At 33.7% G+C, this 72089-nt stretch overlaps 2 protein-coding genes across 2 annotated transcripts; one reads left to right on the forward strand and one right to left on the reverse strand.

The window, feature by feature from the left end:
* The first annotated feature begins 36297 nt into the window (after nt 1-36297).
* On the forward strand, nt 36298-57295 carry LOC120171915 (suppressor of RPS4-RLD 1-like). The gene is made up of 23 exons (XM_039179523.1): nt 36298-36500; nt 36605-36714; nt 37426-38273; nt 38389-38433; nt 38536-38637; nt 38724-38804; nt 39215-39281; nt 39624-39724; nt 39813-39920; nt 40378-40448; nt 40576-40632; nt 41017-41125; nt 41228-41308; nt 42020-42106; nt 42352-42558; nt 53440-53771; nt 54312-54398; nt 54467-54566; nt 55787-55878; nt 55973-56011; nt 56131-56224; nt 56595-56692; nt 56781-57295. The coding sequence occupies exons 1-23, from the start codon at nt 36379-36381 to the stop codon at nt 57067-57069; spliced, it is 3327 nt and encodes a 1108-aa protein (XP_039035454.1). The 5' UTR covers nt 36298-36378; the 3' UTR covers nt 57070-57295.
* Nucleotides 57296-66742: 9447 nt separating this feature from the next.
* Nucleotides 66743-72070, reverse strand: LOC120171811 (protein ASPARTIC PROTEASE IN GUARD CELL 1-like). The gene is made up of 12 exons (XM_039179455.1): nt 71823-72070; nt 71631-71751; nt 69489-69916; nt 69224-69380; nt 68819-68901; nt 68611-68707; nt 68008-68080; nt 67653-67862; nt 67414-67538; nt 67196-67297; nt 67018-67115; nt 66743-66928 (listed from the first exon to the last, which is right to left on the reverse strand). Exons 1-12 carry the CDS (start codon nt 72068-72070, stop codon nt 66754-66756), a joined length of 1917 nt encoding a protein of 638 aa, XP_039035386.1. The 3' UTR covers nt 66743-66753.
* Between the last annotated feature and the right edge of the window lie 19 nt (nt 72071-72089).

Below are 72089 nucleotides of genomic sequence, written 5' to 3' on the forward strand. Positions count from 1 at the left end.
TCCCCAGATTTCTTAGGACAGTTTCAGGCAAAGTGACCATTCTTTCCACATTAGAAACAAACTCCACTGAGAATTCTGCATACTCTACGGTGCAATTTACCACATGTCTGACACGAATTTCTTTCTCCAAGTGCTCTACCCGAGCTAGCAGTAAAAGACTAGGATTATTTAGTTTTCTGTGAAGCTGCAGCAGAACCATCTCTATTAGTATATCTGGAACTCAAGCCCTTGCCTCTCTTAGCAAGATGGGGACTGGAAGGCATTCCAACTCTTTTCCCCGTCAGCATACTCTGCTCCGCTACCAGGGTCTCTTCCTGAGCTCTTTCAATAGCCTTGGCTCGGTTTATAACTTCTTGCAAACCAGGCAAGTTCAAAGCCAACATCATCTCTTTCAACTTTGGTATCAAACCTTCTATGAACCAATCACATCGAGTCTTGTCATTGGGAACTACATCAATAGCAAAATAGTTCAACTTATTGTATTTTGCCTTGTACTCATGTACAGTTTGCTCACCTTGTTTCAAATTAAGGAATTTTAGCAGCATCACCCGTCTAAATTACTCACCAACATACTTGTTCTTAAATTCCTCCAGGAAGAACTGTCAGGTCACTTGTTTTGGTGGTGAATACATTGTAGTATTTGACCACCATACTCGCGATGATCCCCGAACTAAAGATATAACTCCACTCAACTTTTCAGAATTCGAACAGTGAAGACTTTCAAGCATTATTACAACATCATATAGCCATAAGTCAGCCTCCAGAAGACCCTCATCATCTTCTCCCTGGAACTCTGGAGCTCCAAAACTCTTTAGCTCTTTTAGGATCAACATTCTCAGTGCTGTAGGAGAAGGGGGAGGTGGAGGAGGTTGAAATCGGGTCAATATGGCGTCGAGAGCTTATATAAAAGCTCCAAACTCAGGCACTGACATCCCCTGATATGCAGGTGCACTAGGATTTTCAAATGGAATTAGTTTTTCACTATTAGCCTCGTAACCTTTGCTACCAGATCCTTCTCTAATTTCTTGTTCCCCCACTTTTCGCGAGTTTGAAGATTCCGACATCTGTTAGAACATACATAATAGTAACACTACATAGTAATGAGTGTCATCAATCACACTTTAATGAAACCTTATCAGCAACCTTGACAACCTTAATGGAATGTAATCCCTTTTTTTAAATTCAAATAAAACCAGTTTCGGTCGAGAATCAGGTAAACATTTAGCTCTGATACCAATAAATGTAACACTCATTTCCCGTATATGTATACTTACACACGTCACAAGTGTCACATGACTTTTAAAAAACACATTTTTCTTATTTATAATCTTGTAAAATTTTGTTTTGAAAATAAAAACAAAATAGTTAATATAAAAATAAAACATTCTTTGTAACATATTACCAAAAATTTGTCACTTTAATTATATTCCAAAGCATTTTTCTTAAATTCAATTACATTCCAATTACTTTTCAAAATAAACATGATTGTCCTACAGTTACTAGCGAGTCAGCCTTAGATTGATTATAGTTGTTGTTGTACTCCTTACTCGACTAGTCTTCACTTTACCTACACGTGAAATCAACACACGTTAAATATTTACTCAGTGAGGCATAATAATGTAAATGAACTACAATTCATAGATAAGCATATTATAACTATCAACATCCGAAATAATTTGTATACTCCATGAAAATCATTTAAAACCTTTTCAGTCAAACCAGTAATAGTACCTTTATGCCAAAATGCATTGTTATGCATTTAAGTTTCATTTAAGGCACATTTCTGCCAAAATGCACTGTTATGCATTTAAGTTTCATTTGTGGCACCTTTCTGCCAAAATGCACCGTTATGCATTTTCATTTATGGCACCTTTCTGCCAATAATGCACCATTATGCATTTTCATTTATGGCACATTTCTGTTAATAATGCACCGTTATGCATTTTCATTTATGGAACCTTTATGCCAATAATGCACCGTTATGCATTTTTATTTATTCATTCATTTTAGAATAGTTCATACCCTAAAACTTATTCATAATATTATTTCCATACACATAATGAAAGTATATTAAATACTGTAAATCATAGATTAAATCAAAATATTTTAAGTTGACCCTTGTGAGTCTTCCTCATCTCATATAAATACAATAAATGCACTCACCTGATATACCTCCCTAGTATGTTGTAATGACTCCCAACTACTCGGAAACTTTATCCTTGCCCTTTTTCTTTCTTGACTCAGGAGCTTGGTTATGATCTACACAAGCATCCATTAAGTACACATACCATACCAATGTTACTATACTCTCTAACATTTATACTTTAATAATACTCAAAAGTACTATTATTTTTTATCTCTATTACAATTTCAGGCTCAATAGTATCGTTACCCCTACCATGGTATCGATACTTCTATACTATGGCATCGATACTCCCTTTCAGTTGGTATCGATACCTTTCTCTTAGTATTGATACACACATTAGTATCGATACTAATTGCATCAGTATCAATATTGTTCATCATAATTTTTTAAATTTAAACCTACAGTATCAGTACTGTTCTTCAAGTACTGCTGCCCCTACCTAGATTTTCCATTTTTTAGCTCAATTTTTATCAAATTTTCGTTTAAATCTCTTACTTTTACCTCAAACAATACCTTTAAACTTAACATCACTTAACCCAACTAACTTTCCTCCATTTAGCTTCTTATAACATCTAAATTCTCCAAAGAACATCTCAAACTAAGAATCATACTACTTTTTTCTAACATGTTTTTAATCACATCCAATGCTTCTAATCTCTTATTTACTTATTTGACAAGTCAAATATACTTGTAAACCTCAATAAAAACTCATATTTCAACATATCATTCAAAAACCCATTTTCTTCAATCTTAAATAAATCTTCCATCTCTTAGTTTTAATCCTCTATAACCCTTCCTTAAGCTTCCACGTCACTTAAGGTTTCAAAACCAAACCAAAAACTAAAGGAAAAACTAGTTAAATGAAATCTTACCTTTGGCTATGGGGAGAGCACAATCACATGAAAGAAAAGAAGAGAAGATAGCTTAGTGTATTTTTCAACTTTCCCTTTTTCCCCTTTTCTTTAATACCCTAATTAAAATGACTTTTAAATCCATTTCTCTAATGGACCAAAATGCCCCTTTCATTCTTTCATTCTTACTAATTGGTCTTAAACACAATTTCTAAATCATTTTCTTATACTTTACCATTTATAAAATTTAGTCCTCCAAAATTTTAAATCCTTTCAATATAGTCACTGACCTCTTATTTAGGGTATTACAGAGCAGTTTCGTTAATTTGTATTTTTAGTAAGCTACGTATGTGATAGAACTCTCATCTCTCTTTGAACCTTTAAATACACATAATCTACTCAAATTTGAGATGCTCAAATTTTTCGAGGCATTATAAGTATGTTCAGATAAAATAATAGGCTTTACGTATATTTATTCATTTTAGAAAAAAAAGTGAATTACTTTGATATATTTAATATTTATACTAAATCCATATTCCTTTTAAATATTATAAACTAAAAGATTTTGTTTAACTTAAATATTAGTACGATAATTATTCTTTTGAATATATCAAATTAAAAAATATATTTATTATTTATTTAACTATAAATATTAAAATATAATTATATACTTTTAAATATTTCAAATTAAAATCATATTTATTTAAGTTTGAATAGTAAAAGGAGTTTATATCCTTTGAATATTTTAAATTAAAAGATATTATTATCTGTTTAAATTTGGATATTAAAAGATATCTAGATGAAGTAAAACTCTCTTGAAAATCCCCAATAAATACTGAGCTAACCTAATAGGTTTTTCACATCTCAAAAATTCAAGAACTTCTATTTTCTTGAAAAAAAAAATATTTTCTCTCCTTATTAGTTTTCTGGTGATAGATGAAGGTAAGGATTGTTCGTGATATGTTCTGTTGTACTACTATAGTTGATCATCTAGTTGGTGTATCTTAGGAGACAAACAACCAAAATATCTAGAGTACCTAGAAGTGATCAAAAATTTGTCTTAAGGAAACTGTGTAGCGATATGCCCCAACTGTTTCCAATCAATAGATCAAAAATTATGTCGTCATAACGGGTTTGCTAAAATCTCAGAGTTGCCAAATATGTTTAATAGAAATTTTCGTGGAAGTAAATTTGGTTACTAATTTTGTTTCAGAACGTTGATTTTGTATGATAACAAAATCTAAAATAAACAAGAATTAATTTTGTTTACTAGAATTATTTTTAATTATAGTTTCATTTTTTTACAGAAAATAGAGACAATAAATTATACTAGTTTATCTAGATTGGATGCTAAAATGGTGGTACAAATTTAGAATCCAAATCTGGATACGAGTCAATCGGCAATAGTAGTTACCACAACGAGAAACTGACGAAATTCTACAGAGAGAATTTCAAGAAGTAGCAACAAAATATATTTTTCTATTTGACCACAATGAATTTTCAAAGTTATTGAAGGAAGATCCTCTTATTCTTAAAGAAAGAGAATAAGAGGTAGACAATGTTATTGCTTTCAATGTTGTCAAAGCTTCGTAGCAAACCAATTATATATGTCGAAATATAGTTCTAAATAGTCTACAAGATTAATTGCATCAGTATATGATGGTTATGAAATGACTAAGAAATTGTGGGAGGTATTAGATCACAAATACAAAACTGGAGATCCTGGAGCTAAAAAGTTTTTATTTTCCAAGTTCTTAAATTTTACTAAGGTTGACTCCAAACTAGTAGTAAAACAAAAGGACGAACTCTAATTAATTATTAATGGAATTCTTGTCGAAAGAATGGTCATACGTGAATCCTTTCAAGTAGCTTTTATTATTGAGAAATTACCTCCTGGATGGAGTGACTTCAAGAATTATCTGAAGCACAGAAGGAAGGAAATGATCGTGGAATAACTAATTGTCAACTCGAATAGAAAAGGATAATAAAGTTAGTGCCAAAAGGCTCAACCAATAAACCTTCAAAAAGGCTAAGAAAAACATGATAGAAGTAGCAGACTTCAAGAAGGGAAAACAACCCAAAATTAGGTCGAAACTAGGACTAAAAGGTGGAATTTCCAAGAAGGTGAAATTCAAGGGAAGTGATTTAACTGTGAAAAGATAGGGCACCAATCCTCTGAGTACAACCATCCAAAGAAGGCCAAAGCTCACGTGGTTAATGTTGTGGAAAGAATAGCTAAGGATGAGGATATAGATCTATGTGTTATGATATCTCAATTCAACCTGGTAAACTTTAATATAAGAGAATAGTGACTTGACATTGAAGCCATGTGTCATATTTGTTCCGACAATAACTCTTTTCTGAATTGACTCCTTTCAACAAGGTGAATAAGCTTTACATGTGCAATGTTGTGACTTCTGAAATCAAGGGGAAGGATATTATAGTCTTGAAGATGACTTATGGCAAAGAACTCATGTCATAGAATGTGTTGTATGTACCTCACATACGAAAAAATCCTATTTCTGGAACACTCCTAAGTGTTCACGGATTTAGAATGATGTTTAAATCCCAAAAGCTTATTTTTTTTCTAAAGGGGGAATGTTTTTAGGTAGAGTTTATGTATTGAATGATATGTAAAACTCAATGTTATCTCTATAAAAGCCAAAAGCCTGAATTAGAATAGTGTTTCTTATTCAGTTTGTAAGCTTGAGTCATTTAATTTATGGTATGGTAAACTTGGACGTGTTATTTATGATGCTTTACGAAGTTTAATTAACTTTAAAAATATTTTATTGTTTCTTATTAATTATAATCATAGATGTGAAGCATGTGTTGAGGTAAAATTAATAAGGTCATGTTTTCAAAATATTGAAATAAATATTGAACCGCTTGATTTAATTCATAGACACATTTGCGACTTGAAATTTGTTCAAACGGGATGAGGGAATAAATATTTTATTACCTTCATTGACTATAGCACAAAGTACTGCTATGTGTATTTGCTTAAGAGCAAAGATAAAGCTATAGAGAAATTTATACTTTATAAGCAAAAAGTTAAAAACCAACTTAATAAAAAGGTTAAGATGATAGAGTGATTATGGTGGTGAATATGTTGAATCATCCGCTGAATTTTGTTTACAAAATGGCATTATTCACGAAGTAACACCACCATATTCTTCTTAATCAAATCGAGTACCCGATCGAAAAATCGATCTATAAAAGAAATGATAAATGCCTTGTGTTAGGCAGTTCTAGGTTATTATAGAACATGTGGAGGAAACTTTCCTTTCAACTAATTACCTTTTAAGTAAGGTACCTAGAAAGGAAAAACACAAGACATCATAAGGATTATGGAAAAATAAAAAACTTTCTTACAAACATTTAAAAATGTGGGGGTATATTGCCGAGGTAATTGCCTCATTACCAAAGCCTATGAAAATAGGTCATAAAACTATGGATTACATTTTAATTGGCTATGCAGAACATAGTAATCCTTATCGATTTCTTATGTATGAATAAAAAATCATGAGATTCATAAGAACACGATAATGGAATCAAAGAATGCATCATTCTTTGAAAATATTTTCCCTTATAAATCTAAAGAGGTTGATCAAAGTTTAATTAAACAAACTTTAGAGACTAACAATAAAGATTGTCTAGATGATCAGCAAGAAGTTAAACTAAAATAGAGCTAAAAATGAGCAAACGAGCAAGGGTGGAAAATCATTTGGATGACAATTTCTTACCTTTATGTTAGAGGCTGAACCTTAAACTTATAATGATTCTATACGATCCTCTGAAGGCACCTTATGTATGGAAGTCATTAAGAGCGAAATAGATTCCATCATGCAAAACCGTAAGTGAAAATTAGTAGATCTTCATCCAGGGATTAAACTAATAAATTCTAAATGGATTTTCAAATAGAAAAATAGAAGATGATGGAATAATTGATAAGTATAAGGCTAGATTGGTAATAAAAGGATATCGACAAAAAGGAATGCCTTGACTACTTTGATACATACTCTCATGTATCAAGAATAACATCCATAAGAATGATACTCATAATTGTTGCTTTGCGAAATCTAGAACTACAAAAAATAGATGTTAAAAAAGTTTTCCTAAATGGAGACCTTGACGAAGAAAATTACATGGAATAACCTGCAGGTCATGTAGTTCTAGGCCAGGAAAGGAAAGTCTATAGGTTGGTGAAGTCTTTGTAAGACTTAAATAAGAACCAAAACAATGGCATCAAAAGTTCGATGGTGTCATGATGACAAAATGCTTCAAGATAAATGAGTGTGAAAAGTGTGTATATGTCAAAATTGCAAACATTAGATATATTATTTCATGCTTGTATGTTGATGACATACTCATTGTTGGAAGTAATAATGAAATAGTAAAACATACCAAAGACATGTTAAATTCAATATTTAACATGAAAGATATGGGATTGGCTAATACAATTCTGAGCATCCAAATTAAAAGATCATTTGAAGGCCTCATACTAACCTAGTCACACTATATGGACAAGATTCTTGAGAAATTTAACAAGGATGATATTGTTATAGCCATAACTCTAATAGTTACTTTTTTAAATTTGTCTAAAAAATCAAGGTGAAAGTCTTCAACAAGTGGAATATGCAAGGATCATAGGCATCCTAATGTATCTCATTAGTTATACGAGACCAGACATCACTTTTACTGTGAGCTGTCTAAGCAAATTCACAAGCAATCCAGGTGAAAACCATTGAAAAACGATGACAAATACACTGATATATTTTAGATATACTCGAGATTATGGGTTGCATTATTCCAAAGATCTTACTTTATTAGAAGGATACCCAGATGTTATTTGGATATATGATATTCAAGATACCAAAGGTACAAGTGGATATGTATTCACTTTAGGAGGAGAAGATGTGTCTTAAAAAACTTTAAGAAAAAATGATTATAACTAGATCCACAATGGAATATAAGTTTGTGTCTTTATACAAATATAGAGAATAAGAATGGCTTTGAAACTTTCTTGAGGATATTTTAGAATGGCCTAAACACGTTCCCACCGTATGCATATATTATAACAACCAAACAATAATTGTTAGAGAACATAATTTCATATATAATGGTAAATTAAGACATATGCATTCTCTATATAATATCATTAGACAACTGATCTCAAATGGAGTTATCTCTATTGATTTTGTAAGATCAAAGAATGACATCACTGATCCGCTAACCAAAGGATTGAATCAAGATCAAGTTAAGAAAACACCCAAAGGATTATAACTAAAGCCCATGAAATTTAAAGGCTTTATGTGAAGAAAAACCCTACCTTGTTTACTAGAGATCCCAATATCTAGGTTCAAAGGGACAACCTAATTGCATAAATGGTGTACGGTCACTAAGGGGGTTTCTTAACCCAAGTTCATTCCTATGATATAGATAATAATCCAAATGGTATAGGCTAAGCAAAACTTTTAATGGCCATTGTCAACACACCTTTTAGTCCTACTAGGATAAAATTTTGCTAGGATTCAAACTCCTAAAAATAGGATAGAGTTCTACTATTATTTAAACTCCTAAAGATAGGATCCACAAGCATTATAAATAGCCATTGTAACTCACTATTGTAACACATTCAGAAGAGATATACGAAATACTAAGAAAAAAATTACAAGCAACTCGTAGCCATTTTTCGAAGCATTTATATTTTGAAAGACAACTGGAAATTACGTATTACCGAAAGGGCGGTTCAAGGGTGCTAATCCTTCCATGACCATAACCGACTCCCAAACCTGACACATCTTTGGAAAGACGCAGATCAGGTAATAAATAGGGTATCTGATCAACCCATTTGTTTTAAATAAATGATCGGTGGCGACTCCAATCCACATTTTTCAAGTCGAAACCCAATTTCGGGGCCCAACCGAAAGACGGTTGCGATAACTTGGTGACTCCGCTGGGGACACAGGTAAGTGAGTCAGGCTAAGGTAATTTTCAGTTGTCTTTTTAACGAAAAGGGTAAGTTTAAATTTTAAGGTAATATTTTGATCATTTTTACTTACTTTTGATTATATTTTCGAGTAAATAGTTGGACTAATCGTTTTCTCATGATTTCATCCTTCAAAGTTTTTTTTTCATCTAAGGCTCTATACCCGAGCTCCAAACCCTATTTTAAATAGGGGTGAAAGTGACACCTTCGTGTGAATTTATTCACCGTACGGGCCTAGCAAGTAGCCTTCGGGATTCATATACCTTATGTCTTCATGTGAATTTATTCACCATGCGGGCATAAGGGAATGTGTCATCTCGAGTTTAACTTACTCCACACAAGCCTGTGATGGGTTTAGGACTAAGGGTCTGGCAAGCCCAAGGGGGCACCGGCAAGGAGAACTCGAGTACCTTTTTTTAGAAACTAAACTCGGATACTACAAGGAGTTAGGGCCCACCCCAAAACCTCGTTTTAAACCCTAGGATACCGAAATTATTTTCTGCTTTACTTTCTGTTCAAAACATGTGAACTAGAAATTTATGCGGTTAGGACTTGTTCAAAATCAACTTGCGGGATAGAGATCATGTCCGGGTAGGAATAATAAGCATGTGGGGTAGATATCATGTGGGGTAGGACTTTTATTTTCATGATTGCTTTGATTATTATCTTTACCATACTAACTCTTTTCATTTTTTTCCTCCCTTTTATTTTATTTCCATCATCTGCATCATTCAAAAGAGGTGTTGATCCACCAAAAAACGTGTTCGTTAACCATAAATAATCTGCATTAATGGACAAAGGTGTTGTAATACAGGAGATTAAAAACCCCGAGGTACGACTATGGTCCGAGAAGACTCAGAAAGAAAAGGGAGACAGTCTTCAAGGAAGTTATGTGTCAGAGCTTGTTAGCTAAGCCTCTATCAGCCTAAAATAGAACAATGTGCAAGAACTTTGAGACATCTGGGATAGTTGGAAGAATGATCGAAAACAGAAGTTCAGTCAGCGGTATGGTGACATTGAACTTTTGCTTCATGTTAAGACCGGTGAGCCCTTAATCAGAGCCTTGGTTCAATTCTGGAACATGGGATACAGTTGCTTCACTTTTAACCAAGAGGACATGGTACCTACCATCGAGGAGTATACTACAATATTGCACTGTGAAAGCATTAAACTGAAGCGAGCCTACATCAAACACATCAAGAGTCAGCCTTTCAAGAACAGACTGGCCAAGATTACAGGGGTTGATGAAAAGTGGGTGACTGACCGACTCCGAAACAAAGGTAACGGGAAAGGAATTGAGTGTATCCACATAAGGAAACTAATGAATGACCACCCTAATGAATGGAAGACTATAGACCTTTTTTGCACTAGGTCTGTATGGCTTGATCATCTTTCCGAAGATTTTGGGATGCATTGACGCAGCCGTGGTGGAACTGATTGAGCAACTTCCGAAACGAGTCAACCCAGCACCACCAACCATCTTAGCTGAGACCTTTCGGTCTCTCAACCATTGCCGAAGAGCTGGCGGAGGTAGATTCATTGGATATGTTCAGCTCCTTCAAGTCTGGATTCACAGCCACTTCTGGAAGACTAATGAGGTTGCCTACCGCCGATTTAGCACTATGTATTCACCTTTGAGATAGTTCATCACCATGAAATGGCTTGAAGGTGCTTCGAAGGAAAAATGGATGAAGGTCTTCACACATCTTCAGGACTGGGATATTACTTGGAGAGCCCCCCTGGTTGTTCCTCAATGATGTTCTTTTTCGATTTGGGGATTCTGACACTATGACCTTACTTGGACTTTGGGGTGCAGTTGGGTATGATCCGTTGTTGACACTTAGACAGTATGGGGCACGTCAGTTTGTCCCAGCAACATACGGATTATCTATATCAGAGTTTGTGTATCACGGTGATAGTTATAAGAAGAAGATCAAAGAGATAGTCGAGTCATGGAAGAAAGTATCCCAGATAGATGTTGTGGCTGCTAGAGATATCCTCACTCCGGATTATGTTGAATGGCGAAGACTGAGAAAGAAAGATAACATCCCGGTGCCAGACTGTGAGGACACACGGACCATGGAGGAGCATCTCAAGCATGTCTCTTCTGAACTTGAGATAGCTAAGGCGGAGTTTGAAGCTGTGAAAAATGAGTTAAAGCAAAAGGTCAGAGAACTTGAAGCCGAGCGCTATCAGTGGAAGCTAGATGCCGACTCTCAGAAATATTGAGCAGATAAACTGGAAAGAGAGCATAAAAGAGTCTGTTTTGAGCTCAAAGATCTGAGAAAGGGGTATCAAGATGCTGTCAAGGATAACTCCAAGTTTGAAAGTGTCCTCTGAGTATTGGAAAGGTGAAACCCATAGCCTGAAAAGAAAATTCGAGGGGCCTGATGAGAGAACTTGGAAGGAACAGATGAAGACTGCCTAGAGGCGCTTAGCAGATAGTCAGCATCAAAACCAACGCCTGAAAATCCAAATGGTTGATCTGGAGAAACAACATGAGAGAGATGGTAAAACAATAGCTGAGTTAGAACCTATTGTAGATGGATTCAAAAAGCAAGCAAGCACAACAAAGGGTGAAGGCCAGAGACGCAATCATCCGAGATTTCCTGGATCAAGTACAGAAGCCAGCTCGCCATCTACACGGCCTGGCAAGGGAAGCTGGGGTAGTCCAACAAGGTATACAACCAGTAACAGATGAAAACAGAAGACTTGTCAACCTGCTGGAAGTTGTTCGAGGTCTAGAGGATTTAGTCTGAATGTACCTTTGATTGTTTTTATGTCTCTTACAAGATAAAACATTTTTGTCGAAATAAGGATTATTTATAATAATGGGCACTTTTCTGGATCAATGCCTCGAACATTTCATGCATTTTTTTCATTTTGCGTTGTGCATCTACATTTCATTTTTAAGCATTTTCATAAACATGAAATTTCTTCATGGAGGATTCGATTAAGTTGTTTTAACCACATGACACCACATGGAAGCAAGATTGTAACATCAAAAGAAAAAAACTGAAAACAATACAGTGAGAGCCTGATTAGCTGATTGTAGGACAAAGCCTGCCAGGATTATCTAAGAAAAGAATCCCCATATCCTAAGGGCTACGATGTTGAAGCTGTTAGCTTTTACCACATAAGAAGCCCCAAACATTTCTCTGAAAACTGTAAGACGCTTGCCGAAGAAGGGGCCATGGCATATACCATTTGCACTTAGAGGATTGTTTTGTTTGAACACGTCTTTGATCTTTCATGTTTGCTTAATCTTTTGAATGATTGAATTTATGCTGCTTTCTAAGGTGGAGCAATTGAACAAATTTTAATCTTTAGTTCTTCGAATATTAAATGAATTAATGATTATTTTAATTCTTCAAGAATTATAGATTTTTGACATATGGAAAGATTAGACCTTTTTTACCCTGTCTCAAACCCCAGAATAAAATACCTTGATTCTTTGCCCAAAACAACTCGTGGTCATTACCAAAAGATGAAATTTTGACATTACCTCCTTTTGAAATTCTTGAACATTGCCTTTATCTTTTTGATACATTTATACCTTTCTTTGAGTCAATAAGATCACACCACTATCTTTTTTAGACTAAAAATTAACCTTTCTTACCATTAAAACCCAAGGCATTGAGTTGTTCATTTTAACATGAGCATTCTTCTAAAGAACCAACTTGGGGCATCTCGCGGGGAGCCTGAACATTGAGACATCTAGGAAAAAAGAAGAAGAATTCATTCGAAATAATTCTATCATACATTAATTACATTGTTTTCATGTGAATAGAATTTATCTTGAAAATCTATCCCCCTGGGGATACCTCTTCTGTGAAGATTTACATGTATGAAATGATGAACGGCTTTCTTTCTTTATCCCTTCACAACAGGAAAAAAATATATCCCTTGTGTCCCCTTTTGAGTCTGTAGTATTTTTCTTCTGATACAACCCTAACCAAGGATCACCCTCCACACTAGGGGGTAAGGTGGAAGAAATATGCTCACATGAGCGAAGACATTGATTCAGATGAGATACCAAAAGGTGAACCAAATGCCAATTACGAAGATTCAATCAGAACAAAAAGGGCAAAAATAAAAAAAGAAGAAAACAAAAAAAAAGAACAAAAATCAAAAAGAAAATGGGACAAAAAAGCACATACAAAGATTCCCTAAAGACAAATGGCACATCAAGCTTCAAACTATGAGATTGATCAAGCACAAACATTCCCGAATCAGTGAATCACTTCACTTGAAGATCATAGAGCATCAAGAAAGAGACATTTTGAGCAAGACATGATTGAAGGCATCAAAATGAATTGATCCTTGCTTCAATACCCTGAAACACTTGTTTGAGCCTATTTATCCTTTTCTTTCATAACCATAAACCCTGACCTACATTACGTGCCTTAAAAGTCCCTTTTAATCATACATGGATTTCTAAACATAAGAGATTATCTTCAGATTTCATCCCGCTCATCAGGATTAATCTTTTTTTGCAAAAAAAACAATATAATTAATGCATGGTAGAGAAAAATAACAAAAGGGGTTCAAGACATAAATCCTGAATAACATCTTGAAACCAAAGGAGGATTCGAGTTGAAAACCTGAAAAAGCGGCTCGAATTTAAAAATTGTGCAACTGAGGCGATCATAAATTCCTTGTTAAGGCATCGCACAATCCAAATGTGAGCATGAAAGCTGGGAGTCGGAGAACACTTCCAGTAGAGGAGCATGCAAGCTACCCCATCAAACCTTTGAGCATCAAATGCCAAACCTTTGACCAAACATAATAACCTGAGACATTTTTATCCTTTCCTTACTTAACCATTTCCTAAAGATAGCTTTGATCTTGGCACGTGTCAAATAGCTATAATTTATTGAAGGATTAACATTGTAATTAAACATTTGATATCCAATGAACTCTAGTTTTATGATTCGTCTCAATTGTAAAACCGTGAAAGAGACAATATTTTCAAAACTTTTGATTAAACATTTTTCGAAACTCTTTATTGATATTTTCAGAACTTTGAAAATAAAAGAGAAAGAAAAACATTTTTTTTCAAACAAGACAGTCTCTCTAGAGTGGATCTTGGTAAATGACATGTGACTCTTAGACACAAAACTCATGCTCAGAATCAATGCAGAAGCAAGAAATAAGGAACATTTGGGGCATCTTTGAAGATTCAACATCAAATATTGGGGCATCATTTGGGGATTCAACATCCTAATGCAAATTATCAACCTTTTTCAGGAGATAAAATATAACCAATTCATGTTACATGCATCTTATGCATACATTTTAGAGCATCATATTTATCATTTTCCACATACATATTTTTTTGTAGCTTTTAGAGTCAAGTTTCGACTTCAAGACGAAGGATACTTGATTCAAAAGCACCTTTAAAGATTCATGTTGGTTGCTTAACTCAGCAGCAAGAAGCTACACTTCGACTAACTCGACAGATTGAAAGTTTCTTTCGAAACAACATAATTTGCTCGAGAGTGGATTTCAACTTCATGACGAAGGATATCTATCTTGAAGTCAAACTTCACAATAAAGGGGTCTCCACAGTTTCAACTTCACGACGAAGGGACGGCTGGTTGTCAACAAACAACTTCCCAATTTTAGAGCCAATTTCAACTTCACAGCGAAGGATATTGGACTCCAGACAACGTAAGTTCAACATCACGATGAATGGACCGATGGTTGTCAACAAACAACTTCTCAATTTTAGAGCCAATTTCAACTTCACAATGAAGGATATTGGACTCCAAACAACGCAAGTTCAACTTCACTATGAAGGGACCGCTGGTTGTCAATAAACAATTTCCCAATTTCAGAGCCAATTTCAACTTCACAGCGAAGGATATTGGACTCCAGACAACGCAAGTTCAACTTCACGAGGAAGGGACCGCTGGTTGTCAATAAATAACTTCCCAATTTCAGAGCCAATTTCAACTTCACAGCGAAGGATATTGGACTCCAGACAACGCAACTTCAACTTCACGACGAAGGGACCGCTGGTTGTCAACAAACAACTTCTCAATTTCAGAGCCAATTCCAACTTCACAACGAAGGATATTGGACTCCAGACAACGCAAGTTCAACTTCACGATGAAGGGACCGCTGGTTGTCAATAAATAATTTCCCAATTTCAGAGTCAATTTCAACAGCGAAGGATATTGGACTCAAGACAACACAAGTTCAACTTCAGGACGAAGGGACCACTGGTTGTCAATAAACAACTTCCCAATTCCAGAGCCAATTTCAAATTCACGACGGAGGATATTGGACTCGGAACAATGCTACTTACTTGGATTTCAACTTCACGACAAAGGATATCCAATTCCAGGCTCAACTTCACGACGAAGGGGCCACCCGCGGTTTTAACTTCACGACGAAGGGAATCATGCACACAAGCATCATCCATCTTTAGATTGGATTTCAACTTCACGACGAAGGATATCCAACTCAAATAAGGAGTATCTGTCAACAAAGACCTTCGAGTTTGACTACGCTCAGCTCCAAGGCACATCATTTGCAGCATAACTCAAGGCTAGAAGGGTTATCTGCCATCAAAATTGTCGAGTTAGATTCCATTCAGCTCGATGACATATCAATCGCACTACTTTTTGGTTGCAGTCGAGGTTTTCAAGTCGATAAGAGGACCTGGGTTAGTCGCGCCTTAGTGACAAGCAACCATTTTCAAGAAGCATAACTTAAGTCAAGAAAAAGCTATCTGTCAATGAAGATTTCTGAATTCGATTCCGATCCAATGTCTTTAAACCGAGAAGAAGACCGAATGGCAATGGGAAGCCACGTGCTGATTCAAATTCTGAACTACGGCTTCAATTTCATATCATTTCAAGATGAACTCGACTTCACGATGGAGGAGTCATCCGTAACTCAATTCGACAGGGAGTTATTGAAACATCAGAGTCAATTTTCAGCTCCACTGAACGAAAAGTGTGTCTTTTAATCTTTACCCTATCCCCGTTACACGACTATGGGCAAAGAGGGGCAGCTGTCAACACACCTTTTCATCCTACTAGGATTCAAACTCCTAAAAATAGGATAAAATTTTGCTAGGATTCAAACTCCTAAAAATAGGATAGAGTTCTACTATTATTTAAACTTCTAAAGATAGGATCCACAAGTATTATAAATAGCCATTGTAACTCACTATTGTAACACATTCAGAAGAGATATACGAAATACCAAGCAAAAAATTACAAGTAACTCGTAGCCATTTTTCGAAGCATTTATATTTTGAAAGACAACTGGAAATTACGTAGTACCGAAAGGGCGGTTCAAGGGTGCTAATCTTTCCTTGACCGTAACCGACTCCCAAACCTGACACATCTTTGGAAAGACGCAGATCAGGTAAGAAATAGGGTATCCGATCAACCCATTTGTTTTAAATAAATGATCGATGGTGACTCCAATCCACATTTTTCAAGTCGAAACCCAATTTCGGGGCCGAACCGAAATACGGTTGCGACAACCATTATGTGCTTCGGTGAGCCGAGCAACATAAGTCACCTATGTGAGAGTGAAGTGAGGCTACTTCAAGAGACTATTGGGCATAGTTCTTTCAAACTTTTTTAGAACCAGACAATGTCCATGGCTTTGAGGACATGCCTATGAGAACTAAATTCTTGTTTGATGAGTAGTTGTGTAAAGTATGTTATTGTTTACACAAATGGTAGAATGGTTCAAGGAAACCGTGTCTATTGTTTATCTAGTAAAGTAAATATATCGTCACAATATAACGTTCAAATGAGGAAATCTATCTAGCTTATGTAATTATCGATCATAGAGGCTATCATCACATCGTGTCTAAAATATTTTAGATAAAATCATCAATTTCATTCATGTGCGCGATTGTTGGAAAAAGAGTGAATTACAATGATGGACTTAATATTTATATTAAATTCATATTCCTTTTGAATATTATAAATTAAAAGATATTCTTTAATTTTAATATTACTAGGATAATTATTATCTAGAATATGTCAAATTAAAAAGGTATTTATATCTATTTAACTTTGAATATTAAAAGTTAATTATATAGTTTTTTAATATTTCAAATTAAAATAATATCTTTTTTTAAGTTTGAATAGTAAAAGGAGTTTATATCTTTTTAATATTTCAAATGAAAATTTATTATTATCTATTTAAATTAGGATATCAAAAGATATTTTCTTGAAAAAATAGTTTCTCTCATTCTTAGTTTTCCGATGATAGATGAAGGTAAAGATAGTTCGTGATCTCTATTATTGTGCTATTGTAGTTGATTATCTAGTTGTTGTATCCTAGGAGACAGACGAACAAAATATCTCAAGCACCAAGGAGTAGCAAAAAAAATGTCTTACAAAAACTGTGTAGTGATAAGCCCCAATTGTTCTAATCAATATATCAAAAATAAAAAAGTATTTTTATTTTTATTTATTTTTTGTTTTTAAATAAATTTAATTTCTTCTATTTTATTTTTCTCAAGTTCGCTTTCATCTTGGATTGTTATATATATTGAATAACAATCTTAAGACAAATTATATCATTCTTCTACCCTTCTTAATCCGACATGATTCAGAAATTGTAAGAAAATCGATATAATAAACAAAATTATTTCAGGTTTTATACTGCAGTCATAACGAGTTTCCTAAAATCTCAAAGTGGACAAATTTGTTTAATAGAAATTGTCATGAAAGTAACTTTGGTTACTGATTTTGTTTTAAAATGTTTATTCTTTTTTATAACTAAATATAAAAATAAACAAGAATTAATTTTGTTTGTTAGAATTATTTATAATTCTAGTTTTGTTTCTTTTACATAAAATAGAGACAAAAAATTCTATCGGTTTATCCAAATTAGATGCTAAAATGGTGGTACCAGTTTAGAATCCAAATTTGGATGTGAGTTAATCGACATTGGCAATTAACCACAATGAGAAACCGATGAAATTCTGTGGAGAGAATTTCAAAAAGTGGAAACATATGGTTTTTTCTATTTGACCACACGTAACCTTTCTAAGTTCTTGAAGGAAGATCATTTTGTTCTTAAAGATTGAGAAGAAGAGGTACATAATGTTATTACTTTCAATTTTGTCGAAGATTGGTAGGACACTTATTATATATCTCATAATGTAGTTCTAAATAGTATATAAGATTAACTGCATCAATATATGCTGGTTATAAAATGACTAGGAAATTATGGGAGGAAATTGACCAAAAATATAGCTAAAAAGTTTTTATTTTCCATGTTCTTGAATTTTGCTATGGTTGACTCCACACCAGTAGTGAAACAAGTGGATGAACTGCAACTACTTATTAATGGAAATCTTGTCAATAGAATTGTCATAGGTGGATCCTTTCAAATAGCTACTGTTATTGAGAAATTACTTATTATATGGAGTGACTTTAAAAATTATTTGAAGCACAAAAGGAAGGAAACGACTGTGGACTAACTAGTTTTCAAACTCGAATAGAAGAGGATAATAGAGGTAATGCCAAAAAGATCAACTAAGAAACCTTCAATGAGGCTAAGATAAATGTGATGAAAGTTAGGGACTTCAAGAAGGGAAAACAACCCAACATTAGGTCAAAGCTAGGACAAAAGGTGGAATTTCCAAGAAAGAAAAATTCCAAGGGAAGTGCTTTAACTTTGAAAAGATGGGGTACAAATCTTCTGAGTATAGACATCCAAAGAAAGCCAAAGCTCACAAGGATAATGTTATGGAAAGAATAGCTAATGATGAAGATATAGATCTATTTGTTGTAATATCAGAATTCAAGAACTTCTATTTTCTTGAAAAATATTTTCTCTCCTTAGTTTTCCAATTATAGACGAATGCAAGAATAATTTGGGATCTCTACTATTGTGTTGCTAGAGCTGATCATCTAATTGTTGTATCTTGAGATATAGATAAAAAAAGATTTCAAGCAACAATGAGTTACTAAAATTTGTTCAATTGTTTCCGATCAAAAGATAAAAAAATAAAAGAGTATGTTCTTTCTATTTATTTTATTTTATTTTTAAAGAAAATTAATTTATTATATTTTATTTTTCTCAGGTTTGATGATTAAATCCTCCGAATCATATGTAAGTCTTCCAAGCAAGATGATAAGTCCTTTGGGTCATTTATAAGACCTCCGGGAATAATTTATGCATATAATATTCATGAAAAATGATAAAGAAATTTTCAAAGTTTCTCATTTAATCTTTTTTGAAAATGAAATTTTAGAGAAGAAAGAAAGTGATTTTCAAAGTTTCTTACCAGTAGATTATTACCAATACTAATAAGTCATTCAGTCCATTAGTAAGTCTTCTGAGCATGATGATTAAATCTTACGGTTCATTTGTAAGTCATCCAATCAAGATGATAAGTCATTCGAGCAATCTATAAGACCTTCAGCCATGATCTTTTCATATGGTTTTTTTAAAATATGAGAAAAGGTTTTAAAACTTTCTCATTTAATCTTTTCTAAAAATGAAATTTTTGAAAAGTAAGAAAGCGATTTCCAAAGTTTCTTACCCAATAATCAATTTCTAAAAATGATCAAGTATTGTAGGCCATCATTAAGTCTTTCGAGCATGACGATTAAATGTTTCGAGTCATCTATAAGTCTTTCAAGCAAGATGATAAGTCCTCTCGACCATCTATAAGACCTTCTTGTAGGAAGTTTTCATATAACATTTGAGGAAAATATGAGAAAGCGATTTTCGAAGTTTCTGATTTCATAAAAATGAAATATGAAGAAAATAAAATAGAAAAAACAAAAACAAAAAGAAGAATAAAAAAATAAAAGAAAAAAATTTTAGGTGAAAACTAAAAGGGGCGCTCTAGGGAATTTGAGGTAGAAACTTGGAAGAAATGCAAAATAAAAGGTGAACCTAAATGAGAAAGTGAAGCAAAGATAAAGACTCAAGGAAAGGACTCAACAAAGAGAATGAAGCAAAGATTTACTAGACAGTAGAGCTCACAACACTAAAATGACATCATGCATGAATATTTAGGCATTTGTAAAATAGGATCATACACGTTCATTTTACCAACTGTTGAATGTTTGATAGAAAATCAAAAGTTAGTAAATATTTCACTTTCTAGATTCTGTACAAAGGAAGAGAATTTCAGCAAAGAATCAATTCATAGTTCTACTGATCTCAACTAAAGATTAAAGACCATCGAGTCACTACTTTCTGGCAATTTAAAAACTTATCAATGATATATGATAATCATATTGCAGATTTAAAATTCTTCAAAAAATAAGATAGACCAATCATTCCCAGTAGAAGGGTTCCTAATGAGAAGAACTTGTTCATCCTTGGCTCATCCATCACGTAAGGAGTTGGATCAACATTTTCCAGTGGAAGGGTTCCTAATGAGAAGAACTCATTCGATGAGGGAGAAGAACTTCCTAATGAGAAGAACTTGTTCAACCTCGACTCGTTCATCACATAAGGAGTTGGATCAACATCACTTTTTTTGTTAGATTACATCATAGAAGGAGATTAATCAGTAGTTTTTCTTTTCTTGATTCTATAATATCAGAAGTTTGATCAGTATCACTTTTTGCTAGATTCCATCACATGAGGAGGTGCATCAGTAGGATGAGGAAGAAGAAGTTCAAATAGGAGAGCTTGTTCAACCACAGGATGACCTTTGTGAAAGAACAATGGGTTTATATAGGAGAGTTCATTCAACCTTTCCAAAGAATGAAGACAACTTAATTTTACAAGGGAGTAAAAAGTTCCTAAAGGACTTCAAGATCTAAGATTTCATAAATGAGAATTCGATCTCGAACAAAAATTTGTGTTATTTTAATCTTTTTCCTATTCTCATTACATGATAATGAACAAAAATAGGCATCTGTAAACACATATTTTCGTCATAGGTTATATTTCAATTCTCATTTTTGTATTTTTGTTATAAATAAATACATTTAAAGGTTATATATATATATATGTATTGCATTATATTATTATATACAAGTAAGATTGGGATGGTTGTAAATACTAAATATAAATACATATATTCGATTAGGATCTATAGTTTTGGTAATTAATTATAGTGTGTTTGTGTGTATATATATATATATATTATACTTCGGTTAGTGAAATATAAATATTAAATATATGTTAATAATAAATAAATACAATATTAATGTTTATATTTTCAGATTTAAAACATGTTACAAGTTAATGTTTCAAGCCCAAATTAAATTACAGAGTTAACCTAATAATAGTAGAAATCAACAAGCTTGACAGAATCCCAAGTGCTAGACCAGCTGCCTATACGCGTTGACCCAATGAAGTAAGGGTTTCCATCTTTCTTCTAAGTGCTGCCAAGAAGGAGCTGTTAGATATGAAGAAGGCCCAATGATGCAAGATCATCAAGAATTAGGATTTTCACCCTCTTTCAAGCATCACACATCAAGGACCACTAGATCTATACCCATTTAACGGTATAGATCGAAAGAGCAATTAGGGTTTTCTACCCATTTTCCAAAGTCAACATGACTAGAGTCGTTAGATCTAAATCAATCCAACGATCTAGATCAAGAGAAGTAGTTAAGGTTTTTCATAAACCTAATGAAGCATCCGCCCAGCTGATGGAAAGTCATTGGATTTGATCTGGATCTAACAACCCAAATTTAAAGATATTAGGGTTTATCATAATAACCACTTTATTTTTATGGCCTCTAGTAATCTCAACCATCAATCTTGGTCACATGAGATACACACACAGTCTCTAGAGCTTTCCAGGTGCCTTCTGTATTGTAATACCCCAAAATTTTTACTAGTGACCGAAATTAATCAATTGAAAGTTTAGTGGCAAAGTATACATTTGGGAAGAGTTTAGAGACCAAAATGCTAATTTTCTCAAATGGATATTTTATCCCATAAATGAATAGTTTACCCACAAGAATGACATTTTCGTGTCACTCAGATTTTCGTACGAAGTTTATATTAAAAAATTTAAAGCAATAATGTTTAAAAAAATTCGGATAATCAGATTGAATCGAGTAGTTGAGTTATTCTGAGGGATGATAAGGAAAGTTTAATAATTTCATTTTTATGCCTTAAAATAGTAGGATTTAATATGGATCATTTTCCACGTTAAATTGGGACTATTGGATGAAATATGACAAGATTGTAATTTCGAGAAACTTCAATGGTAAAGTTGGAAACTATTAATTTACTAGTTTATTTTTTACTTTTGTATTAACAAATTGACATGTGGCAAGTTTTGGAGCATTTGAAGGGAAAAATGGTCATTTGGCATTAAAATGAATTCAAAATTCATTTTAGCTAAATAAATGACAAATGTTCTTAATTAAAAGAATAGAAAAACCAAGAGAATTCTCATATTTTCTTCATTTTCTCCAAGTTTTCCATGAGCTATCTAAGGTTTGGTAAAATATTTTTATTTGGATTTTTCATCCCAATTTATTAGGATTTTGGATGAAAGCATGAAATATAAAATTAATCTACATGAAATTCTCTATCATTTGGTACCATTGTTCCTGCTTTTCATGCTTGAACTCCAATTTTTTGAATTGGATGGATGAAGGGGAGGTTAGATTTTGATGTTTTAAGACTTGATTATGATGTAGTTGATGTTGTAGAATCATTTCCATGCTTAAAATATGATTCAAAACCATTAGAAATGGTATATTTATGATTAGAGCATAGTTAGGGTTTTGATAGAAAATGAATTTTGAATTAAATTTGATATGCGATTGATTGTTATTTCTTGAAAATGATCTTTGGAAGTTGAATTCATGCTTGAATCAAATTGGAAATCACTCCTAATGAATAATGTATAGTTTGACCATGGTAAAATAAATAGGGAAAATTATGGAAAATTTTCCTTAAGGTTAAAAATGATGAATGTTTAATTCTACAATCTTTATAATGTTGTTTGGAAAAATTTGTACGTATGTAAAGGTTAGGGGACCAAATCACAAAGTGTAGAAATTAACGACGTTGATATGGAAATTGATTGAAATTGATATAGAAAGCGTAAAAATGTTGTTAGATGTTAGAAATTGAAGTTAAATGGAAATGGACCAATTTGAATATTTTGGAAATATTAAGGTGAATTCCGTTTTGATGATTAAATTTTGAAATTGGAAATGATTATGTGAATTATTCATTGATTTGGATATTGAGAGATTTGAAGTTAAATTGTGAATGATTAATGGTATTTTGAAGTATTAAAGTTTGGTATTGATCAAATGAAATAGAATTAGTATCAAATAAGTATTGAAAGAATGTTTATGCTAATGTGCACCTATGTTAGTAAGATTACTAACATGTACTTTGAAATGTATATGTTTTGTAAATGATGTATATGAAGATCGTGATCGAAATCGAGATACAAGGAAGCTTAAAATTAAGGGAAAAAAACAAGAATAATGCATATATCATTAAGAAATGTTTGCTAGTGAGGCATACCAGGTGAGTGCATTCTTACCTATATTATATATATGATATAAGGAACGCTTGCAATGACGCAACCTTGAATGTTTTCAAAAGAATATGATTTGATTACATTATGGTATTTTCATAATATTTTGCTAAATGGTATTTGAATGATTTCCGATATGAACTGCCAATGCGCTATTATATGATATTTTGACATAACTATCGATATTGATATCTTTGGTACATGGTTGATATATGATTTTTATAAAAGGCCCATTATATGTGCATTGAGAGTCATTGGTATAATTGGCATACCATGAGGTGGAGTAATTATTGTATTAGTATATTCTTGTACATTCTACGTGGCACGATATGTGCATTATGGAATTCATGATGTTTGACATTGTGATATTTCTTATTATTGGCACAGTGATGATGTGTTCTATAGTACATGTATATTCTATGTGGCACTAAAAATGCAAATTATCTATGTGGAAGTAAAATTGCATATTGTGCACACTCGTCTGACTCACGTACCTTACATTCTCATTTATTATATGTTGGGCTATGATTTGGATGAATGTAAAAAGTGCAGGTTTTGAATGAAATTAAATCTTTCATTTAATACTCTAATTTGGTATAAACAAATTTATATCTAACTTGTTAATTTTCAGGTTATATTATAAGAAAATGGCTTTAATAAGTTTGTTTTATATGTTCATACATTATTATATGATATTTTTGTAATATGATATTTTATTTATATTGATATACTTTACTTTAGTTATGAAAAATGCCTCACTAAGTGTATACTTAGCGTGTGATAGTTTCATACGTTGGTAAAGGAAAGTAAGTAGAGTATAGAGCTTAGTTTGGCATCATTTACCGAGGATCATCTCCTAAGATCAATATGAAATCTTTTAGATGTTTTTGATTTCCTAGTGGACATATATACTTATGTGGTTATGATACTCTAATATAAATATGTTTAAAACCGATTTGTTTCATTATATATATACTAGCATATAAGGGGTAGTACTTATTATTACTAGTTATAAATAATGGTTTCATGATTAGTATTTTAGTAAACTATTTTTTAATTGCTATCAAGATGAATATTTATTTTAGCAATTTTTTAAGTCTTTTCATTTAATATATAAAATAGTATTGAACTTCCATGTTGTTTTAAAAATAGATTTGATTTGAATATTAAAATGTTATATTTCGATTTTACGCGATTAAGTAGTGTTTGGTTACAAGTGTTAAATATAATTTTTTAAAGAAACAAAACTTTAGTGATTTTCAAATTTAGATTGCTTTGATAAATTTATATGACATTTCTGACTCGTATTCGGGTTGGATACCGGAAGGGGGTGTTACAGTTATTAGTAAGAGTTGTATGTTTAGTCGATTCTAAGCCTAAATCAAGTCTGTTTAGAGTTGAATAGTGTATTCATGTCACGAGGAAGTCAATATTTATGATATCGAGTTTATATGATTAATGACACTCCTTACTAATGTAAGTTTATATGTGTTTGTATTAGATTCTAATAGAGAGGAATTTCATTAGAATCAATCTCAGGTGATATAGTAGGGACTAACTCTTTAGGCTAGAGCTTGAGGGTAAGTTATATTTGTACAAACTGTCTGTTGATAATTCAAGGAGTAGAGTTCCCAACGAACTTGATGGAAAAACCCTTTGAAGAATTTGAGATAATTTTGAGTAATGATTAGTTATCTCTCGACCATGCCAAAGTGAACTATCTCTTAAAAAAATTAATTCTAAAGAAACTCGAAAGGTTTTGAGATTATAGTGGTTGGTAAAAGGGTAAATTCATTATCTAATTTGATTTCAACAGTAAATGTTGATAAGTTATTGTGACAAGGTTTCCAAGCCTTCTTAGCTAACGTGGTGGATACTCAATATTTAAAGGGTAAGTTAGAAGACATCTCAACTTTTTAAGAGTATCCATATGTATTTCTAGATTAGTTATATGGTTTACCTTTAGATCGAGAGGTAAAATTTAAGATAGAGGTGCTACTAGGTACAACTCCTATATCTATTATCCCGTATAGAATGGCTCCCATCGTTCTTAGGGAATTAAAATCACAGTTACAAGAGCTATTAGATAGGGGTTTATAAGATTGAGTGTGTCACCTTGGGGAGAACCGATATTGTTTATGAAAAAGAAAGATGGGTCTATGCGATTATGCATAGACTACCATCAGTTGAATAAAGTAATAATAAAGAATAAGTATCCTCTCCCTAGAATCGATGATCTTTTTGATCAGCTAAAAGTCGAATCAGTGTTTTATAAGAATGATCACTGATCTGGATATCATTAGTTAAAGATTACGGAAGAATATATTCCTAAGATTGCTTTTAAGACTCGATATGGACACTATGAGTTTGTGGTGATGTCTTTTGGGTTAACTAATGCTCTTGCGACATTTATGGATTAGATTAATAGAGTATTTTGCCATACTTGGATTAATTTGTGGTGGTGTTCATCGACGATATTTTGGTTTACTCAAAGATTTAGGAAGAACATAATGTGCATCTTTGCGTAGTTCTTTAAACTCTACGGGAGAAAAAGTTATATACTAAGCTATCAAAATGTCATTATTTGAAGTTGTTTTCCTTGGCCATGTAATTTTAGCAGAGGGGATAAGAGTGGATCCCAAGAAGGTACAAGCTATTATTGAATAGAAAACTCCAAAGAATGTCTTTGAAGTACAGAGTTTCTTGGGACTTGCTGGTTATTATCGAAGGTTCGTAAGAAACTTCTTGATGATCACCTCTCCTCTTACCAAGTTATTGAGGAAATATTTGTCATTTATTTGGACTGATAAATGTCAAAAAAGCTTCAAGACACTAAAAAGATATTAACGAAAGCCCCATACTATTACAACTAGAATTTGGAAAAGATTATGTGATTTATAGTGATGCCTCTCATAATGGTTTAGGATGTATATTAAAACAAGAAGGAAAAGTTATCACTTATTCTTCGAGGCAGCTTAAGACGCATAAGACAAATTATCCTACTCATGATTTAGAATTGGCAACAGTTGTGTTGCTTTGAAAATACGGCATAATTACCTGTATGGTGAACAATGTTATATCTACACCAATCACAAGAGTCTGAAGTAATTCTTAACTTAAAAGGAGTTAAACTAGAGGCAAAGACAGTTGATAGAACTTCTTAAAGACAATGATATGATTATCGACTATCATCTAGAAAATGCTAACGTGGTAGCCAATGTATTAAGTTGAAAGACATTTTTTGCCTTAACAGCTTTGGATGCACGAATATCAATGAAAGAAGATGGTGAATTGATCATAGAATTAAGAATAAAGTCTACACTATTGGATCGACTAAAAGAATTTCAAAGAAAGGATGAGAAGTTCATGTCAAGGATTGAGCAAGTAGGAAAGGTGAAACTAAATACTTTGAAGTAAAATTGGATGGATGCCTATGCTACTGAGGATGAGTTTATATTCCAAATGATGAGGAATTAAAGAAAAAACTTCTCCTTAAGGTACATTATAGTCTTTTAACTATGTATCCTAAAGGAAATAACATGTATATGGATTTAAAGAGTTGGCATTAGTGGTTAGACATGAAAAGGGCTACAACTGAGTTTGCTTATGTTCAGGGTTTAGGTTTTATGGTTACGACCAGATTTAACGGATTACGATAAAGTTTTCTAAAATATTTTTCAATAATTTAAAACCATATTACAAATAAACATCTAAAAATATAGTTAATAACATTAAAGTTCAATCCTATAAAAATTAAAATAATAAGGACTGAGTAAAATAAAACATTCCATAATCAGTGTCAAATCAAATCTGACAATATTAGCAAAAGTAATATAAATCGTAAAACAAGTACTTTCGAAGTATAGGCAAATGTCACCCAAATTAATTGCAACTCGAAGGATAAAACATTACAACAAAATGATATTGTACAAATGTGTCGATCCTCCAAGTGCCAAGTCCGGGTCGACTATAAAAAAGAATCTGAAAGAGAAAAGTTTGGGGGAGTGAGATAGAGAGCTCAGTGTGTTCCAACAGTGTAGAAATAAAACATATAATTAAGATTTCAAAATCAGTCCATCGTTAAAAACATAGACATAAATAGAGTTTCCAAAATTAGTTTAGTTTCAAATTGTAAAAACTTCAATAGTGTTTTTAACTTAAAATACAGAATCTCCCCCTAACCGAACACCATATACAATCCCACAAAACTGCATCCATAAGGACTTACCCTAGGCCCAAAGGGTGTAGGAGCCAACCTAAGGGAGCACCTTGGGTCTGTAAGGTCTTACCCTAGCTGAAGCGTAGGTGCCCACCTAAGGGTGTGCAATCAGACCTATAAGGACTTGCCTAATGCACATAGCAGAGGTTCCACCCTAAGGTAGTACCTTACAGTCCATAAGGTCTTACCACTAGGCCAATTGGACCTAGGAGCCCACACAAGGGTCGTCTTAGGTTCATAAGGAATTACCAGCTGATCGGTGCTGAACTTATATAAGAAATTACCAGCTTGATCAGAACTTAACCTACAGAGACTTCATACAGATCCCAGAGTACCCCAAAGAAAACATTTTTCAAGCAACAACCAGTGGTAGCAGGAAAATCAAATTTCAGACATTTATTTATCAGTAAACAGTAACAAGAGAACATATGTCAAGCATATATAATTTAAAATATAGTAAATCGGGAATCATAATTAAATCAGATAAATCATACGGTAGTCAAATCAGAGTAAACAATTCATTTCAAATCAGAGAAAATCATCATGCGCACATGGTATTTCAATCAGCTATTTAGAACTGTAATATGGCACACAAGGAATACACCTTACAAAATGAATCAGTCTGGGAGATCTATCGAGCATCGGCTTCATTACGCTCTTCGATTGTATGAGAACCTAAGTTATATCATAATAGGGTTACAATTGGAATAGTACACTAAACTGAGTATTTAACAAGGTTACAAAGCTATACGAGTAATCATGGGATCACCCTAACAGACGTATCATGAGGAAACGGGTCGAGTAGATGAAAGGTGAGGAGATCCATGAGTACCTTGACTATACGATAACATAATTTAGTCCTTGACCCTTTAATTAAATCAGTTGTACTAAATAAATACTTAAATTACATATGCACGTTTAGGTTTAATAGTCAATTCGGAGGCTTTCGAGTTTAAATTTGACAAAACAGAATTCCAATTCAGACTTAGGATGCCAAAAAACATAAAATGTGATTTTTTGAAAATTTTGACTTTTTAGTCAAAGTCAACGATCAACGATCAATATCAATGGGCATGTCAACAGTCAGGTCAAGGTCAATAGGTTTGATCGATTTGAGTTGACTCAGGCCAGTTTAGGTTGACTTAATACTATCCGAGTTGACTCAATTAGGTCAAACAGGCCCAGTTTAGACCAGGTTGGGTCGGTTCGGTCCACCTGGACCATTCTAGAAGGCTTTTCTGAGTGAGGACGAGTCCCACGCACATGTAGTAATGAATGGCAACGAAGATAGGGTCGGGGATAACTGCCGAGCACTCCGAGAGCATCCAAACACCATTATTATGCCAAACCAACTCAAAAATCAGCCAAAACCACAACAATTAACCAAATAAATGAGATCGGGAGCTTACCTATGACAAACGATTAGAATAACGATGACAATGTAACCCACCAGATAAGTTTTAAGCGCACAAAAATGAGAAGTCCAATAGTGGAGGCAGTGATTTCCTTCCAAACATTGATGAACGGTGGCTGAATAAATGAATTGGGGTTAGGGTTAGATCACTGGTTAACGCCAATATTGTTGGACGCGATGGTGTACTACACCACCGACTGAAGGAGGCTAAACGGAGAGGTGGCGTAGATGGTTGGGTTTGGTGAGAAGATGGGTTTTGGTTCACGATCAAGGGGTATCTATTTTGGTTTTGAGTTATAACCCAAACCAAATTATTATAACATATATTTTTATTATTTAAAATCACAATTAGAAGCCTAGCCTAGTAGCTAGGGAATGGAAGGCCATAACCCTAGGGTCTCGGGTTCAAGCCTCTCTAACTACCCTTTATTATATTTTTGGTGTCAGATGAGTTATAGAAAAATTATAGGGCTAGTCCCTAAACTTTCTATATATTTAAAACTAGCATAATAGTTTCAGAAACTTACAGTTTAGTCCGTAAAAATAAATTAATTTATTTATTAAATTTTAAATTAAAAAATCGATGGTGTGACATGTCAGTAAGTTAAAGCATAGCATCAAGTGTCCTCGAGATTATTGCGACTGATTTTTACCCTCAGTGGAATGGGGAAAGAGTTACAATGGACTTTGTTACAAGATTACCTTTGACACCTAACAAAAAGGACTCAATCTGAGTGATTATGGATAGATTGACCAAGTCAGCGCACTTCATCCCAATTCAAACTGATTACTCCATAGATAAGTGTGTTGATTTGTATATTAAAGAGATTTTTTTACTACATTGTCTCGATAGTATCTGATAGAGATCCAAGGTTCACTTTGAGATTTTAGAAATCTTTGCATAAAGACTTAGGAACTTGACTTAACTTCAATAGTACTTCTCATCCTCATAAGGATGGATAATCAGAGAGAACTATTCAAATTCTAGAAGATATGTTAAGTCATGTGTAATTGAATTTAAAGGTTCATGGGAGAAATACTAACCTTTAGTTGAATTTACTTATAAAAATAGTTATCAAGCAAGTATCAATATGTTTCCTTTTGGAGCCTTATATGGAAAGAAATTTTGAACTCCTTTGAATTGGTATGAGCTTAAAGATTGGGACACCATCGGCCATGACCTTATTAAGAAAGTTGAAGATAAAGTGAAGATTATTCAAGATAATCTTATGATTGGGGCCGATCGATAGAAGTCTTATTCAGATTTAAAAAGAAATGAGATTGAATACCAAGTTGGTGATAAGGTATTTCTTCAAGTATCACCATGGAAAAAGGCACTACAATTTGGGAAAAAAAGGAAATTGAGCCAGAGATTTGTTAGTCCTTATAAGATAGTAAAACAAGTTGGTCCAGTGACTTATATGTTAGCGTTACCTCCACAAATGGACAAGATTCATAATATATTTCATGTGTCGACGCTTTTAAGGTATCATTCAGATCCTTCACATGTCATCATACCAGAGGAGATTAAGATTCAATCAGATTTGACCTATAGATTTGACCTATGAGGAAGAACCGATAAAAATATTAGAGTATATAGTCAAATAACTGAGAAACAAGAAGATACCACTTGTTAAGGTTCTTTAGAGAAATCAAAAAGTCGAGGAAGCCGCATAGAAAATGAAAGACATGAGAAACTAATATCCTCATCTTTTTTGATCAAGTAGGTATTGAAAATTCGAAGTCAATTTTTTCTAAGGGGGAGAATTCTAATACCCCAAAATTTTAGCTAGTGACCAAAATGAATAAATTGAAAGTTGAGTATAAATTTAGGAAAAGTTTAGGGACTAAAATATTTCCCCAAAATGATATTTTATCCCGTAAATGAATATTTTAGCCCCAAGAATGACATTTTCATGTCACTTGGATTTTTCATATAGAGATTGTATTGAAATCTATAAAGCAATAAAGTTTGAGAAAAATTTGGATAATTGGATCGAATCGAATCGAATAATTGAGATATTTTGAAGGATAATAAGGCAAGGTTAATAATTTCATTCCATGCCTTAAAATATTAATATTTAATATGGATAAGTGGATTTAAGTTGATTTTTCATGTTAAATCGGGACCATTGGATGAAAAATGGCAAGATTGTAATTTCGAGAAAGTTCATGGGAAAAGTTGGAAACAATTAATTTATTGGTTTATTGTTTACTTTTGGATGAACAAATTGATATGTGGAAAGTTATGGAGCATGTTATTATAAGGGCAAAATGGTCTTTTAGCCTTAAAATGAATTAAAAATTCATTTTAGTTAAGTAAATGACAAATGGTCTTAATTAAAAAAATAGAAAAATCAAGAGATTTCTAATATTTTCTTCATTTTCTCCAAGTTTTCCATGAGCTATCTAAGGTATGGGAAAATATTTTTATTTTGATTTTTCAACCCAATTTATAAGTATTTTGGATGAAAGCATGAAATACAAAATTAATCTACATGAAATTCTCTATCATTTGGTACCATTGTTCCTGTTTTCCATGCTTGAAACTCCAATTTCTTGGATTGGATGGATGAAGGGGAGGTTAGATTTTGATGTTTTAAGACTTGATTATGATGTAGTTGACGTTGTAGAATCATTTTCATGCTTAAAATATGATTGAAAACTATTAGAAATGGTATATATATAATTCGAGCATAGTTATTGTAATTTCTTGGAAATGATGTTTGGAAGTTGAATTAATGCTTGAATCAAATTGAAAATCATGGCCAAGAAAGCATATAAGGTTTAACCATGGTAAAATAATTATGGTAAAATTTCCTCAAGGTTAGAAATGATGAATTTATGATTTTACAAGCTTTAGAATGTTGTTTGGACAAAGTTGTAAGTATGCAATGGTTAGGGGACCAAATCGTAAAGTGTAGAAATTAATGATTTTGATATGGAAATTGATTGGAATTGATATTGAAAGCTTAAAATGTTGTTAGATGTTAGAAATTGAAGTTAAATGGCAATGAACCATTTTGAATATTTTGGAAATATTAATGTGAATTCTTTTAGAATTCATTTTGATAATTAAATTGTGAAATTCAAAATGGTTATGTGAATTATTCATTGATTTGGACATTAAGAGATTTGAAGTTACATTGTGATGGATCAATGGTATTTTGAAGTATTAAATTTTGGTATTGATAAAATGAAATGAAATTAGTATCAAATAAGTATTGAAAGAATTTTTAGAATTTTTTATGCTAATGTGCACCTATGTTAGTAAGATTACTAACATGTAGTTTGCAATGCATATGTTTTGTAAATGATGTACATGAAGATTGTGATCGACATTGAGATACAAGGAAGCTTAAAACTAAAGAAAAAGTGCAAGAGTGAAGCTTATATCGTTAAGAAATGTTTGCTAGTGAGGCATACCAGGTGAGTGTATTCTTACCTATATTATATATATGATATAAGGAAGGCTTGTGATGAGGCAACCTTGAATGTTATCAAAAGAATATGATTTGATTACATTATGATATTTTCATAATATTTTGCTAAATGGTATTTGAATGAATTCGAGTATGAATTGCTCAATGCACTATTATATGATATTTTGATATAACTATCGATAGTGACATCTTTGGTACATATTTGATATATGATTTTTATAAAAGGCCCATTGTATGTGCATTGAGAGTCATTGGTACAATTGGCATGCCATGAGGTAGAGTGATTATTGTCACTAAGTGTATACTTAACTTGTGATGTTTTTACACATAGGTAAAGGAAAGAAAGTGGAGTAAGGAGCTTAGTTTGACATCATCTATTGAGGATCATCTACTAGAATCAATATGACATTTTTAGATTTTTATTTTTATTTTTTTATGAGCATGTATACTTATGTGGTTATGATACTCTTATATAAGTATGTTTAAAACTGGTTTATAGTATTATATATATACTAGCTTATAAGGGATAGTACTTATTATTACTAGTTATAAAAAATTATGTTGGTTAGTATTTTAGTAAAATATATTTTAATTGCTATCGAGATGAATTTTTATTTAAGCAGTTTTTAGGCAGTTTCATTTAATATATAAAATAGTATTGAATTGTCATGTTGTTGCTTGAAAATGGATTTGATTTGAATATTAAAATGTTATATTTCTATTTATGCGATTAAGTAGCTTTTGGTTACTAGTGTTAAATTTTATTTTTTGAAAGAAATAAAACTTTATTGATTTTCAAATAAGGATTGTTTTGATAAGTTTATATGACATCTCAGACTCATATTCGGGAACCGATTCAGGAATGGGGGTGTTACATGCATCATCTCCGGTCGAGACGCGCTCACAATTCACTCCTCAAACGATCGTGTACTCCTGCCTTTGTCCCTTCTGCCAAATCTCCGAATTCGTTGTACCAAAATGTCATAATATGTTGGTGAAAGGATTTCAGCCCTTAGTTTAGCCAAATTTCACGAATGAAACCCAGGCAAGCAAAAAGGAACAAAGAAATTAAAGAAAATTCAATTTTCTTTTTACATTTTTGTAATTTTTGTAAATGGGTATAAAACCCCAACAAATACCAAATGTAAAGATTGGCAACGAGAAATCAAAAAGAAACTTTTCAATGGCAAATTCAAAGCAATTAGAGGTTCAAACCTCATTTTATTTTTCCAATGCTTTCTTTCGTTTTATTTGTGGTGATTTCAAAGTGAAGAAGAAAAAAGGGGAATGATTGGGTTTACCTAAGCGTTAGGATAATCCTCTTCAGAGTCATCGCCGATCGGGAGGCACGATGTAGTTAGGGTCACAGATATATTTGGTGGTTTGCATGTAATGTTTGGGGGTTCGTTTTAAAGATTAGGTTAGAGCGAGGGTTCATTTTAAGTCTAAGTTTAGGACGTGGTTGGCTCGACCACCATTGACGATTGTCAAAGTTTTGAGCAGCCAATTTATGACATTTTTTTAGCTTCATTGGTTCGGTCGAGAGAATATAGAGAGTTTAGGGGAGGGTTTAGGTTAATTTTCCTTAAGTCCTTGGAATCTTACCGCGTTTTCACAAAATGATCATTTGATTGTTTTAATTTTGTTATTTTGCTTCGAACTAGGGTACTAAGCATGTTATTTTTCCTTTTTATTATTGGTCATTAGTTATTATGGTTAAAAAGAGAAAAATGCATTTAGGTCCCTCTAACTTAGCCATTTTTTACATTTTGGCCATTGTATCCTTATGTTTTATTTTAATTTAATTGATATAATGTTAGGTTAGTTCAATTCAAATTTGTTTTAATTTATTTCATTTTATTTCTAGCATATTAATACCATTAGGTTTAGATTCCTTTTAGTGTAGTCCCTAATTAAAGCCTCACTTTAGATTAATTTCACTTTTAATCCCTTAATTTAGGTAAATATTCGATTTGGTCCTCGCCTTAATTCCCAAGATTCCATTTCGATTATTCAATTCAATAATTAGTTAAAATCAATTAGGATTAATAATTAGAGCCTCCACTTTAGATTAATTTCACTTTTAATCCTTTAATTTAGGGAATATTCATTTTGGTCCTCGCTTTAATGCTCGAGGTTCCATTTTGATTATTTGATTTCATAATTTGTTAAAACACGATTAGGATTGATATTAGAGCCTATATTTTTATGTTTAGTCCTTTATGTCCTTTAAATTTCAGAATTTGACACTTTAATTTAGGTAGATGCCTTAATTAACCCGCTTAGTATAATTAGGCATAATAATAATTGATTGTTTGATTGCATGAATCAATTTCAAAACAAAGCCAATGTTCATTTATTAGAGGTTAATGGTGTATCTCCCGTGTTATGCCCTAGGGTGACCACTAGTAATTCTCGAAGTAAATTAACATCATTTTCAAAACTCTGCATCATGATTTCTAAATCCTCGAGGCAATATTTGTTTATTGGAATTGATAACGAAGCTTCTGCTACTGCCCAGGGTGGTCATTATTGGTTTTGGTAAATCATCATCTTCAAAATTTTCATATATAATGGATTTAAATTAAATAAAATTTAAAACTCAAAAATTTTAATTTAAAAAATAGGGAATTGACTAGGTACTAATTTTTTGGCACGGTGGGGGTGTTAATCATTCCTTACGTGTAACTAATTCCTGAACTCGATTTTTGATTTTTGTAGACCAAAACTTGGTACTTTTTATAAAATAAAATGTTTTATTAAAATTACCCGATTTTAGGTGTTCCAATTACACCTTAAAAATTATTTGTGACGGCTCCTATTTCAAAAAAAAAATGTTTCAGAAAAACCATCTTTGTACAATCTTAAGTACAAGTACAATTAATAAAACATTTAATTATCAATGACTATCAACCATCATGAAGAATAAACAAATATATTGATAATTATAACATATTTAAATTTAAATCATAATAAATCCAAATTAGATATATTAAAAGAAAATAAATTTTGAACTGAAAATTGAGGTAATTAGAAGATAATATTTATTCTAAAGATTCTAAACTATTTGACATTGAATGTTCAAACACTTTTGCATAAGTTGGCGCTCAAACCTAAGACCTTTAAGAAGGACAATATTCATCCTTTTAACCATTGAGGTAGCTTGATTCATATCGTTAAACTCTCAAAATTTTAAATTATAATTGTGCATATTATATATATATATATTATATTTTTTTATTTTTCAAATATAAATAAATGTTATTTTTTATGAAATTTACACTATCCTATTAAATCTAAACATGGCCTATTAAACATGAATAAATGTTTGTATCTAGATCATAATAAATTTAAATATGATGTATTAAATTGAAATAAAATTTGAATAGAAAACCTACGCACGAATAAATTTATGCTCGTTTAGATTTGAATTTAACTCTGCATAACTTTTAAATAATTGAAAGTATTTAGAACATATACAATTTTGTAATCCTCTTAACTTAATAAAAAAGTTTAATTGTGCATAATTCTAATTTTGTTTGAATTTTCAAACATAAATAAATGTTGGAGTAAATGTCCGGTATATTTTTCTAAATTTGGATAAAAGTAATTGTATTGGGTTGAAGAAATTGCAGCCCATGCACCCGAAGATGAGCCCCAGGTGCGGTCTTAGCCAGTTTTGGAAGACCAAAACATAAAATTGGTCAACCCAATTTAACACGTGTCACCTACACGTGCCGCTTAACCTTCACATCAATTTCCTCGCCGTTAATTTTACTTTCCTCGCCGCTTCCCCATTTCTATTTTCCCCAACTCGCTCTCCTGTCTGCGTGGCTCACCATGAACTCAGCTATCTCCGAGCGAGTCGAACTCGCCAAACTCTGCAGCTCTCGCGACTGGTCCAAGGCTATACGAGTCCTGGACTCGCTCCTCTCTCAGTCTTGCGCAACCCAAGACATCTGGTCCTTTAAATCTCTTTCCCCATTTTATTCTCGTAGATCTTCCAACTTTTTCCCTTTCCTTTACATTTTCATTTCCCTGATCGATGTTTACTTTTTTATTACAGCAATAGAGCCTTTTGTTATAGTCAATTGGAGCTTCACAAGCACGTGGTTAAAGACTGTGATAAGGCTCTTCAGCTTGACCCTAGGCTTCTTCAAGCTTATATTCTTAAAGGCATTGTTTTATTTTCTTCGATGATCCTCCTATATCTGAGTGTTCTGTTTCATTTGTATTGTTTAATGGCACTTATTGGTACCTGATTTTATTCATTTTTAATCAATTAGTTTGTTTATTGAATCTTAGATTAATCGAAAATGTTTTCTTGATCCTTGCATACCTTTTGGGTCTAAGATTCAAGTTTTAGGCCTGTGATTTTATGGTATTGACCAAAATCCTTTAGAACTGTTGATTTTGCTATACTTTAGATAAATTGGGTTCTGTTAATTTAGGGAAACATTTGCTTCTTTGTCATGCAACGCACACTTCGATTGAATATCATAATGAAATGATGCGTTTGACTTCTTGAAATTAAGTCTGTATCATGGTAGTATAGTATAGAACATTGATCAAGCTCTCTCTCAAATTTGAATGTCATTTGTGGTTTTCGATCACCAGGTTAGGCTTAAATCTGTTTACATAATACGTAATGAGAAAATTAACTGATCTAATGTATAATTTGTAATCAAAGTGATGTTTTCCTTGCTTTAGATTTTCTGGAGAATTTCCTGTGCGCTTTGTGCAACTGATGATGTCCTTTTATGTCTCATTGGGGCATTCGTCTTTCTTTCTGAACCATCACTGTTTATTTGACTGTAGACAGCAAAGTATATTGTCTTGTGTTCTAGGCAGGCTATTAAACTCAATGTTTTTATTTTCCTCGTATAGGCAGTGCATTTTCTGCATTGGGAAGGAAAGATGATGCTATTGCAGTTTGGGAGCAAGGATATGAACATGCTTTACGGCAGTCTGCTGATCTGAAACAATTGCTGGAACTGGAAGAGCTTTTGAGCATGGCAAAACCAGGCAAACAAGACTTAGGTTTCACCAGTGACAACCATGTGGCAGACTCAAAGTTATCTACCTGTGTATCCTTATCTGGACCTCATATTGATGGGAAGTTAAATAACTCTCTCATGTACCAAAATGAATACAATACCTCTAGGTTATTCCGAGAGCATAGCGTTGTATCGAACTTCTGCAACACGCATACTGACAACTTTGACACACACGATATAAATAGTGATGGAGAGAGAAGTAAGTCATCATTGTCTTTATCTGAGTTACTACCTGACAGATATGACATAACATGTGAAAGTTTCAAAAATCGCAATGTTTTGGGTGATGGATCTAAGTTAAGTATGGATTCTGCTGATGCTTCTGACAACAACAACATTTGCCGTGATAATTTTTGTTTAGGATCAAGTGATCTAACCAGTACAAATCAGAAGCTTTGTGGCCTGACAAATGGAACTCATAATAATTTTGACACACCTAGCTATGCTTCTGATTCAGGTACTGGTTTAAGTGAGAAATCAGAGCATTGTAGTGAATCCTCTGCCAGTACCAGAAACTCAAGTGATATAACTGAAAGCCACAGTCTGCCAAACAACACATTTGACCCAAATAATGAAATCAGTGATGAATCCAAGAGGAGTAAGAAGTTCTGCGTTGCTAAGATTTCAAAGACAAAGTCTATAAATGTAGACTTTCGCTTATCAAGGGGTATTGCACAGGTATGTTTTAATTTTTAACACATTTTCTGGTTTTAAACTTGGTACAATTACCAATTGCACTGTAAAAACATCAAGCCATGATTATGCTTGACAGGCAGTGTTTTTCCTTTTACAGGTTAATGAAGGAAAATATGCTTATGCCGTATCCATATTTGACCAGGTGATTCTTTCTTGTCATAGTAGGTTTCTAGCATGTAACGTTGACCCTCTTCGCCTTTTTCCCTGTCCCTTTTATTATATATATTTTTTAAACTATGTGCAGATACTAAAAGAGGATCCGACTTATCCTGAGGCACTAATAGGAAGAGGGACTGCATATGCTTTCCAACGAGAGCTTGAATCTGCCATTGCTGATTTTACGAAGGCACATTATAGATCTTTGTGGTTCATATGTCTAAACAAAGTCACAACAGTTTTTTCTGTGCTTCATATGATTAATTTTTGCTTTAGGCAATTCAATCAAAACCATCGGCTGGTGAGGCTTGGAAGAGGAGGGGACAGGCTCGGGCTGCCTTAGGAGAATCTCTTGAGGTGAGGAGGATCTTTAGCAAGTTCATTATCATACTGTCTTTGTTACCAAAGGAAAACATGTTCCTATTGTCTTTCCATAGTCGCATGTAATCTTTAGCATGGGTACATTGGTGTGGTCATCCAGGATTTTAAGGTTACTTAAATTCTAGGACATACTTTCTAGACTGGTTTCTACTTTCTATTCCCTTGCATGTTATGTTAGCGATTGCAAAATTGGATTTTGAATATAGAAGTGACTGATGGAAAATATAGCTTAATAGTTGTTATTTATGTCCTGAAGGATGGAAAATTTAGTGCCTGTTGCTACACTATATTGCTGAGTATTCCATCTGTGAAGCAAATAAAAGAGCTTAGTGCTCGACTGCTTGTGATAACTGAAGTTGACTTCTTTAATTGCATCTTTATGCTAGGCAATTGAAGACCTGACCAAAGCATTGGAGTTTGATCCAGATTCAGCTGATATATTACATGAAAGAGGTAGCTTGTCTAATCCAGCTCTTTCGTAATTTAGTTTCCTTACATTCTTATTTGGAATTGACTTGCTTAAATACTGAAAATTTTTGTTTATGTTTTCATGTCCTGCTTTTATGCTCAATATGAATGTCAAAAAGTAACTATGGTGTATTTTTGTTTTGATTATTCAAGTATGCTCTTTCTACCCGTTAATAATTTCAGTTATAATTTTTCATATACCCATTGAAACAATATTTGTAGGATCCAGTTCATATACATCAGTTTTATAACAAAAGACCGTTGTTTCTGGAAAATGAAAATCACTTTGTTCCAGGAAGTGATATGTTGAATTTGTACTTAATTCAGGAATCGTGAATTTCAAGTTTAAGGATTTCGATGCTGCTGTTGAAGATCTATCTGCATGTGTGAAGCTTGATGAGAGTAACAAGTCTGCATATACATATTTGGTTAGAATTTCACATATCTAACCTTGCTAGTTTTGGAGGAATCTGATACTTTTGGACTTTTTTCTCATTAGTTGATTTTCTCTGGCAGGGGATGGCATTATCCTCAATTGGTGAACATAAAAGGGCTGAGGAGGCACATTTGAAGTCAATCCAACTTGACCGAAGTTTTCTTGAGGCCTGGGCTCATCTTACCCAGGTAACTGTATTTGATTATTGTGATTTATTAGAGGAATTTTAGCACATCATTTTGCTCTCAAACTCAAATTCCCATGATTGTCCATACCTTTTTTCTTATAATTTTCTATAAGTCTACTATGTTTTTGGATTTTTTAGAAACTATTATTTATTCTGGTAAAAGTAGTTTTCTCCGCCAATCTACTTTAAACGTATTGCCACATGACTAACAGACTAAGTGATATCCTTGTCAGTTTTTAAGCAGATGACGGGGTGTGGTAGTGAGTGATAATTCGTGTGCATCTTGAGAAAACTTTTATATTGAAATAAAGCTAGTTTTTAAGAAGATGACGTGGTGTGGTAGTGAGTGATAATTCATGTGCATCTTGAGAAAACTTTTATATTGAAATAAAGCTAGTTTTCTGTGCTAACCTGCTTTAAATGTCTTGTGGCATTACTTGTGTGTGATTTCTTGACAGTTCTATCAAGATCTAGCAATCTCTGAAAAGGCTTTCGATTGTCTTCAACAAGTTATACAAATTGATGAAAGGTAAAATTGTCTTTTCATTCTTATCTATCATATCCCTCCTAGGATAGTGTGATTAATTTCCAGACTTGATAATTATTTGATTTACCTTTTCTTGTAAACTTGACACCCTTAATGTTCTTTGTAATAGGTATGCTAAAGCATATCACTTGCGAGGATTACTACTTCATGGGATGGGAGAGCACAGGTGTGTTCACTCAACTTTGTTTTCTGAATGTTTTGATTGTTCTCTGTTTTGGTATCATGTATTTATTTTTCTGGTGGTGATATGAGCCATCTATGATTCTATTTTTTCTCTGAAGTGCCATTGTAACTGAAGCAGTTGCAATTTAATATGTATAGTCTGTTGTGGTTGCATTGGCCAGCCATCAATAGTTTTTTTTCCTAATCCTTTATTCCTTGATCTGTTCACTTTAGGTTGTTCATCAGCACTATTATTGTCCCGTCTGTGCTTAAGTGACCGGACTTTTTCTTTAGTATTTTATTACTTGATCTTTAACTAGATTTCTTATTTACTAGCACTACCATTTTTCTCATCTGTGCTTTAAGTAAACCAATTTTACTGTTGCAGGAAAGCTATCAAGGATTTATCAATTGGTTTGAGCATTGAAAACTCAAATATTGAGTGCTTGTACTTACGAGCTTCATGCTATCATGCTATTGGAGAATATGCTGATGCGGTAAATAATATTTTTGAATTAGGAGACTGTTTGGGTAATTTATGACACTGAACTTATTGCACTTTGGCATTACTTTACTGTGCTAAAATTGAACATGCACAGGTCAAGGATTACGATGCAGCCCTTGATGTTGAACTTGACTCGATGGATAAGTTTGTGCTTCAATGTTTAGCCTTCTATCAGGTTTGTGATGATGCACAACAATGATTTTTGCCTGAAATTCGCTTCATTTGGTTTTCCTTTCATATCCTTGTTTTCAGTGATGGAATTGTTAGCATGTTCCTCTCTGGTCCATTTCTTTCGTGTTTTCACTTGTGATTAGTACTATCTTTCAGCTAATGGTTTCACATCAAACTTGATCCTAGATATCTGTTGAACCTGGAAATTTTTCTTGGTACTTGAAGATAAACAAAATGTGGCATTTTGATGGATCTTGTGGGTTTTCCTTGCTTTTCGTTTTGTACACTTCTTGGACGGATTTTATTGTCCCAAATTCATTTCCTATCTAGATTTTTCTTTTTTACAACTGTGATGGGTCTATGGCCAAAGATTTTTGTGTAATGCAGCAGGAGATCCAATCTGTCTCTCAGTTTTAAGGTGGCTACATTGGGCTGTACACCTTTTTCTCCCAAGCGTCCCTCAGTTGCATACCCTTCAACTTAAGGCATAATATTCATGTTTTCAGTGTTTTTATGAACTGTCATTCCATATACATGCCACTTTTCCCATTTGTTTTGTGTGAAATTATTTTGTGATACTACTTTTGTGTGTTTAAGAAAGGGCTTACTCCTCTCTTAAAGCCTAGTTTATAGTTCCTTTGACAGTGTTATTGATCATGTTTGATCATTTTCGTTATCTCATAGGATCTCTGAACTTGAAATTCTTCATTTGCAGAAAGAGATTGCTTTATACACTGCTTCCAAAGTCAACAGTGAGTTTTCGTGGTTTGATGTTGATGGAGATATAGATCCACTGTTCAAGGTGATAATTCATAGTGATCTTATTAAACTTAAAGTTTCCTATTGTGTGCGTGCTTTTGTTTTTTTTGTTCTCTTTTAGTATTACTGGTGTATCCATCTCTTTTGCACTAAGATTGTGAATTTTCTTTTGCATTTAAAATGCAAGGAAAATTAATATTTTTTTCTCTTCCATGACTTCTGTTTTCCATCATTTGAGATTTATCTTGTCTTTTGTCCTTCTTGTTTCTTACATTCATTCTTATGTAGGAGTATTGGTGCAAAAGATTGCACCCCAAGAATGTATGTGAAAAGGTTTTCAGACAGCCTCCATTGCGCGATTCTCTGAAGAAGGGAAAGCTTAAAAAGCAATATATGGCTGTCACAAAGCACAAGACTGCTCTTATACTAGCTGCTGACTCAATTGGCAAGAAAATTCAATATGACTGTCCTGGTTTCTTACCCAATAAACGCCAGGTAATTAGTTTTGAGAATGATGTAATTTTCTGGGTTTTCTTTTCTTTATTTATCCCACTTCCTCACCTTTCCTCAGTGTTTCATTGGCTCCCTTCTAAAGATTTTCCCTCCTTGAATTCAGCTGGCTTGATGAAAAACTAAGAAACTCATCTAAAATGAATCTCTACAAACAAGAACAAGGATGAATTCGTGTATGTTCATTTGTGCGTGCTTGCTTCCCTTTTTTAGAAATCAGAGTAATTCTCTGTATTTTCATATTATTTTCAATAGGACAAATTACATATTTATATACAAATTATCTCTCTAAAGTAGGAAACACTTAAGAAAGGAAAAATACTAATCCTAGGATGTGATCCCTTAAAATAAGGGATTGTATAAATATATATACAAAATCCCTTAATTAAAGGAATGATATCAAATCATAACAAATCATATCTCTATAATTCCTACACTCCCCCTCAAGCTGGAGAATATACATTGTATAATCCCAGCTTGAATAGGAATTTATTGAAAACAAGCTTTGGCAAAGCCTTAGTAAGAATGTCTGCAACTTGTTCTTCTGAAGGAATGTATGAAAGTGTGACTGTCTTTTTGTTAACTTGATTAGTTATAAAATGCCTATCAATCTCAACATGCTTTGTCCGATCATGTTTTTTTTATAGGAATAGAAGGCCTCATTAAAAACCTCCCTCATAGATAGCCCTTTCCCAACAGAAAGGATCCACTATTGGAGGGAGGAAAAGAGTGTCTCGTTTTATTGTTGAACCAAAATTACATAAAACTTAACAATTACACCAGAAATCCTGACATAAAACTTAAAAACTCCACCTACTTGAAAAACCTACTAATTGGGAAGGAAAATAACAAGCATCTATAGTCTTACAATCAACCAATCCCCGTCTTTGCTAAACTATATGCCTCCCCATTACAAGCCCTTGGAATCAACCTAATTAACAACACCTTTTCAGAGAAGAGTGATTGAATTTCTTTAACTAGAGGCAATAAGAAAATAGGTGCCAAAGCCGGAAAGTGAACCCACTCCACTGCTGACTTGCAATCACTCTCAACAATCAACCTAGTGACAGAAAACCATCGTGATGCCAAAAAGATTTCAATGTCTCTTTTAATAGCCTTTAACTCAGCAACTGGTGGGGAACCTTGACCGATATTCTCTGAGAAAGTTAACAGAGTACAACTATTCCAATACCTAAGGATACCTCCAATCGAGTCACTTAACCTTACAGCTCCATCGACGTTCATCTTCAAAAAATCAACAGGGGGTAGCCAGCAAAGCACAGAGCAATCCTTTGATTCAGAAACCGAAATTCCATCTGCAAGTGAAGGATCCCCAATGAGCAAATCCTCTTGTATAGGAATTTTGGGATACTTGGCTTTAAACCACTTAGATAACCTAAATCTTACAATGAAAAACAGAGAAATCCTATCAAGAAATAATCCTTCAAACACAATCTCATTCCTTGCTTTCCAAATAGACCAAAAAATGACTCTTGGGATAAACTTCCAAATCAATGACTTCACCCTCAAATTCCCCCACGAGATAAGGAAGGAGGGTCCTTTGGTAAAACTACAGATAAATCCCAAAAGCTTACTACCTTATTCCATAATTCCCGTACTACATTGCACGTAATAAACAAATGCTGCACTGATTCCTCATGCTTCTTACAAAATTGGCAAAGGATATCTTCCCCTAGGGACATTCCTCTGTTAACCAACTCCACTTTTATTGCCACTTTCTGATGGGCTAACTGCCAAAGAAAGGCTTCAACCCTTGGTGGGGACAGTCCCAACCACTCCCCCTTTGACCACAAATCATTGTTCCCAACTTCCATCCCGAGCGCATTCCTGCAAGATTTGACTGAGAATAATCCATCCCCACTAGCTGACCACGAGAGACTATCCTCTACAGAACCTGAAATTTTTATATCCTTCAATTTCAACATCAAATCCATCCATTGATCCAATTCGCAATCAGACAAATTCCTCCTAGTGCAAATATTCCACACCCAACAATTTGATTCATGACTGCCAAATTCAGCAACCTTGCCCCATTTGTTAGGGGATAATGCATAAATTCTCGGGAAAAGATTTTTTAGAGGAACCTCTTCCATCCACGGATCAATCCAAAATAAAATAGACTTTCCATTACCAACTTGCAGCTTCGAACAAATACCCACCGAATCATTCTTCCAAAAATTGTTGTCAATACTTCTCAAAATCCAAGATCTAGGTGAAATAACCTTGCTGATAGACATCGAGTTGCAACTGATCTTGTGCTTGCTACATAACACTCTTTTCCATACGGAATTCTTTTCATTTGCGAACTTCCACACCCATTTCCCCAATAGTGCCCGATTCGTAAGATTCAAATCAAAAACATCAAGGCCACCATTGCTCATAGGTTTGCAAACTGAACTCCAATTAACCCAGTGAATCTTCCTCTTATCCTCGCTGTCACCCCATAAAAATTTAGCCATTAAAGAATTTAACTTCTTACCTACTTTGCAAGGCATTTTAAAAAATGATAAGAAGAATATGGGAAGGGAAGATAACACAGACTTCAATAGGACTGTCCTACCAGCCAAAGAAAGAGAAGAAGCTTTCCACCCGGCTAGTTTAGAATTAATATTTTTAACAACTGGCTCCCATAAAGCTTCTGAATTCTTCCTAGCACCAAGGGGGAGTCCCAGATATTCTGTTGGAAAACGATCAACTGAACAACCCACTTCCAACGCCCAATCAGATAGGATTACCTCATCAGCGTTAATCCCAAAAAGTTTACTCTTCTCTAAATTTAAATGCAACCCCGCCATTATACTGAAAATCCTCAAAATTCTTTTAACGTTTTTAATCTGGGTAAGTGAAGCTTGACAAAAAATGATGAGATCGTCAGCACTGAAGATGTGATAACCGAAATGAATTTTCAGAATTCCCAATAACAAAGCCTTGGAATAGTCCTTTATCCACTGCTTTAGAAAGCATCAAATGCAGCAGCTCCCCTACTATATTAAATAAAAGCGGCGAGAGACTACATCCTTGTCTAAGCCCTTTAGCCATAGAAAACTCATCCGAGGGGGAGCCATTTACAAGAACCGAAATAGAAGCTGAGGAAAGGCACTGTGAGATCCATGAGTACCATTTCATACCAAATCCCATCTCCTTCATTGCTCTAATTAGTATAGGCCATTCAACATAATCGTAGGCTCTCCGAAAGTCAACTTTTAGTACCACCCCTTGTAGTCCTTGTTTTCTCCAATAATCGATCCCTTCATTAGCAATAAAGGCACAATTCAACAACTGTCTCCCCGGTATAAAAGCGAACTGGGAAGGACTAATGACATCACCAACACAGCAACTTAGTCTCTTAGATAAGAGTTTTGATAGAATCTTGTACAAACTGCCCACAAGGCTAATTGGTCTAAAGTCTTCTATATTTTTCGGATTTAATTTCTTCGGAATTAGAGTAATAAAAGCATGATTTATCCCATGCTCCCACTTCCTTCCTATATAAAAATCTTTGAAAAATTTCAACACATGCTCCTTTAATGCAGGCCAACATTTCTTGAAAAAACCCATTGTGAACCCATCCGGTTCTGGAGATTTAGAGTTGTCCGAAGTAGCAATTGCTTGCCAAATCTCCAGTTCTGAAATCTGCTCCTCTAACTTAGATGCCTGATCCCGTGACAGTTTTGTAAAGTCTAGAAACAAGTCCTCCACTTCCATTGTTAAAATGGAATTATACTCGGTCTTGAAAAACTCAGAAATATGAGTCTTAATCAAGATAGGATCTGAAACAACACTTCCATTGATCTTCAAGCTAGTAATGGCATTTCTTCTACTTCTATTTAGAGCAGACGTGAAAAAATCTTGTGTTTCTATCCCCATCTTTAATCCATCTTGTTCTTGCTCTTTGAAACCAAATACTTTCCTCAATCCTGTATAACCTCCATAGATCTGATCTAAAGCTGCTTGACCTGTTCCCATTCCTGAGTAGAGAGACTACCACCTTGCGCCTTAAATTCCAACTCATTTATTTTCCTTTCGGAATCTTCAATCGACTCAGAAATCCCATTAAGTTTCCTGCTTGACCAGATTCTAATTGATTTTTTGTTCCCTGCAGAATACTGAAGATGCCACTTCTTTTGTTCCTCTCTCTCAAGCCATCCATGGTAGATTTAACCAAGTCCTCAAAACCTTCTTCCTCTAATAGATCATTATAAAATTTGAAAGGTTTAGGGCCCCACTCCACAGACGATTCCTCCAAAGAAACTGGATTGTGATCAGTTAGAGACCTAGGTAACAATCTTTGCACTACCCTCGGAAAACTGGTAAGAAAATTCCTAGAAATTAAGAAAATTCCCCCCTATCGTTCTCCTAAGAGCCATAGAACAATTAGCTAGCTTTGTTTCTTGGATAAGTAAGATGCACAGCTTATTCTTTTTCACCAAACGGGACACTGCTCTGGATTTCTCCTTTTTCCCCAATCCCCTTATGTTCCATGAAATAATATTGATAACTGTCATAAAAACAAAACAAAAAGAACCCAAAAGCCTCTGAACTACGAAGCACCAAATCCTAGTCCTCTACTTTCAACAGTTCCTACTATCCCCAAACCCTCCTCAAGATTAGCTATTTTTTCCAAAAAAGCTTTCTTCCCTTCTTTGAAGGAAATCCTCAGCATCCTACTAACTCCCCACGTAGCCAATGCCTCATCCAAAAACAACGAGAAAGGAGAGTAGGCCGTAGAAGAACTAACCACATCCAATGCTTCCCTTATCAAAATCCTTCTCTCTCCCCTTCTCTTTCTCCTTCTCTGTTTCCCTACCCCTGCTCCAGATAAGAAACCTACTTGAACCTCTTCTACACTCTCAGAGTGCTGGAATTTATCAACATCTTCTTTTGGAGAACCACCATCCTCATCAACACAAATGTTACCTTCCTCCATTAAAATTGGAAACGAATGAGTGTTCGCGATATGATTGGATGTTTTTCCATTTTGGTCAATCAACTCAACTGATTGCAGTAGCCCTTCTTCTTTGCTCGGATTGTACGAAACCTTTCTTACTTTTGATCTTCTGTACACTCTATTACAATTACCTCTATTCCACCTTCCAATCGGAACGGTTCTAATAGCCAAACTTCTAGACAAATGATCCAAAGGACTCCAGCTCCTTATACCATTTAATAACAAACCCTTAGAAATTTCCAATGGCTGAATTCCAGCTGGTTCAACCGGTATAGCTTCCTTTTCCACCTCTGTATCTTCCACATTCTTGACCACCTTGTCCAAGTCCACCCCATCCTCTACCACTTCATTCCTTGGCTTATTCAAATTCCTATTTAAATGGGGAATAAATCTTCCTTTGGACCCTTCACTAATCCACTTTAAATTATACACAGGCCCTGAAGGACACAAAATCTTCATATTTGACATTGAACTCCAACTATCATCTTCTTGGGCTTGAACACCAAGGCCCATTTCTTCCCTCAACCCAAGACCCATGTGATCCCCTTTATGATATTTTCCTTTTCCAAGAAAATCTGACAACCCAAAATTATAGGTATCAGTATTTGACTTTTTTGGAATAAACTGCTCCTCGTCCCCCTCTTTCAGCCAACTACTCTGACCCTGATCAAGCCACCCATCTACCTTATGCCTAGAGTCCTCAGATTTCTTGTGATTGTCAACTTCCTCCAGTGACTGTCGACGGCTTCTCTCTTCCTCGAAAAAATCATTATCACTGTACCCAAATTTTGAAATTTCACCAACCTTCTCCCCGGAGAAATAATCCGATTTTGAATCAACCGAACCCAATATGACTTTGACTTTGTATGATCTGTCGTAGGACCCTATCGTGACCGATTCCAGGAAGTCAAATGGACTCACCGCCCTTATCAAAACTCTCGCCAACGATAGGTCTGACTTGTTTTTTGAGGATTCTTTAATGCAAATGAATTTCCCCCATTTCTGAACAAGTTTCTCCAGAAACTCCCCGTTCCAGCACAATAACGGCAATCCCACTAATTCCACCAGGCAGAACGCCAATGGCACTCCCTCTTCATTCAGCAATGGAGCCATCCAGCCAAACTAATAAAACAGATCCTCTTGTTTTTGTGCCCATACTTCGGAGTACTCTTCAATCGAATTAATCGTAACGACACAAGCATTCCATGCATAACCCCATCTCGCTATTTTGACATGCATACCTTCATTCTCCAAAGCTTTTTGCACAAAATCCTGCTTGAATGAAAGCTTGATTACCCCTGTAAAGGGCCTTTTAACCCAGTCCGAATCCTCCTTAGGAATGTGCATCTCCCAAACAATCCTTAACCCATTTGCAGACTTCATTGTTCTGTCTCTAACTCCCTCGGTAACATTTTCACTCTCCTTTCTATTAATAGTTTCCACCACCTCCTTGTATGATCTACTATCCCTCAAATTACCCAAAGATCCAACATGATTCTGTCCTTTTGTTTTCTCCACCCTTAATGCCTTTGAACCGATCCTCTCATTCCTACCTTCAGAAGATTCTCCATCCCGACTTTTTCGATATTTTTCTATCCCTATTGTAACCCTTTTCCCGTCAATCCAAGTTCCATCTACATACTGTATAGCCCTCCTTCTCCCTTCCTCACTTGCAAACTGAACAAACGCAAAGGTAGAATTTGTATACTTTGGCTTCATAGTAAACTTTGGAATGAAAATCCTCACAACTTGACCATAATGATGAAATATTTCCCTTAAGTTTTCCTCTTGAAACCCTCTTACTAAGATTATCAACGAAAATCGTCCAGCTCTCCCCAACAGAAGAATGTCCTAACACTATTTCTCTCTCTAAGTTTTTGACTCTCTCACATGTTTTTTTTCTAGTTTTATTAATTTATTGAGAATTTCCGATCATGTTGAACTGGGTTCTTGGCAATTTGAATAGCAGATTGATTATCACACAAGACTTCAAAGTGATCCTCTTGATTAGTGCCAAGTTCTTTCAGTAGTTTAAGTAGCCAAATTCCTTCGCATATTCCCAATGCTAGTGCTCTGAATTCAGCTTCAGCACTACTTCTTGAAACGATATATTGTTTCTTACTTATCCAAGTTGTAAGGTTACTCCAAACAAATGTGTTGTAGCCACTAGTGGATCTCCTTTCAGTAAGGTCTCCGGCCCAACTAGAGTCTGTAAAAATTTTAACAGTTCTGTCTTGTGTCTTCTTAAACATTAAGCCGTGTCCTGGAGTTTTCTTCAAGTACTTGAGAATTCTATTTGCTGCTGCCATATGCTCTTCAGTAGGATTAGTCATGTGTTGACTCATCACATTTACGGGAAAGGTTATATCTGGCCTTGTCAAGGATAAATAAATTAGTTTCCCAACTAATCTTTGAAATTTCTCTTTGTCTACTAAGGACCCATCTTCTTTGTTAAATTTCAAGCTTGCCTCCATTGGTGTATCAATCGGCTTACAACCAAGAAAACCAGTTTCTTTGAGTAAATCAAGTACATATTTTCTTTGGTTGATTACAAGTCCTTTTGACCTTGCCACCTCCATTCCTACGAAATACCTTAGCTTTCCCAAGTCCTTGGATTCGAATTCCTCATTTAACAGCTTCTTCAAATTGCAAATCTCTTCTTCATCAGCTCCGGTAAGAATTATGCCGTCCACGTACACAATAATGATAGCTTTCTTATTTGTAGAAGTTACCTTGATGAAAAGAGTATGATCGGCGAGGGACTGCTTGTAGCCGTTTTTCATAATGACTTTAGTGAACCTCTCGAACCAAGCTCTGGGTGATTGTTTTAATCTGTATAGAGACTTGTTGAGCTTGCAAACCTTGTTACTTCCTTTAACAGACTTTAAGCTAGGTGGCAACTTCATATAGACTTCTTTTTCTAGGTTGCCATTAAGAAAAGCGTTTTTTACATCAAGTTGGTGTAATTTTCAATCTCAATTTACAGCCAAACTTAGGAGTACTCGAACAGTATTCAGCTTCGCCACAGGTGCAAAAGTTTTTGTGAAATCTATCCCGTATGTTTGCGTAAAGCCTCTGGCCACTAGTCTAGCTTTGTATCGTTGAATACTACCATTGGAGTTATACTTTACAGCAAAGATCCATTTACAGCCAACAACCTTTTTTTCTTTGAGGAAGGTCTGTAACGGTCCAAGTAGCATTTTTCTCTAGTGCACAAATTTCCACTTCAACAACCCTTTTCCATTTTGAATCCTTTAGAGCTTCAGCTATGCTTGTGGGAACCTGTTCTTTATCCAAGTTTGTTGTAAATGCTTGAAAAGATGGCATCAATGAATTATACCCAGCAAATTTTTCAATAGGATGTTTGGTGCACTGTCTAACCCCTTTTCTAATAGCAATAGGGAAGTCATCTAGAGTAGGGGAAGTGGACTTACTGATTTCTTCTTCTATTTCGACAGCTGGACCCAAATCCAATTCTCGGCAAGCATCAGATTGCAAAACAGCCTCAGGAATATGTTTGTTTTTCCTTGTATAGACACGAAGTTGTTTGATTGGTGATGTTTGTAGAAGATTTTGAAAGGGAGTAGGTTTGTTTTCAGGAAGGGTGTTTAAAGTAGGTGTGGGTGAAGTAGTGATATGTACTACAGATGAATCAATGGCAGTAGTTACAGGTGACAAATCTGTAGGTAAAGACAAAATCGGTGGCAATTCTGAAGGTTGAGAATGAAGAGTAGGAGGAGATACCTGATGTGGCTGAAAATCCTTCCATGTTTCCCCCTGAATTTCAGCCTGAGTGAAATAAGGATCCTGCTCATAAAATGTTATATCCATAGTGGTAAAATATCGTTTAGAAGGAGAATGATAGCATTTATAACCCTTCTTAAGTGAAGAATACCCAACCAGTACACACTTTAATGATTTAGGATCTAACTTGGACTTATTAGGAGTAATGTTTTGGATGAAAACAGTACAACCAAATATTTTAAGTGGAAGAATGGAGGAGATAGGTTTAAAATGGGGAAAGTATTGCAAAAATATAGATTGAGGTGTTTGAAATTGTAAAACCATACTATGCATTCGATTGATTAAATATGTGGCAGTTAATAAGGCTTCCCCCTACAAATATTTTGAAACATTAGTGGTAAATAGAAGAGAACGGGTAACATCAAGGAGGTGTCTTTTTTCTTTCGGCAATGTCGTTTTGTTGTGGGGTGTCAACACAAGAACTAATCTGAACTATGTCATTTTCCCTGAAAAACGCACCCAAAGACTTAGCAAAAAATTCACTGCCATTATCAGATTTAAAGAGCTAAATTCTATACCCAAATTGAGTGAGAACCATGTTATAAAATTGGGTAAAAACAACAGCAGTTTCAGATTTATCTTTTAGCAAATAATTCCAAGTTATCTTACTGTGATCATCAATGAAAGTGATCGACCACTTACAATTATCAGCATTCTTCACCCGAGAAGGTCCCCAAATATCACTGTGGATCAAAGCAAAAGGGTGAGAAGGCTTATATGTAGAAGGAGAATAAGTTGATTTAGTATGTTAGGCAAGAGAGCAAACTTTGCAAGAAAAAGAATTTGGCCTTTTATGAATAAATAGAGCAGGAAAAACTTTTGCAAGATAGTGGAAACTATGATGACCTAAACGATAATGTCATAACATAACATTATCAACTTTTTCTAAAGCGGTGAAAGATTTCGAGATTTTGGTTTTAGTAGAGGCAGGAAGAATATAGAGACCATTCTGCAAGCTGGCCTTACCAATCATCTTCTTCGAGTTCAGTGCTTGCAAAGTACAATCAATATCATTAAAAATTGCAGAGCAGTGCAAGTCGGTGGAAAGTTTACTAACGGAAACGAGATTGCAAGCTAGATTTACGAAGAGGGCATTTTTAAGTACAATCTGGTCATTGAGAATAACAGTGTCATGTCCTTCTATTTTGCACAAGGAACCATCGGCTGTTTTGACAGCTTTACCAAAATTTGGAAAAAATTGCAAAACAAATCTTTATTACCAGTCATATGATCCGTAGCACCAGAATCGAGGATCCAATTAGGGGTCAAGTGGGAGGAGAAAAAAACTGTACATGAGGTTTACCTTCTGGTTCTTTCATGACCAGATTACCTTCTGATTAAGCAGCAGAACCAGAAAAATTTTCTGGATTCGAAGTGATCTCCGGAGTAGGAGAAGAAGTTGTGGACATCGTCTAGGTTGGAAAGAAACCGTAACCTAATCTGATACCATGTAGAAATCAGAGTAATTCTCTGTATTTTCATAATATTTTCAATAGGACAGATTACATATTTATATACAAATTATCTCTCTAAAGTAGGAAACACTTGAGAAAGGAAAAATATTAATCTTAGGATGTGATCCCTTAAAATAAGGGATTGTATAAATATATGTACAAAATCCCTTAATTAAAGGAATGATATCAAATCATAACAAATCATATCTCTATAATTCCAACACTTTTAGTTATTCTCTGCTTGGGTACCAAATTGAAAAATCTCATAAGCATATTTTCATCAAACAATGATGTGGCTTGTTTGATATCTGAATTTAGGGTATATGAAAATTGAAATGAAGTAATATGTTAATTCCATTGAGAATTGAGATTCTTAACAAACTGTGTTGCCTTTTGTTTGGAAATTGAAATGAAGTAATATGTTAATTCCATTGAGATCCTTGACAAACTGTGTAGCCTTTTGATATTCATGATTTCTGCTACCCTTTATATCATATTTTTCTCCCTTGCAAAAGGAAAGCAAAACTAAAGGGCTTGCCATTGTGTTTTCAATGATTGCACTTACAAAGATGCACTTTTTTTTTCCCTGAATCTTGATTTATTAATTTTCTTTTTATTTAATCATGTGTTATGCATCAGCATCGAATGGCGGGATTAGCAGCCATTGAAATTGCGCAGAAGGTGTCAAAAACATGGCGGTCTTTGCATGCGGATTGGAAGCATTCTAATAGAAGCACGAAAAGTGGTAAGAGGCACCGAAGAAAGGAAAGAACCAGTTTAGCTAGCCAGAACAGAGGTGGTGCTGGTTGTAGTACAAGCAGTTCCTCAGAAACATCTGCTTCATATGGCAGTACTGAAGATAGATCATCTAGCCGTCCTATGATGTCATGGCAAGATGTTTATTCAATAGCTGTCAAATGGAGACAAATTTCTGAGCCTTGTGATCCAGTTGTGTGGGTTAACAAGTTGAGGTCTGCTATCTTTTAATCTTTAATCTACATTTACCAAGATGCCTTAAATGTTCAATGTTTACTTTTTGAGATTTCTTTATTTTCTATCTATTATGGATTTGGAGCCCGACATGTGCAAATTTGTAAACTAATTTTTCAGGATTCGCTTTGGGTAAAATCTTTTCTGCTTTTTATTGGTTCTTCAAAGGGTGTTTTAAATGTTCGTTTCTTTGTTTTGTGTTTGGTTTTCCCCCCAACTGTGCCAACAAGTCTCATTAGGTCATACAATTACAATAACTGAATTTTCATTTACCGCAAAACAGGTTGGGTTCAATTTGGAGAAATTGTCAGATCTACTCATAGGATCATAGATGTCAAATTCTCTATGTAAACCATGTAAATATATTTTATGATGCTGGAGATCTTGGGCATAGTTGTCACCATAATAGTATCTAGGATGAGTCAGATCAGCATCTTGAATAATTTCAATTTTTCCCGAGGACTTGATACTCAAATATATGATTGATTATTCAACGTCTGCTCCTTTGTTTTGTTGTTCAGTGAAGAGTTCAATTCTGGATTTGGTTCTCACACACCAATGGTACTTGGACAAGCAAAAGTTGTCCGGTACTTCCCAAATTATGAAAGGTAAGTATCTGTTTTGGTTCGTTTAAAACAGGACGTGTACAATTTCTTATTATTTGGTGACATTGCAGAACATTAGATGTAGCAAAGACTATCATGAGGAATAAACTTTCTGTGCACAACAAGTCTGATAAGCCTATTGATCTATCCAAAGAGGGGAAGTTGGAAAATGTAAGTTCTCTGAGTGGCTTAATCCTTCTATATCATTTTGCCATTGCCTTTTTTTGATATATAACATTGCTTGCAATTTGAGTATTTAAAAGATTAGTTTTATACTTTTACTTGGAAAAGTCTAAATTTAATACAAAAATCTTGGACTGATTTGAAGTCTCTAATGCTTAAATCCTTGATTTTGGATAAATAAGTAAAAAAAATAAAGAAATAAAATGTCTTATACTCTGATTAATGATATTCTCAGTAGTAATATTAGTTAGACATTGGAAAAGTAAGTATCAGAAAAATAAGTATCAGTATTCTCTATTTCAGTTTTTTGGGTAAACTACATGTTTAGTACCTAAAATATCAGTTGTATTTCGTTTTAGTACCTATCATTTGTTTCAAATCCATACCTAATATTTACATTTTGGCACTACATTTTATATTTTTTATGAGTAAATTACTTCATTCATCACTTAACTATCTTCTCACTCCTATTTTGGTCACTAAAGTTCAAAATTTTTAATTTAATTACTCAACTTTCAAATTACTCTTGTTTTAATCACTTTAAATTATTTTAGTAATAATTTTTTAGACATGACATTTTTATTATTATTTTATTAATATATAATTAAAATAAAAAATTAAATTTGAAAGTTATAGTGATTAAATTAGGAGTAATTTCGTTAAGTAATTAAATTAAACTTCAGTAACCAAAATAGGAGTGAGAAGATAGTTGAGTGATGAATGATTCAATTTACCCACAAAAAAGGTGTCATGTACAACAGCCCCGTTAAGTTTTTAAGGCAAGGTACTAAAATGAAACAAAAGGTAGACGTTAGGTATGGTTTTGAAATAACTGAAAGTTAAGGTACTAAAACGAAATAAAACTGATTGTTTAGGTACTAAATGTGTAGTTTACCCCAGGCTTTTTAATGTTCTGTTCCTGAAATTTAGATTTTTTCAAAATTCTGACATTTTTTCTTATCGAATAGACGGTTTTGCACAATATGCACAAAAGATGCAGAATTGTTTAATCCAAGATTAAGCTAATTAGTAGAAATGGTTACAAAAAGAATGGAGTATGCATTAAGATTAAATTTTTTTCCCATCCTTATCTAGTTCCATCCTTGTTTGTTCTGGCTGTTTTTGAAGTGCAATTAGTTTTTTATTAAATATCTGCCTTTGTATCTGAAATTTTCATGTATGTAGAAATATTAATATGTTCTTTTCAGATTGATCATGCCAAATCTTGTGATGATCTATATGAACTTGTGGGTGAGGATTTCTGGTTGGCTACCTGGTGCAACAGTACAGCCTTTGAGGGGTAAAACTTTGAAGATCTAAAAAGGATGATATCTTTAAATATAAAGAAATATAATGTTTCTTTTCATGGCATAATGCCTTTTACTTTATTTCAGGAAGCAACTTGAAGGGACTAGAATTACCATGGTGAAAATGTTAGTTTGTGCCAAATTCTTTATTTTTTCTCTGGAAAGAAGTTTTTTATTATAGCTTCTTTTTTTTAAAATAACTTTTCTAATTGAAAAACATTCAATGATCCTAATGATTTTGATAGGGGACAGCAGCGTGGATATGACTTTGCAATCAGAACACCTTGCACACCCTCCAGATGGGAGGAATTTGATGCTGAAATGACCATGGCATGGGAAGTAAGTTTCTCTTATCTTAAAACATGTGTCAATAATCTATAATTATTTCCCAATTTTAGTCTTTCCATGCTCTTTTTTGCATAGGATGTTGTCATCTTCCATGTTTGCTCTCTGACATTCTACAATAATTTCTTTCTGGTTTTCCATTTTAGCAGATATATAAATGCCCCGAATATATATCTTGCTGTCCCCCCTCGAAAAGTACATATAACTTGCTTTTTATTGCTGTGATAAAGCTTTGAAATTCCAGATAAAATGCGGGAACCAGCCAAAATTTCTAATTGGCTTCTTACGGTCTTAATAAATATTCTTTATTTTCTGTTTTCTGATTGACTGTGACATTTGAATTTACTAACTTATGGATTTGCAGGCTATTTGCAATGCTTATTGTGGTGAAATTTATGGGTCCACTGATTTCAATGCCCTTGATAGTGTGAGAGAAGCTATTTTAAGAATGACTTATTACTGGTAGGGCATGCTATCGGACTGCAAATGGTTGGTTTATTTTTGGAGGAACTCAATATTTTAATGCAAATAATGCTTGATTGCTTGTCAGGTACAATTTCATGCCGCTCTCAAGGGGCACGGCAGCAGTCGGCTTTGTTGTTTTGCTCGGTATGCTTCTTGCTGCTAATATGGAGTTTGCGGGCAACATTCCGAAAGGTGTGCAGGTTGATTGGGAAGCCATTCTCAACTTCAATTCCAACTCCTTTGTGGATTCTATTAAGAGTTGGCTATATCCATCCCTAAAGATTAGCACGTTGTTGAAAGATTTTCCCGATGTGGCCTCAACTCTTGCAACAACAGGATCAGTTGTTGCGGCTCTCAGCTCATATGATGATTGAACTCTTAACCTAAACCAGGTGGGTCACTTCTTACAAGTGATTGAAAATGTATAATCTCATCCTCTCTTTCGTCATCTTTTTATCGATCGTCTTAAATGCCAAAATTAGGCCTACTGAGCTTGGGCAACTATAATTAAATAATTTGAAGTGAATTCTTATTCTATAGTTATAGACTCGAAGTCAACTAGATTTGTCAGGTACCGGTGTCATGTGTTAAATGTATTTGGATGGTTCATGTATTCATGTAGTTCTAGTATTGTGTTTCATGTGTTCTAGTTTTTTTTTTTTTTATTGTAACTGTATCATGTTCTTAATAGATCTCTTGGGGGTCATAAACTAACTTTGAAAATCTAAACTTTGTTGCTGAGCTATTGCCACTGCAGTTGCTGTTTTATTGGGTGGTTTTTGTTTTCTGCATGTATCGTCGATGACTGCACGACTATGGTCATTCGGAAGGGCTAGATTTCTTTGTTTCTACACTGTCTTGAGTTTTCTTTTATTTATGATGATGGTGATTATTACGACGAGCTTGTAATCTAAAATTCTCAACAATGAGGTTCGTTTAGTCTTTGAAGAAGATATTATTTTGTGCCCCAAATAAACAATCAGTTGAATGCTTTGAAAAGGTTATTTATCATTTTTTTCTTCAAGGGGTTCTCTTCATAACAGCGGTTATGCTGTTTTGTCAACATTAAATTTGTTTTAGATTTTGGCTAATGTTATTGTAATTTAGGTAATAAAATTAGCAGGAATTAGGTTAGTGGGTTGGGTACGATATCTAACTCATATAATCTAAGATTCGTTGATACCAAATTTTCTTAATGTCAAAGATTGTTCTTAGATATTCTTTCCAAGTTTTTAAAATATATTGTTTTTGTTAGGACTTACCAGTTTTTAAAATTAGCAGGAATATATTGTTTCATATAATCTGTCACGTCAAATCCCTCTCGCATATAATTTTTTTAGGGTGGGTAATAGCTGGATTAATTGGCATGCAGTAAAAAAAAAAAAAGTAGCCAGGCTTAGACTATTTATCATTTGTCAATTTTTTTTATACCAACATATGAGATTTTATTATGTATTTTGTTGTGGACTTTTGATGCACATGGGGCCCTGGAGCCTTGGAGCACGTTTTCTGTAGGCGAGGAGCCCTTTATATTTAAAACTATATATCCAAACTTAATGAGTCAAGCACTTAATCTTCTTTTCGCACTATTCCTTCACCATTCTTGTTTCCAAAACACTTCAACATAGAATTAAGGTTATACTATAATAAATTAATTATTTCATTTTAAGTATTAATAATTGAATATATAAAATAATTTTAATTATCTATCTAAATTAATTATTTTATAATATGTAAATATAATAATTAATTATAATTTTAAATAAAATACTAGAACTTCTTATTATTTTATTTAAAAAGTATACAATTTGAATTTAATTAAAATTTTATATTGAATTTTCTCATTACAAGTTTTTAAAGATTTATTTTTAAAGTTGATAAAAGAATATAGTATATTACTAAAAAAATAAATGAAAATATTAATTTGTAAACAAATTTTATCAATATTATAATTATATAATATTTTAATTATAAAAAAATCATTATAATTATAAAACTAATTATTAAATAATTATAAAAATAGTTATATTTTTCCTACTTATCTATGTATTAAATATCTTAGTTATATTTTTATTCAATTTATTATACTATATCTTATCTTTGTCTATAAGATGAAAATAATAAAAAAGAGTGAGGGGCAGGGGACAGGCGGCAAGCGACAGAACTGTGTTTAGCGATTCTGACTATCGCAACGAGATTCTGACTATCGCAACGCGATGCTGACTATCGCAACGCGATGCTGACTATCACAATGCGATTTTCAAAGCGTCATTATTATCGCAACGCGTATTTTTTTTTCAAATTCCAATCAGAACACTGAACCGTCCACAGTATATCCCGTAATCGCAACTCATAATCTAAAACCCTAAATCACAACTCAGTCCCATCTCCATCTCTCACTCTCTAAGGCGACATTCGTCCCCATCTCCGACGAAATCAGTCCCCATCTCCGACGAAATCCGTCTATCTCCATCTCTCAAAGCCACCCTCACAATCATTCACGGTCAGAAATGGAAAATCAACCAAATCAATCACCGAGGATTAGTTTTTTTAATTATTTTTATTTTGAAATTTTTGCATTATTATTAGATTTTTCATATTGAAATTGATGATAAGTTTACTGGTAATTTCAATAATAGATTAACCATTTCATTTAGATTGCTTATTAAATTCATTCGATTGCTTCCAATACTGCTAAACTGTTTAGTCTTTAAACCATGTGAATTTAGTATTTGTCTTTGTTTTGTCTTTTGGTTGAAGTAATGCAATCCATTCAAGTTTCAATTTTAGTATTTGAAACCGATAATCGCAACGTAAAATGAAAATCGCAACGTAAAATGAAAATCACAACGACAGAATCGCAACGCGAAATGAAAAGCGAAACGACAGAATCGCAATGCGATTTTAGTTTCGCTTTGCGATAGTCATTTTCGTGTTGCGATTTTAAGTTTCAGAAACTATTCTTCTTCTGCAAATTGAAACTTGAATGAATTGCATTACTTCAACAAAAAAACAAAGACAAATACTAAATTCACAGTGTTGCAAATTTAAGTTTGAAGAATAAACTACTACTCTTTAGACCACAAGATATCATAAAAAGGGATAGACGTGAACAAAGCAAAAGTGAAGTGATCGAGAAGTTACTTCCACCCACCACAATGAAAGGCATTTGAAGTCTTTTGGGACATTCAGACTTCTATAAGAGATTCATAAAGGATTTCTCCAAAATCTCCAAGCCTTTATGCATTTTGCTACAACAAAACAAACCCTTCGTGTTTGACGAGAATTGCTATAGTGTATTCAAGGAGCTGAAAAAAGACTTATCTCAGCCCCAATCATTGTTCCCCTAGATTGGACTTCACCATTCAAGCTGATGTGTGATGCAAGTGACTACATAGTGTGAAAAATACTTGGGCAACGTTGAGGCAAAATATTTCATGTTATTTATTATGCTAACCATACTTTAAATGATGTACAAATTAATTACAGAACAAATAAGAAAGAATTGCTTGATGTGGAATTTTCTTTTGATAAATTTAGGACATACTTGATAGGCACTAAAGTTTTTGTACATACTGATTATTCAATTATTAAATATTTAGTGACTAAAAAGAATGTCAAACATAGACTTATTAAGTGGATACTTCTTTTGCAAGAATTTGACTTATAGGTTAAGGATAGAAAGAGCATTGATAACCAAGTTGTTTATCATCTTTCTAGGCTAGAGAACAAGGTTGAATGTGATGAAACACTAGATATCAAAGAGGAATTCCCTGATGAGAAAATATTATTTTCTGTGGTAATTTCATGGTATGTTGATATTGTTAACTTTCTTGTTAGTGGTATTTTATCTCCTAATTTGAACAACCAAGGCATGAAAAAATTTAGGCATGATGTGTGATTTTACTATTAAGACAAGCCTTGTTTGGTCAAGCAATGTGTCGATCAAATGATTAGAAGGTGTGTCCCCGAAGAGAAAAAAAAGGAGATTATATTCCATTGTCATGTAGCTCCTTGTGGAGGACATTTTGGAGGGGTAAGGATTATTGCAAAGGTCCCACAATCTAGATTTTATTGGCCCACACTCTTCAAGGATGCACATGGATCTATTAAATGTTTGTGATATATGTCAAATAACTAGAAACATCTTTAGGAGACATTAAATGTCATTGCAAAATATCCTGGAAGTGGAACTTTCCGACATATGAGGGATAGACTTCATGGGACTCTTTCCTTATTCATTTGTAATTTTTACGTTTTACATATATTATATAATTAGTTTTAAATATTTAGTAAGTTGTAATTTTTAATTTTGTAAATTGTGGAATTATTTTTGTCATTCAATGTGATATTTTCAATTCTAGTTTAACGTTTGAGTCGTGTTGAGGGTGTTATTTGTAGGGATGTGAAATTAGGTAATCATTTAGGTTTTAGTGGGACCCTGTCAGGTCATGTCTAATTGGATACAAGTCATGTCAAGTTACTTTTATGGTTTGAATTAGATGAGGTTGGGTTTGAGTCAAAACAATTCGGGCCACTTTCAAGTTAATTTGACATCAAATTCAGTTCGAGTTTGGACCGGGTTAATTTTAATTTAGATCGATGTCAGTCTAGGTCAAAACTATTCAGGTTTGAAATAGTTAAATTCTAGGTTAATTTAGGTTCGGGCATACTTCAGTTAGATCTTGTTCTGATCGGGTTACGTCATTGATAGACAAAATTCAGGTCAGATATTACTGGGTATGGATTGAGTTTAGGTCTGGCCATTTTTGGGTTAATTATTTTTCTTCTTTCATGAATGAGGAATTGTAATTTGTAATCGTATATAATTTGGAGTAAATTACAAAAAAATATAAATAATTATGGGTCAATTTTAATAAAAATATAATTTTAAGGACTAAATTGAATAAACATGAAATTACAAATTGAAATTTAAATAAATTAAACAACACACATGGATGAGGGATCAAATTGAAATGATTATAAAATGTTAAGTTGAAATTAATATGAAAATTAACTGATTTGAATCCATTTAAAAAGTTTATGAAAAAAAAATTATAAGCTTTTGATATTATAGTATAATTTTAAGGACTAAATTGATTAAACATGAAATTAAAAAATATAATTCAAATAAATTAAACAACATGCAAGGATAAAATTAAAAAAACTATAATATATATATATATGATAATGATGATGAATGTTATGATACATGTATATATATAATGTACGTTATACTTATGCAACCATTATACTTATAACACACACCCATATATATATATATATATATTAAACTATATATATATCATATATGTATATGTTATAATATATATATATCATATATGTATATGTATATGTATATATATATATATATATATATATATATATGTTATACATGTAAATATATATGTAATTATGTATGATCGATAATGGATGTATATATATTTATTTTTTTATGTCATAATTTATTTTAAAAAAAATAAAAGAAAAAACTATATATATATATATACCTCTATGTTATACTTATATACTTATGCATAAACATGTATACATATATATAATTTTAATATATAAGCATATATAAGTATGTATATATGTTGTACTTATTTATGTATATATAAGTTTAATATACAAATACATATGTATGATGTATGGTGAATGTATACATATACATATACATGTATGTATGTATATATGTTATTCTTAGATATGTATGTATGTTATACATATGTACATATATGATGCATGTATGTATGATGCATGCATATATATATATATATATGTCATATTTTATTTTTAAAAAATAAAATTTAAAATAATAAAAAATTTAATTATTAAAAATAAATTTATCAAAACATGATAAATTATAAATAATAACATTAAAATATATATAATTTAGGAAAAATTAAATACATATGAAATTTTAAATCTAAATTTAAATAAATTATAAAATATATATGGATCAAATTGAAAGAATTGAAAATGTAAAGATTAAATTAATATAAATGTGGACTAAATTGAATGAATTTATAAACTTGGGGACGACGATACTATCCCCATTAAACATTTCGTTGACACGTGGAAGAGGCCTAAATTTTAAATTACTATTTAAAGGCAAAATTTTCTGATTTCAGAATTTTTTTTCTCATTTTCTTATTATTTTGTTCTCTCTCTCTACAATCCGTTCCTCTTAAAATTCTCTGTCGTCTCTCTAGAATTCTTAGTGAGCTGGAAACAAGGATCAATGATCTTGAGGAAGAAGGAAATGTGGACGGTCTAGAGCTGCACAAACAAATGGAACTCAAGAAATGGAAGATTGAATTGTGGGAGAATTTGAAATTGCAGGAGGATTTATGGAGGCAAAAAGCTCAATCAAAATGGATTGCGTTAGGGGATTCGAACACTGCTTTTTACCATAGCGTAGTAAAATTCTGCGTAAAGCGATGCTCGATAAATGGGTTAAAATTGGGAGACAAAAGAATTACTGATCCGAAGCAGCTGAAGTGGAGGATGTTTAGGCACTTTAATGAGCATTTCCAATGTAAGAAAAGACGTTGGTGGAACGCGTTCAACATGGAATACAAAAAAATTTCCAGAGAAGAAGCAAAAAGATTGGAATAGCCATTTTCAATAGAAGAAGTCAAGGATGCTATCTGGTCTTATGACGGTTCAAAGGCCCCAGGCCTCGGTGGATTTAATATGAACTTCTTCAAGAAATGTTGGAATGAGGTCTAAGGCGAGTTGATGTTATCAATGAAGGAATTCTATAATACAGGAATATTAGCTCCTGGGGTTAACGTTTCCTTTATTGCACTCATACCAAAAGTAGAGAATCTAGTGGATGTGGCGGAATATAGGCCTACAAGTTTGGTTAGTTCGATCTATAAAATCATTACAAAAGTGTTATCGAGAAGGCTGAGAGAGGTTATGGACAATCTAATAAGCGACACTCAATGTGCTTTTCTAAGAGGAAGACATATTTTCGATGGAATTCTTGTTGCAAATGAAATAATTCACACAATGGCAAATGGTGGCAGCAAGGCAGGTGGAGTAGTATTAAAATTGGATTTTTTTGAAAGCATATGACTGTGTTCGGTGGGAATTTCTGATTATGGTTTTAGATAAGATGGGTTTCGGACTAAAATGGAGAAATTGGATTTGGGAGCGTCTATCATCGGCTAAAGTTTCAGTTTTAGTGAACGGCTCACCTTCGAAAGAGTTTCAAATGGGGAGAGGCCTACGTTAAGGAGATCCACTCTCATCGTTCTTATTTATTATGGTCACGGAAGCTCTACACTTGTTAATCAATCGAGCCGGAAACAGTAGGGATATAGCTGGTATTTGCCATGTCATTGCGAATCAAACTTTTACTCATCTACAATTTACTGACGAAATAATAATTTGTGTGAAATCGGATGTGGATGTTTAATCAATGTGAAGCAAATTTTGCTGTGATTTGAAGTTGGCTCCCCGGCTTACGTATAAACTTTAGCAAATCTTGTCTAGTGGGTATTGGAGTTGATGAGGTTACGGTGAGTAAGCTGACTAAGTGTTGTGGATGTAAGGTAGGAGCTATTTGTTTACTTGGGGAATTCCACTGGGTGCAGATCCACGAAGGGTGTTGATGTGGGCTCCGGTAATTGAGAAATTTCGTGCCAAACTAGCTGGTTGGAAAAGTAGATCTCTCTCATTTACTGGTAGAGTGGTATTAATTAATACAGTGTTGTCAGCTCTTCCATTGTATTACATGTCCCTTATCGAAATCCCAAGAACTGTGGTAAAAAAAAGTTGAATCTATTAGGAGGGGTTTCTTATGGGGGAGTGTTGCAGGAAAGAAGAAAATAGCCAGAGCAAGTTGGAATAGAGTATGCTTATCTTGCAAAAAAGGAGCAGCAGGAGTTATAAACGTGCAAGCCAAGAATTGCGCCCTTCTAGCAAAATGGGGATGGCGTTTTGCTACAGAAAGGAAGACGCTTTGGAGACGAGTAATCAAATCTAAGTATGGAAGCTCTATCTAGTATGACGGTATGAAAATTTCTAATTCAAAGAAAATGTCTTCAATCTGGAGAGGAATTGTTAGAAATTGGAAGAAAGAAAATGTGAGCAAATGGATGGAAAATGACTCTTACCGTTGGATTGTGGGAGATGGAAAACTTGTATTATTCTGGGTGGACACTTGGTGTGGCGACAAACCGTTGCATGTGAATTTATAAGGCATTATAGATTTGCTTTCAATAAAACGTCTCCTGTAGCGGAGTTCGCAAAAGATGGGGGACTCGAAAATATTGATTGGGACAAAATCTTCACTAGGCGTCTGTTGGAGAGGGAAAAATTGCGTGGTTCACTAGCCATTCAATATGATGCAAAATTGCGTGGGTTCTGGCTTGCCTCAGTTGCTGCAGCAGTGTGGAGTATTTGGTTGGCTCTAAACGATATGTTGTTCAATGGAAAATCAATTTCCTTTAAAGATCTCTTGTTTTATTCTTAGATCCGTGGTTTGGCTTAAAGCCTTAAAGGATGATTTAATGGTAAATATGGACATCTGGTGGGAAAATCTTAGGGAGTGTCTCTCAGAAAAAACCATCGGCATCTCAAATTGTCATCCTATCAAAGCTGACCTTATTAAATTTTGTGTGAATGATGTGGTCAAGGAGGGGCTTGCTGGGTGCGGTGGGTTCCTCTTCACTGAGTCGGGCACGATTAAAGCCTTATTTTCAATTCTATATTACAGTTCTGATTTATATCATGCGAAGATGATTGCTCTAAAATCAGCGTTGGAATTATTTGTGGCGGCAAGTTGGGTGGGGAAAACGATGTTGATAGTGGAAATTGACTCGAGTGTGATTTTAAATTGGATTGTGAAACTGCTTGAACGCCCATGGAAGTTGTGGCCTGTTTGTGGTGAAGTTGATTCACTATCGAAACTGATTGGTAATGTTAAATTCACTCTGGCTGAGAAAATTTCTAGTGCAATGGTTGCCTGGCTGGCAAATGACGGGTTGTCGAGAGCTTCCGGTTTCCAAGCTTGTTGGCAATAGGAAGATCTTAGCAGTAGAGTCAGTGGTCAAAATTAGGTGGGAGGAGCTTCAGCTCGTGTACCGCTTCTGGTTATCCATTCTGGAGCTTTTGGAACGACTTTTTTTTCTCTGTGAGCGTTACTGGTGTCGTGGTATTTACTTTCCTGGAGCTAAAAAATCTATAGAAGGTCGAATTCTCAGTTAGTAGGGATTTGCTTGTTGAGTCCGTTTATGCTTATAGACTGCTGTTTCATCGTGCATGAAAGTGGATTTATAGTTCCAGCCTTGTAGAATCTATTCTGCTGACTTCCGTAGCGGGTCCGTTGGAGGTTTGCTGCTGATTTAGGGGTTCTTGTAATCTGCCTTTTTAGAGTTTGTTGAATTGACTGCAGCTGTAGTACGTAGCTATTTCTTGTCTTGTCTTTTTTCATTTCGATCCGTATCTATATATCGCTCCTTCTAGTTTTTGTTTGGTAAATTTGTATGTACTTTTTTCTCTCACTTAAGATTATGGAGGTTTTTAATGAGACATACACTTTGGTCCGGCTCGGTCACTTCCATCAATAAAAAATTTTCACCGAGAAAAAAAATATCAAAGGTATGGGTTTGAAGTTTAAATTTTCGTATTTTGTAAGGTTTTAAGTTTTCATAAAATAAAAATAATGTTCATTCAAGAAAAGAAAATGTTAACGGGAGAGGATGCTAGGCAAAACATTTAACTGATTGGTGACAGTAAGAAAAGACAGTAAACAGTAACTTGTATTAAATTTGTTTGATTAGAGCAAAATTTCTCGAAGTTGCAACTTTTTTCAAGAATTTTAGTGACAGTAAGAAATAAACAGTAAACAAGTACAATAAATACAAACTGAAAGTCGATGTTTGAGAAGAGGCTTGGTGATGGGCAAAATTTGAGCACTTGCATCCGTCACTTTTGAGCCACACAAAGGATGATGCGTTTATTTAATTTTATTCTCTTTTCAAAAGCAATTGGGTGCAGAATCCATAGTCTGAAATTCTGATTAAATTTGTTCCAAAGTTTTTTTAAGGCTGCAGTGGTTGGAGTTCTTGTTCTCGAGCAGTTCCATCAACGGATTGATATGGAACAAACCTCTGTTGTCTGCGTCTCCACAGCCAAATCCCAGAAGCTAATAATCCAACAATAATTAACATTATAACAGACATAAGCGCCCCCAGGTAATGCTGCTGCCACCATGTTCTGTACCAACAAATCCCTTTACAGCTTATATCATACATACTTCTCAACAAAATCTACAGCAAGCAAAATTTTGATCACTGGAAACATACTGCGTCAAAGAAGGCTTCACTTCCCATTGCACCAACTGATAATTTCCGAAGGCTTCGGGAATCGTCACATGATGTTCGGCAAGCCGAGATATTATGTTCTGGAAGCCGAGATTCATCAAGAAAAACAACTGTAATTTACATGTTAAATGAATTGCAATGATCTAGAAAGAAAACTTACTAGGGCAGTAACATTAGAAATGTAGGTTGCTGATCTTGAAGGGACTATGGCCCATCTCACAAGAGAACTATTTCCTTCAGATGAAAAATCCAATAAATGGACCTGAAATCATCCAAAAGTTATCAAAACCATAGAAAGAAAAATCAACCGTTCAATAAGATAGTTGAAAATTTCCTTCAGTGCTAATGCCTTGCATTTGAAGATAGTAGTTGTTTAACCTGTGAACCATTAACATCTAGCTCCTTGGCCATGAACTCGAGAAGTTCGACCAGACGCGGCCTTAGATATGTGTAGTTGACACTCAATGCCATATCCAATGAAATTGCACCAATTTCTATTTCTCCTATTTATCAACAAGCAAATGTCTTTATAATATGACAATTTCACTCAGAAAGCATAATTAACAAAAGTACTGAACTATTGATCATTTTCCGGGAATAACCATGTTTTAGCGTACCTGGAAGAGCATAATAAGGTGCTCCATCAGGAGCAGACGTAGGTGGCATTTTGAAGGTTGAATGATCTTTCCCACTTGAAGATGAAGGAGATGGTGATGGTGCACCAGTTACATGAAGTCTTTTCCATAGCCCAGAACAATTAGTCTTCCAAAAACCAATCTTTGAATGCTCGCGGTCATACGTAACAAGAGTATTCCGCACAATGATTCCTATTACAAATAGAAATAAAAAAAATAGCAGTCTCACAATTGTCATGGCATCAAACTAAAGCTTTGCAATCGAAATTGAGATATTTCGTCAAACTTTGCCCGATGAAGATCACAAAATCCTCGAGTTATCTAAAAATCAACATACCTCCCAGAAGGGTAGTTGGATCCACACCATTTTGGAAGACCCCAAGGCAATATGCACCTTCCACCTTAGAATGCTTCATGAGTACGATGAAATATAAGTGAAAAAACCCTAGTCACATATTGAACAACAAGGACAGGGCAGAATCAGGGTTTCAATCGCGGCCGTTATATCGCGGTCGCGGCGGTGTCTGAAACCGCTATCACGGAAAATAACGGTGTGAAGCAGGATCACACCGATAGCGGCGGATCGCGGCCGCAATTTAACGGCCAATCACGGCGATAGCGGACCGTTATTCTGTTATTATTCCGTTATTTTATTTTTTTTCAAAACAGGTTTTTTATTAAAAAGATCAGCTCCTTCGAAAAAAATTCATGATCGCGATATCCACAATGACCGCAATATCATCCATTATATCCGCAACCGTGATAAACGTGACGCGACCGAAAATATGACCGCGAACTCTATTTAAAACCCTGGGCAGAATACTTGACTGAATCAAATACAACTATTGCTAAACCAACTCAAAGTATAACCTTAAGAAGGTTACCTTGAGAAATGAAGATGTTCGATCAACAGAAAGCAATTAGAATGTGAAAAGCTTACTCGAAACAAGTAATTCTCAGGTGAAAGCGATAACTTCTGCTGATTGCCAAATACCAGTTCCACTGTTGGAAATATTTTTGAGAGTTGAGAGACATCACTGAAGCAGAAACCAAATTTTAACAGTTAAAAGTACATAACTAATCAGTTTCTATGAAAAATAATTACAAATTTTTCATTTTTTCTGTTATGATAGGTAATATAGGTATACCTGCTACCACCGGAAAAGCATGTATCGTTGTAACTTGCAACAGGGCCTTTGATCTGCTTTAAGCTATTAAGTTCCTTCATAATCTTCAATATAAAGATGCAAATATGAGATATGAGGAAAATACAAAACACAATAAAACTTATTAGTTTTAAGTTATGACTTCTAAAAGGTTAATCTATTGAGCATGTAGTCATCACATGCCCTTAAGCACATAAATTCCAGTTCAAATATGAAAAAATGTTGAGAATAAAACTTCAACTATCCGCATATCAATGCCATGAAGGATGAAGAGTGAAAAATTTTAAGTCACTTAGCCAGAAGCAAAGCAAGACTAGTCAGAGCACATTAATAGGCCCAACTAAGATTTTCAGAAACTATGATTAATTTATGGGAACAAAACCTTACAGCATGCTTAAAGGCCGCAAACACTTTTTCTGGTAGATATGCATATGTTGTGCCACTATCCAGAACAGTTCCAAACTTTCCATCAAAGATGCTTGGGTTCAAAGCTAGCTTCTTCCCAGCAACATGTATCTCTTTCAACTGAATGTTGTAATATGGACTGTTTCCATCCCGAAACTAGAGTGAATGTGCCGGGTGTATCGATTGTTTTTGTTAGGAAGTTGACGAGGTACTCTATCTCTGAGATAAAATTGTTTACAAAACGTACCTGCGTGTAGGATCGGAATAACTAAACACCATGTCTGATGGGGCAGATATGCCACCAAGAACCATAGCGCCCCCACCAGCATCCATCCCACCGTAACATAATGAGAAAGAATCACTAATCACACCTTTATACACAAGCTGGTCAACAATGCTGAGATCGCCACGGCCTAATCCGATAATGCCGTCAGCATGTTGTCTGTAAAGGTCACCGGTTTCCTCAGTTTCACAGCCAAAAACAATACGCTGGGGTGGAAGTTCACTTAGATTCCCAAATGAAATGACATCATCAGCAAGGACACCGCTAGTGACACTCATTTCAGCATACTGTCTCTCATATATACATTGATCCTTGTTTAGGTCACAATTGCAATCCAAACTGCACTTTACAGGTTGGTAAGTACTGGACATTTCGGGCTGAAACTTTGGATCCTGATATTATAAACAAATCAGAAACCACCTAAGAATATTTTGTTGAGCCAACCTTATGAAAACTTTGACCGAATATCATTAGGCCTGTCCTAAAATAATTTCTATAAACAAATAGTTTGATTTTACATCTTAAGAAATGTAAAATCTTATTATATATGTAAAAAAGAAACCATGCATTTTGCTACATGTGAAAGCTGTAATTTTTTACATTTATTTTTCAAAAAGATAATCTTTTTATTTTCTTTTCCCTTGTAAAAACAGAAGCAATCAACGACCACATAAAGAATAAAATCGAATGTCTCAATAAGAGTAATGCTAAAGAATGATCTCTAATGGGCTTGGAATACAAACTAATCACATCGGATTGGGAAAGAATGGAAATATCCTGCCCCGAAATTGTCTCTACCCCTGCCTCCTACTCTAATTTTTTAACACGTAATTACCTCAATAAAATTTTTTAAGCTTTTTTGGTTTAATATTAAAAAGTTTGATGGTTTTTTTCTTTTGCTTATATTAATTTGTAATTTATATTTTTAAAATTTATCTTAAGTTTCAATTGTATAAAAAAAATAAAAGATAATAACAATAAATAATAAATAGAAAAATCAAATCAAGTAATTATAACATTTTATAATTTATAAATATATTTTGAATATAATTTACTTTAATTTTTTATTTGATGTTTCTTATAATATTTTATATTTTTTTAAATTCTAATTATATGAAGATTAAAACGTCAATAATAAAAATTAAAATTTTAAATATAATATTATTGAATTTTTTTATTCATATGTTTACACAAGATGAAACAAAATAATTTTTTTATCATTATAATAACAAAGAGTAAAAATGTAAGACTTGTTTTCATTTTATAATTTAATTTTATATTATAACTCAACTTTTAATCTTAATCATTTTTTATTTTCAAATTTTAAATTGATAATTAATTGATTCTCTTAAATTTGATGGAATAATTTTTTTTATCTTTAATAATTCGAATTAATTTGTATGTTCAATTTTAGATGTAACTACTGTATTTTTATTCAAATTTAAACTTAATTTAAACTAAGACTTTTAACACTAATTAAAAAATAGAAAATAGAAAGACTCTTTTAGTCTTATGAATTAATTGATTTGAAATATATCTAAAGTATATTTATAAATTACAAAATCTTATGATTACCTGATTTGATTTTTCTATTTATTATTTATTGTTATTATAATTTATTTTTATACAATTGAAATTTAAAATAAATTTAAAAATATAAACTAGAACTTAATATAAGCAAAAGAAGAAAAACACCAAACTTTTAATATTAAAACAAACAAAGTCTAAAAGAACTGTATTAAGATTAATACGTGTCAAATAATCAGAGTAGGAGGCAGGGGTAAGAGCACAATCTTAGAATTGAATATTTTTGTTCATTGGGAACATGATCTTAAGATTTAGATATTAATTTATTTCCATGTATTATGTATACATTAGTTAAAGTATGAAAACATAAATTTAAAAATAACCATTAACGCTACATTTACACCTATACTGTTACACAATTATACGATCACGTTTATAGTATTTTACAATTACTAGTTGAAACACCAATGCAATCTAAAAAAAATTAAAAAAGAATAAACCGTAAAAATGAAAAGGAAAAGAAGAACACTATTAACGAATATTCGGAAAGGAAGAAGATGAATGAAAATTTAACATCACCTGATGTGCACCACAATTTTCACAAGTAGAGCAAGGAACGTAAGTAACAGTGCTTCCGGTATCGACTATAAGGGCAAATTTCTGCGGAGGTGTCCCGATCCAAAGCCGCGTAGTGTAATACCTATGAAATTTCAAATCCTCATAAAATGTGAGTATTATTTAGGGAGATTAATAGTGATGGCACATGCGTACCCGCGGCTGAGGAGGTCGTCATAGAGTCGCATGCGAGCGCTGGGATGAGATGAGTTGGAGTCGGATCTCAGGAGGCGACGAGAAGCGCTGGAAAATGTTGTGGAGGAATTCTTGGGAGCAGAAAAGAGAGGGAGGGCTAAGGCGGGACGAGCGAGGGGGTGACGTGGAGGGAGAAGGATTGGCTGTAACAGTGACGCTGATTCGGATAGTAGAAAGAGGAAGAAAGCGAGGGGCCATGCCATTGCCATTGTCTAGAAGCGTTGTTGA

This window comes from Hibiscus syriacus, unplaced genomic scaffold, assembly GCF_006381635.1.
Source record: "Hibiscus syriacus cultivar Baekdansim isolate YM2019G1 unplaced genomic scaffold, ASM638163v2 tig00111837_pilon, whole genome shotgun sequence".
NCBI lineage: Eukaryota > Viridiplantae > Streptophyta > Magnoliopsida > Malvales > Malvaceae > Hibiscus > Hibiscus syriacus.

Excerpts from the sequence above, each read along its gene's own strand:
- LOC120171811 (XM_039179455.1), bottom strand. The coding sequence starts at position 72,070 with ATGGCAATGGCATGGCCCCTCGCTTTCTTCCTCTTTCTACTATCCGAA. Across the intron at positions 69,917-71,630 it reads AAAATTGTGGTGCACATCAG|GATCCAAAGTTTCAGCCCGA; the intron begins GTGATGTTAAAT and ends TTATAATATCAG. Across the intron at positions 67,116-67,195 it reads TTTCTAATGTTACTGCCCTA|AACATAATATCTCGGCTTGC; the intron begins GTAAGTTTTCTT and ends CTCGGCTTCCAG.
- LOC120171915 (XM_039179523.1), top strand. The coding sequence starts at position 36,379 with ATGAACTCAGCTATCTCCGAGCGAGTCGAACTCGCCAAACTCTGCAGC. Across the intron at positions 41,309-42,019 it reads AATGTTTAGCCTTCTATCAG|AAAGAGATTGCTTTATACAC; the intron begins GTTTGTGATGAT and ends CTTCATTTGCAG. Across the intron at positions 42,559-53,439 it reads TCTTACCCAATAAACGCCAG|CATCGAATGGCGGGATTAGC; the intron begins GTAATTAGTTTT and ends GTTATGCATCAG.